General features: G+C 40.4%; 3 protein-coding genes across 3 annotated transcripts; all 3 read left to right on the forward strand.

The window, feature by feature from the left end:
- Positions 1-7283: 7283 nt before the first annotated feature.
- LOC146659904 (ferric reductase 1-like) lies at positions 7284-12261 on the forward strand. The gene is made up of 5 exons (XM_085421926.1): positions 7284-7433; positions 8038-8096; positions 8214-8351; positions 9902-9933; positions 10019-12261. The coding sequence occupies exons 1-5, from the start codon at positions 7309-7311 to the stop codon at positions 10106-10108; spliced, it is 444 nt and encodes a 147-aa protein (XP_085278052.1). The 5' UTR covers positions 7284-7308; the 3' UTR covers positions 10109-12261.
- A 9274-nt stretch (positions 12262-21535) lies between these two features.
- Positions 21536-25399, forward strand: LOC146659905 (ferric reductase 1-like). Its single transcript, XM_085421927.1, has 5 exons — positions 21536-21685; positions 22290-22348; positions 22466-22603; positions 23547-23578; positions 23664-25399. The coding sequence occupies exons 1-5, from the start codon at positions 21561-21563 to the stop codon at positions 23751-23753; spliced, it is 444 nt and encodes a 147-aa protein (XP_085278053.1). The 5' UTR covers positions 21536-21560; the 3' UTR covers positions 23754-25399.
- Positions 25400-36138: 10739 nt separating this feature from the next.
- Positions 36139-42755, forward strand: LOC146659906 (ferric reductase 1-like). Its single transcript, XM_085421928.1, has 8 exons — positions 36139-36297; positions 36988-37103; positions 37378-37464; positions 39000-39091; positions 39696-39754; positions 40132-40269; positions 41213-41244; positions 41330-42755. The coding sequence occupies exons 1-8, from the start codon at positions 36207-36209 to the stop codon at positions 41417-41419; spliced, it is 705 nt and encodes a 234-aa protein (XP_085278054.1). The 5' UTR covers positions 36139-36206; the 3' UTR covers positions 41420-42755.
- The last annotated feature ends 29334 nt before the right edge of the window (positions 42756-72089 follow it).

Below are 72089 nucleotides of genomic sequence, written 5' to 3' on the forward strand. Positions count from 1 at the left end.
ATTAATATCTGACATCACAACAGAGAGACGAATCTGGCATTAATATCTGACATCACAACAGAGAGACGAATCTGGCATTGATATTTGACATCACAACAGAGAGACGAATCTGGCATTGATATTTGACATCACAACAGAGAGACGAATCTGGCATTGATATCTGACATCACAACAGAGAGACGAATCTGGCATTGATATTTGACATCACAACAGAGAGACGAATCTGGCATTGACATTTGATATCACAACAGAGAGACTGGATGTCAATGTCAGAAAGATGACTGTGATGTCAGAACCCTCTAAATCTTGTAATTTACAGATGGTAAATGGCCTGTATTTGCATAGCGCTTTACTAGTCCCTAAGGACCCCAAAGCACTTTACACATCCAGTCATCCACCCATTCACACACTGGTGATGGCAGCTACATTGTAGCCACAGCCACCCTGGGGCGCACTGACAGAGATATTTAATTCCAAATGATTTGACTGCATCATTGCGTCTTTGAGTTATGACCCAAACTCTCTATCAACTTTGTGAATAAATTCACGTCCCCCTGTGACCTCATAATTACACCACAGTTCAGATGGCATGAATGAGTCATGAGGTCACACCAACAGTGACAACATCAGCAGTGACATCACTAAAGTTGCCAGGTGAGTCCATAAATAGAACCCGTGACGTGGAGCAGGTACCGCCGTTTTGGACAATGCCACGACGCAGGTATAGACGCAGACATGCGAGGTCTTCTCGCCCCGTTCGCAGACACAAGAGACCCCACAAGGCCTCGGGTGTCCGCAGACGTGGGAGAAGATACCGTCGCAGACATTAGACAATCTCAATAAACATGTAGGATGAACATCAAAACTTTGGTCCAATCAAGTTTTTTTTAGATAACATATGTTGTTGTTGTTCTGTGTGTGTTTGTTATCAATGTTGTGGAAAAAAGTTAAGCTTAGTAAGCCATCAAGCACTGATCACTCGTAGAAGAGCACCAATAGGAGACAGAACTAATTAGAAGGTGTTATTATTCAGTCTGTACATCGAATAGAAGGCACTAACCACAAGGTGATCTTCAATTCATCTCTGTGTGAATGTGAACGGGGCGAGAAGACCCCCACTAACTGCATGTCCCTAGACTGTGGGAGGAAGCTCGAGAGAACATCCAGACTCCACACAAAGACCCCGGCCTGATGAGGCTAGGGTCCTGAGTTCGATACCCTAAACTGAACGCAGGACAGAGGAAGGGATGGGTGATGTTCATGTGTGCCCAGGTGTATGATGTGGCTCTTTGTCTGTGACTGGTTGGCTGTCCCAGCCCTGGCCCTTCATGTATTTCAGTAATGTCCTTTTCTCCCGTCTCGTTTACATGTTTTTCCCTTGTGACCCATTCCTTCTGTCACGTGTGTTTCCCCCCCAGCCATCATGTTCTGCTTGTGCTTAGTTATGTCCATGTCTTATCTCCTGTCCCCTTTTCCCTCTGTATGTATTCACAGTGTACATGTTCCTCGTCGGCTCGTCATGCTAAGTCTGCGTGTCTTATTCCGTCATGTGTCATGTATCACTCCAAATCTCACTGACTTTAACTAATAATAACTGTTTGCTGAGTGTTATGTCTAAAAGGTATTGCACAATTGCCTCTAGTAGAGGATCAGGTTTGTTTTCCACTGATAATGGATTTTAACATGACTGACCAATGATTGTGGAGCACGTCAATGTAGGATCTTATAAATACAACGAGCAAACTTTAATGTTTTAAAATGTTCAAAATATTAATATATTATATTTCTGAAGTATGAAGGAAGGAAAAAGTTACATTTTTTTCATATTTTAAAAAAAAATCCATGGGTTTAATGGGTCCATCATCACTATATTGAGGGCCTTGTATAATAGCCCAACTGCAAAAGTAAAGATTAACGGTGAACTTTCAGATGCTTTCAAGCTTGAAAGGTCCACAAGACAAGGATGCCCACTGAGTCCACTCTTATTTGCTATTTTTATAGAGCCATTGGCTGAAAGGATTAGGCAGAATGGTAACATAAAAGGGATTAATATCACTGGAAGTGAGCAGAAATTGGCCTTGTTTGCAGATGACATTTTGGTTTACTTATCAAAACCTACCGAATCACTTATGGAGCTCATGTCAGTGTTAAAGGAGTATGGGCTATACTCGGGATATAAATTGAATATACAAAAAACACAAGTTCTTAGTAGCTTTTATAGCCCTCCCCAGAATCTGCTCAACAAATACAAACTAAGCTGGGACAAAAGAACTATCAAATATCTGGGCATAAACTTATCAATGGATATAACTAGCTTGGAAGAAATCAACTACCCCCTACTTAAAAAAGATATCATGCTAAATATTAGCAGATGGTCTATCTAAGCATTTCTTCTAGAGTGGACATCATAAAAATGAATATGCTCCCAAAGATATTAAACTTATTCCAGTCTGTTTCTATAGAAAACCCTGATAGATACTTTGTAGAGTGGGATAGGACCCTCTCAAGATTTATATGGGCGGGTAAGAAGCCAAGAGTTAAGTTCAAAACACTTCAGCTTCCCAAAGATAAAGGAGGATTAGGCATCCCTTGCCTACAGGATTACTACAGGGCAACACAAATAAGAAATCTGGTGGGCTGGTGTAAACCCGGATACTGTTCAACAGAGAGACGAATCTGGCATTAATATCTGACATCACAACAGAGAGACGAATCTGGCATTAATATCTGACATCACAACAGAGAGACGAATCTGGCATTAATATTTGACATCACAACAGAGAGACGAATCTGGCATTAATATCTGACATCACAACAGAGAGACGAATCTTTCATTAATATTTGACATCACAACAGAGAGATGAATTTGGCATTGATATTTGACATCACAACAGAGAGACGAATCTGGCATTAATATCTGACATCACAACAGAGAGACGAATCTTTCATTAATATTTGACATCACAACAGAGAGATGAATTTGGCATTGATATTTGACATCACAACAGAGACACGAATCTTTCATTAATATTTGACATCACAACAGAGAGACGAATCTGGCATTAATATTTGACATCACAACAGAGAGACGAATCTGGCATTAATATTTGACATCACAACAGAGAGACGAATTTGGCATTAATATTTGACATCACAACAGAGACACGAATCTTTCATTAATATTTGACATCACAACAGAGAGACGAATCTGGCATTAATATTTGACACCACAACAGAGAGACGAATCTGGCATTAATATTTGACATCACAACAGAGACACGAATCTTTCATTAATATTTGACATCACAACAGAGAGACGAATCTGGCATTGATATCTGACATCACAACAGAGAGACGAATCTGGCATTAATATTTGACATCACAACAGAGAGACGAATCTGGCATTAATATTTGACATCACAACAGAGACACGAATCTTTCATTGATATTTGACATCACAACAGAGAGACGAATCTGGCATTAATATTGACATCACAACAGAGAGACGAATCTGGCATTGATATCTGACATCACAACAGAGAGACGAATCTGGCATTGATATCTGACATCACAACAGAGAGACGAATCTGGCATTAATATTTGACATCACAACAGAGACACGAATCTTTCATTGATATTTGACATCACAACAGAGAGACGAATTTGGCATTAATATCTGACATCACAACAGAGAGACGAATCTGGCATTGATATCTGACATCACAACAGAGAGACGAATCTGGCATTAATATTTGACATCACAACAGAGACACGAATCTTTCATTGATATTTGACATCACAACAGAGAGACGAATTTGGCATTAATATCTGACATCACAACAGAGAGACGAATCTGGCATTGATATCTGACATCACAACAGAGAGACGAATCTGGCATTAATATTTGACATCACAACAGAGAGACGAATCTGGCATTGATATCTCACATCACAACAGAGAGACGAATTTGGCATTGATATTTGACATCACAACAGAGAGACGAATCTGGCATTAATATTTGACATCACAACAGAGAGACGAATCTGGCATTGATATCTCAGATCACAACAGAGAGACGAATTTGGCATTGATATTTGACATCACAACAGAGAGACGAATCTGGCATTGATATCTGACATCACAACAGAGAGACGAATTTGGCATTGATATTTGACATCACAACAGAGAGACGAATTTGGCATTGATATCTCACATCACAACAGAGAGACGAATCTGGCATTGATATTTGACATCACAACAGAGAGACGAATCTGGCATTGATATCTCACATCACAACAGAGAGACGAATTTGGCATTGATATCTCACATCACAACAGAGAGACGAATCTGGCATTGATATTTGACATCACAACAGAGAGACGAATCTGGCATTGATATCTCACATCACAACAGAGAGACGAATTTGGCATTGATATTTGACATCACAACAGAGAGACGAATCTGGCATTAATATTTGACATCACAACAGAGAGACGAATCTGGCATTAATATTTGACATCACAACAGAGAGACGAATCTGGCATTGATATTTGACATCACAACAGAGAGACGAATCTGGCATTGATATCTCACATCACAACAGAGAGACGAATTTGGCATTGATATTTGACATCACAACAGAGAGACGAATCTGGCATTAATATTTGACATCACAACAGAGAGACGAATCTGGCATTGATATCTCACATCACAACAGAGAGACGAATTTGGCATTGATATTTGACATCACAACAGAGAGACGAATCTGGCATTAATATTTGACATCACAACAGAGAGACGAATCTGGCATTAATATTTGACATCACAACAGAGAGACGAATCTGGCATTAATATCTGACATCACAACAGAGAGACGAATCTGGCATTGATATCTCACATCACAACAGAGAGACGAATCTGGCATTGATATTTGACATCACAACAGAGAGACGAATCTGGCATTAATATTTGACATCACAACAGAGAGACGAATCTGGCATTAATATCTGACATCACAACAGAGAGACGAATCTGGCATTGATATCTCACATCACAACAGAGAGACGAATCTGGCATTGATATTTGACATCACAACAGAGAGACGAATTTGGCATTGATATTTGACATCACAACAGAGAGACGAATTTGGCATTAATATCTGACATCACAACAGAGAGATGAATCTGGCATTGATATTTGACATCACAACAGAGAGACGAATCTGGCATTAATATCTGACATCACAACAGAGAGATGAATCTGGCATTGATATTTGACATCACAACAGAGAGACGAATCTGGCATTGATATTTGACATCACAACAGAGAGACGAATCTGGCATTAATATTTGACATCACAACAGAGAGACGAATCTGGCATTAATATCTGACATCACAACAGAGAGATGAATCTGGCATTGATATCTGACATCACAACAGAGAGACGAATCTGGCATTAATATTTGACATCACAACAGAGAGACGAATCTGGCATTGATATCTGACATCACAACAGAGAGACGAATCTGGCATTAATATTTGACATCACAACAGAGAGACGAATCTGGCATTAATATCTGACATCACAACAGAGAGACGAATCTGGCATTAATATTTGACATCACAACAGAGAGACGAATCTGGCATTGATATTTGACATCACAACAGAGAGACGAATCTGGCATTGATATTTGACATCACAACAGAGAGACGAATCTGGCATTGATATCTGACATCACAACAGAGAGACGAATGTGGCATTAATATTTGACATCACAACAGAGAGACGAATCTGGCATTGATATTTGACATCACAACAGAGAGACGAATCTGGCATTGATATTTGACATCACAACAGAGAGACGAATCTGGCATTGATATCTGACATCACAACAGAGAGACGAATCTGGCATTGATATTTGACATCACAACAGAGAGACGAATCTGGCATTGATATCTGACATCACAACAGAGAGACGAATGTGGCATTAATATTTGACATCACAACAGAGAGATGAATCTGGCATTTACAGATGGTAAATGGCCTGTATTTGCATAGCGCTTTACTAGTCCCTAAGGACCCCAAAGCACTTTACACATCCAGTCATCCACCCATTCACACACTGGTGATGGCAGCTACATTGTAGCCACAGCCACCCTGGGGCGCACTGACAGAGATATTTAATTCCAAATGATTTGACTGCATCATTGCGTCTTTGAGTTATGACCCAAACTCTCTATCAACTTTGTGAATAAATTCACGTCCCCCTGTGACCTCATAATTACACCACAGTTCAGATGGCATGAATGAGTCATGAGGTCACACCAACAGTGACAACATCAGCAGTGACATCACTAAAGTTGCCAGGTGAGTCCATAAATAGAACCCGTGACGTGGAGCAGGTACCGCCGTTTTGGACAATGCCACGACGCAGGTATAGACGCAGACATGCGAGGTCTTCTCGCCCCGTTCGCAGACACAAGAGACCCCACAAGGCCTCGGGTGTCCGCAGACGTGGGAGAAGATACCGTCGCAGACATTAGACAATCTCAATAAACATGTAGGATGAACATCAAAACTTTGGTCCAATCAAGTTTTTTTTAGATAACATATGTTGTTGTTGTTTTGTGTGTGTTTGTTATCAATGTTGTGGAAAAAAGTTAAGGTTAGTAAGCCATCAAGCACTGATCACTCGTAGAAGAGCACCAATAGGAGACAGAACTAATTAGAAGGTGTTATTATTCAGTCTGTACATCGAATAGAAGGCACTAACCACAAGGTGATCTTCAATTCATCTCTGTGTGAATGTGAACGGGGCGAGAAGACCCCCACTAACTGCATGTCCCTAGACTGTGGGAGGAAGCTCGAGAGAACATCCAGACTCCACACAAAGACCCCGGCCTGATGAGGCTAGGGTCCTGAGTTCGATACCCTAAACTGAACGCAGGACAGAGGAAGGGATGGGTGATGTTCATGTGTGCCCAGGTGTATGATGTGGCTCTTTGTCTGTGACTGGTTGGCTGTCCCAGCCCTGGCCCTTCATGTATTTCAGTAATGTCCTTTTCTCCCGTCTCGTTTCCATGTTTTTCCCTTGTGACCCATTCCTTCTGTCACGTGTGTTTCCCCCCCAGCCATCATGTTCTGCTTGTGCTTAGTTATGTCCATGTCTTATCTCCTCCAGTCTGCAAGTTGCATCCACAGGCAAGATTAATATACCCCTTCAAAGTGTTTTTTTTTTCTTTTCTCTTGATATTCATTAAGCACTCTTTAGTTGTGTGTTTCAGCTCTCAGACTGATATTTATGCCCCATGATTAGCACTGTTAATGTGTTTGGTATCCAGGGAGCACATCCAGTGTTGGGGTGCCTGGTTATGATCCTCTCACTCATCCAGCCTATCGGGGCCTTGCTGCGCTGCGGACCACAACATCACCTGTATGTATCCATCTGTGTGTGTTTAATTAATATACTATATCATGCCTATACACATTTAAGAATACTCTGTTCAAATATTATTAAAAAAAAAATTAAAAATGGCCTCACTTTTTTTTTCTCTACAATTATTTAACAAATTTTGAAAACACGATAAACCAAAGGAATGGGGCAGTACATGCTTAATGACTAAATGCACTGCTCACGCGGCAAAGTGAGGTTATAAAGTTATTTGATAACCCTAAGAGTTGTATTCATACTTCAGCCATAAAAGTTTTTAAAATTTCAAACTTTTGCAAAGTGTAGCCTGCATGTGCTTTATCAGAGCACACTTTCACACTGAAACACCAAGTAGGAAACTAATTTGCACATGACTCGTGAAAGTTATTCCTTCCTCTTAGTAATAATGGTACTTTTAATAAATATAGCCTGGTTGTAGCTTTGGAGGCCAGACTCAGTAAATGAAATATTTTTTAAGTGAAATATAGATTTAGTAAAATTGTATGTTCAGTAATGATACTTGTTTTCATAAATTGGATGCAGGAGAAATCTTAGACAAGAACTTCAGAAGCTGATGATTTTATAGTTCTTCTCTTTTCTTTGATAGGAGGTATCTGTTCAACTGGACACATTTTTTAAATGCGGTGGTAATAAAATCTATAGCTGGTAAGCTTGTGTTTTACTTCATTCTACCATCTTGCATATATGCTAACATTTTCAATAGCAGACACACTGTCACCCATGCTGCTCGTCTTAAAATGCCTGCTTCTTTGTGTCACACAGTGGCAGCCATATTTACAGGCCTGGACAGGATTGACAGTGATGATGGGTGGCTATTGAAAGTGATGGGTGGCTTCTTTGCCTGGGAAGTTCTCTTCATCATCATTTTGGAGGTCCATGATTGGGTAGTTAAACACAGAGGTAAGCCTTTTTTTTTGCATTTCAGTGATGAAGGAAAAAATCATCACTACCCATATACACTTTAATGACAAAAACCAATCTAGACCCAACAGTCCATTTGCACAGTGAAGAGCCACCTGATCAGTTCAGCAGCATTTAGCTGACTGAGCGAAGAGTATAACCCCTGTACACCTCAGAATGTGGTTGGATGGGTAAAATAAACAGCACTGTATCACAAGATTTTCTGTGTATAACACAGCAGCATCAAATATTTGTCACGGTACGGCATGGCACACCGTGGAAGGAGTGGGGAAGGAGGACCCAGGCGCGGTGCTCTATGTATAGACAGTGTTTATTTACAGAGGGTGATATCAAACAACAATAAATCCCCGTGTTTCTCCCCAGACTCCCGTGTCGTGTCCTCCAAGTGCTCTCTGCTCCCGTGTCTGCACTCCCGGTGCTCGCTGCTCCTTAAGCCTTCCACGCTCCTCCTGCGGGAAACAATAGCGGCAGCAGTCAGGACACTGAACAATGGCAGGCATACACTACACGCCCAAAACCTAAACTGGGTAACTAACGTGGAGTCCCAAGCAATGATCCCGCGTCGGTGGGAGCTCCAAGACTCTCTTAAGTAGCTCCCCCGACGAGGCCTGATCAGCAGCAGGTGTGTGGCTTCGGGTGTGGCCAGTCCCCTTGCAGGGCCACACCCTCCAGGCCTGACGCCGCCTATAAACAAGTGCTCAGCCACCCACACACACATATACACAAGCACAGGGAAGGGGGAGCAACACCAAAATACACAGCAATAATAATAATAATAATATAATACATGACTGCTCAGGGATCCTGGGTCGCCCAGTCCCAGGACCCTGACAATATTGGTATTTATGAATTGATGAGTGAAAACGCGTAAGAATGTCTCAATGGTAGTCTGCTGGAACAAAAGCTGTTACACTTTAACTGTGCTGAAGTACAGCGACAAAGGAATCTTTATCTTTCGATTTATTAAATGCATGAAAATACTCTGGGAATACTATACACGAAGGCTCAGCTCATGCACCACCAACCTAATGTTATCAGAGAGAACTTGCATTGAATTGTCTCAACTGAGACTATCCAATTTTGGACACGTGTAGTTTGACAATGCTGTGGCTCAATGTGTGGCTCAGTCACACAAATTATTTAAAAAAAATATGATCACAACCTCTTTGTGTCTACAAAAACTGGTTAATGTTTGGTGATTTTTAAAAAATGTTTTACCCCCCCGTGCCACACACACTTTCCATGACCAATGGCAACTTGACATGCTAAATGTTTACATAGAGCTTCCAGCACATTGTTATCGTTCTGAAAGTTGTTGTTTTTTTGTTTTTTTTCAATCACCACAACTACTCAACTCGACTCAATTTTATTTAAATTGATTTCAAATTGTTCTTCTTCTGTTAAAGCTTAAAACTAATATCATAACTCAACCTGTATAAATAAAATGATTAAAAACATAGCTGACTGCTTTAGTTCACTTCAGTTAATGTGCCCTGCAATATTTCACTGTTCTTTGCTCTGGGTTTCAGATGATACTGCTGATCAAATGGAATCAGCATTGGTAAGCTGAAAGAAATATAAAAGCAAGCAATCACTGATTGCCACAAGATGGAGTATTTCTAATATAATTTTACTTTTTTTGTCAGGTCAAAGGTGACAGTTGCCTGATCGCTGTGTACCTTCTGGGAAACCTTTGCTTTTTGGTGGCACTTCTGGTTGGAATTGGAGAAAAATGAGCAGCAGCAGAATCTTCCAGAGTGTTTCCCTGTAGTTTTGTTGAATTTTATCATCAATTTTAACATACTTGATGAGAGACTGCACTGGAAATTCAGACCCACTGATGCATCAGTTGGCGAATCCTGGAAAGTTTCTCAGTAATGTCTTTAAAAAATATTACTTATGTTTTTTTTCTCTTTTGCTTTTAGTTGATAATTAAGGTGTACTTTCAATCAGCATTCATTTTCACTGGGCCAAGCATTACTGTCGTGTGTGTGTGTGTGTGTGTGTGTATAATATGTCTCACAGTTGCAAAGAAAGAAGTAGTTTCAGTCGCCTTTAGCCTCCACTCTGGCTGCCAGGTAAACCAGTTTCATTTTACAAGCTGGTTACATTTTTTAAGCCAAACAGCAATTTTGTATTAAAAAGTACTTTTAACAATTTTTCCTTTTACATTTTTAAATCAGGTCAACTCGACCCACATCATAATGGGAGGGTTAAAGCCCTTTTCACACATTAACATCTGTTAATATGACAGCATCTATGTATGAATCTGCACCTTTGTCACTTTCATTTGAAAAAAAAAACTGTCATTGATTCAGCTCCTGAACTTCCCATTTAATGTACATTTTTTCATATATTTCTAATAATCTTGCTGTCAATAACAACTGACAATAAGACAACAAATTTTTAACTTCATTAAATTGAAAATTATGTATGTCAGTGTAGTAGTGTTAAATGCTTACCAGGTTCAGATGCAAATGAAGAAACTCCACTCAGGCAAGTCTGCTGGACCAGATGGAGTGAGTCCCCTCAAGGCCTGTGCCCCCCAGCTTTGTGGAGTCTTCCATAAACTGTTCATGCTGAGTCTGAAGAGGGTCCCAGTGCTGTGGAAGACATCAAGCCTCGTCCCTGTACCAAAGACGCCACGTCCCAGTGGCCCCCAGGATTACAGGCCTGTGACACTGACCTCCCACATCATGAAGACCCTGGAAAGGCTCATCCTGGACCAGATCTCACCCATTGTCAGACCACATCAGGATCCCATTCAATTTGCTTACCAGCCCCGTCTCACAGGACGCCATCATCTATCTGCTCAATCGTGTCTACATCCACCCGGACCAGCCGGCGAGCACTGTGAGGTTCATGTTTTTTTTACTTTTCCAGTGCTTGGTGATAAGCTAACAGCGATGCAGGGGGATGCTTCTCTAGTGTCCTGGATTGTTGATTACCTGACAGGAAGACCACAATATGTGCGTCTTCCACATTGTGTGTCTGACAAGGTAATCAGCAACACAGGAGCACCATAAGGGACCATCCTCTCCCCCTTCCTCTTCACCCTCTACACCACAGACTTCAGCCGCTGCACAGAGACCTGCATCTTCAGAAGTTTTGATGTAAATTTGTAAGTTTTGATGTAAGTAAATTTGCGGTCAATTTAGACTCAATTCAAAATCTCCTACTTGGGACGAACACTAAATGTAAATAGCTGACTTTCTAAATAAACCTATCCATCTTTGCAAGGTCAATTTTTGCTTTCACTAAATTCCAAATGTTTAGCCATAATTAGCTTAGCTGTCCTACTCTTGTTACTGCTCTTTCCTACTGCTGTTACAATCAAATGAACATCTCTGCAAAGATAAATTAGCTGAGACCTTAGGTTGATGGTAGTTACTAGCAAACACAGAAACTTACATACACTATATAGTACAGTTCTATGATACATCACCAAATAGAACAATTTGTGGCAATGCAGACAAGCAGAGAAACAGTTTAATTAGTTGAATTTGTTCACTTGATCGGAGGTGTGTTTCCTGCAGATATACAACATCGGATCTCAATGATTTTAAATGAGTAAAAGCCCTTGTGCGTTTAACCGGATTATTTATACCTTTAACATTCCAGCTTATAAAACGAAGAGCAGATGACTTTGCGAGCTTGCCATTCAGGCAGGGGCGGAGCGTGGGGGTGGCTTACTGGGCTTAAGCCCGGGTTGTTTTGTCAGAAGCCCGGGGTCTTTTGGAGTGTAATTTTTTCATAGTTAGATGCCTGGCTGACAACTGTATAAAACAAAAAGTACACACAATATTCGAAGCACATAGTGCACACTGTGGGAATTTACGACTGTGCGTGAATCCCCCCTGATATTGGTATGATCCGAGCTCAGTCACTAAGCGACTGAGCGAGGGGGTGGGGCAGCTGCTACCTGTTAGTGCGCTGTTGGAGAAACAGAGCCAGCCATACTAAGGAGAGCTCTCCTTAGTATGGCTGGCTCTGTTATTTTATATATTGTGCTTTGTATGTTGTTCAGTATATTTCTATGCAAAACAAGAGGGATTTCAGTACACAGCAGGATATTTACATTTGTAACCAGATATTTACATACACTTTATGGAGAAAACATAAAACATTTTTACTGTACAACATCAATTTAGAGTAAACTTTTGTTTTAGATAAATATTGAAATATCTTTTGAATTAGTTAAATGTCAGAATAAAGAGAGAGAGATCTGTCTATTTATTATCACTTTCATCAAATTTAGGAGTACATATACACTAAGTTTGTTAATTAATAAGAAAACTCCAGACGATTCCATTCTGAGCTGAAGAAGCTTCTGATAGGTTAGTAGAGTCCATGTGAGTAAACTGGTGGCACAGCTGTGGATGCATATAAGGCAAAACACAGCCTGTTTCTGTGACATGGGAAAATCAAGAGATGTCAACCAAAACACCAGGAAAAGAACTGTGGAGCTCCATAAGTGTGGCTCAGTTTGAATACACTTTGGTGCCATTTACAATTAAGAAATACAGATAGTTTCTCTCTTTACTCTTAAAGTTAACAAATATGTTTTTTATATTTATCAATCTAAAAAAATAAACATTTAGTCTGATTTGATGTTACAATTAAAAAAGTGTTTGTTTTGATCTGAAGAGTTTGTAAATATCTGGTTTCAACTGTATATTTTATGATTGTCAGCACAAAGAGAGAGAGAGAGGAACAGAGAGAGAGGAGAATGAGGACAGAACAGATGAACAAGAGCAGGTGAGACACACATGTTTGTCAAATGGTCGTTTGCCAAAAGTATCACCGTATCATAGGTACTCATGTATCTCGTACCTAGTGTTTCTTTTTAGGTTTGCTATTTTTCAAATTCTGTATTTATTAAGTTCTGCAGGCTTGTTTGCACAACAAGGCCAAAATAATTATATAAACTTTTCTCAATCTAAATATTGTACTTTGGTAGATTTAAAAAAAATAAGTGTAGTGCAGGTCTATGATGATTTTTAGTGCTACTATCATCTAGTTCTGATTCTGGTTCTGTCTTGGTTAAGTCCTCAGTAGTCCTGATTTTGAACTGTTGTAGTCCTGTTTTAATTCTGGATCAGTTCTGGGTCTGGTTGAATTGGGGTTTAGTCCCTGTGTCTTGATACAGCCCCGACTTCGTTCTGTCTTGCTGCTTAATTAAAAAACTAGTTTAAGGTGTCCTGCATGTGTGATATATATATTTCCCTATATGAAGTCATTCTTTTTTGAACAAAACTCAAAACAGAGCCTATTAATCTTTCAGTCATTTCTAACCCCACCCCCCCCAAAAAAAAAAAAATCCCACATGCATACTACCCTTTAGGGCTAAGCCCCGGGTGTTTCAAATGTCTGGCTCCGCCTCTGCATTCAGGTACCAAAATGCAGGTGCAGAAAAAATATGTCCCAACCTCTGGAATAATAAATCTTTCGTGCTTGAATCGATACGGTCCAATATCGTCTTTTCAGAGCTAGCAATAGCTCTCATAATCTCACTCATGTCATGGGGTGGTGCCTCCGGTCTGTCCTCAGCATGGTCCTGTCAGGATCTGACGGCGCCCTGACCGGTCGACCTGCCAGTGTGTGTATATCTGTGTGCGTGTGTGTTGCATCTTCAAAAAATAAAAATACAATAACTGAGCCTTACACCGGAGTATCGTTGCACTGGTTTACTGAACCTTACTTTCAGGGCATGTACAGAACATGAGCATCCATTTTCTACTGCCTCCTACAGGACACACACTTCTTCCACTTCCTTACACATTAATGTAACACAGAACTAATACTGCCTCTCCTGGCATTACCATTGTAACAACACATTCATTCTGTTTCTTTCAGAAGAATAACAGGAACTTAGGATGTAGGTATCTATGAATAATAACTATTATGTATACTCATATATTTATATAACCACTTATATCTTGCGATACCACAGTGTGAAAATGTCTCTCCTATCGCCCTGTCTTCCCCTCCGGCTCCGCTGTGATGTGCTAGGAGGTAACCTAGCAACAGGCTACCTCCGACCCGGAAGTGCTGTCGCCCGGAGCTGCCGCACCTGCAGTCAATCCACCAGCTGCTGCCAATCAACTAGTAGCAGGGCTACTTAATGGTGTGGCTGAGCGACAGACAGCGCTGGAGTATTGCACTAAGCCTGGTAGTGTTTTTGAGTCGCTAACGTTATTGAAGTGCTGTCTGATCTTCGTACTCATTCTGCTGTCGTGTGTGTGTGTGTTCACCCAGGGATTGACGGAGGATTTACGGACACTAAGGAAGCACTTGGAGGAGAGACGGGCACTCACTCACTACCACGCACGGGCTTACACGGAAGGAGGGACGCACTATCACCATTGTTGCACATTTGAGCTGTTGTCACATTGCTGCACTGTAAATAAATGCACTGTCATTATTTCTGAGCTCCGCGCCTGAGTCCACTCTTTAACAACCGTGACAGGTCCGAGGCTTTTGCGGCCTGCTCTTTCCCCGATCTAGTTTTGCTCATATGTCGTACACCGTAGCCTTGAAGATGTAAAAAGTGCCTCAGAGCAGCACACGGGCGTGTTATCGTACTGTTGTTAAAAGTTCGTTAGTTTTGGAGCAATGGAATTATGAAACAAGTTAGTCCATTGAGGAGCCCTGTACAACACGTCTTCACATGGCTACCAGACACGCCCCCCGTCATTTTGTTATTATTCAATTCAGAACTGCCCAGACCAGACACAGTGACGTTTCACCAGAATCCCTTTGATCTCTGGTCTTCTTTATGACATCAGCACACGAAAACCTATAAATAGGGGAGAGGTTCTCACTCTTGTCAGTCTTTCAAAGAGAGTGGAAGAATTCACTAGGCAGGAAACTACTGGAAACTTGCGTTTCTGACACAGTTGACGGTATTTTTAAAAAATATTTTAGTTGGTACAGAGATTTAGCATCAACTTCAATTTGAAATATGAGTCTGTCAAATCCTGTTGTATGCAACATGAGAGCCGAGAACGAAAAACTTAAACAGCAAATCAAAGAGCTGAAAAATGAGAATAAAACTCTCAAACAACAAAACTCTACCATACGTGACCTTAAAGTCGAGAACGCCGACCTTAAGGAGCAAAAAAGAGAGCTCATAAATGAGAACAAGATTCTCCAAAAAAACATTGAAGTTCTCTTCAAACGAAGTGGGTTCTCTAAAAACAAGAGGAAAAGAGACCTGCAACTAGAGAATGAAACAATTCACTTCAAAATTCAAGAGCTGGAATATTGGAACCAAATTCTAAAGGATTTAAACAGCTCCAAAACCAAAGAGATCCAGCAACAGAAAGAGGTGATGCAGGAAATGGAAGCAGAAATCAGAGAGTTGCAAAGCAGCAAGACAGGCTTGGTTATAAAAGTGGGAGACATGGAAAAGGACAACCAGTCTTTAAGAGAGGAAAATGATGTGACGGTAAAACGCATGTGTGAGCTGAAAAGGGACTTTGAAAAGGAAAAAGATGACATGCAACAGGAAATACAGGCTGTTAAAACTGAGCTCCATCAGGCAAACACAGCCTTTAAAGAGTTACAAGAGAGTGAAGAAAGAAAAAGGATCATGAATGAGGAAAACAAAACAACGGACAGTGAACAGCTCAGACAGACCCTGGAACGCCAATGCTTTGCACATGAAATTGACATATTGAGGCGGCATAACGAACTTCTTGAACAGGACCTCCAGGAGCTTTCCAAAAGGAGTGGTGATTCTCAAAAAGAACTGAAACCACACGATGAGGGTGTGAAAGGAGAATCACGGATCTCCAAAGCCACTGAGAAAGACTCCCAACATGATTTTGAAGTGACCAACAGAGAAAAGGAGTTGTTGTGCCATGAATTTGAGGAAATGAAAAGAGAGCTTGAAGAGGTCAAGAAAAATCTGTATGATTCACAGGAAGCCTTGAAAACAGAAGACATGGCGTTGCAAACCCAAGCTCAGACTCCCAAAGTTTCACAGGAAGAACATAACAATCTGATAAACAACTACGATGTCCAAGTTGACATACTCAAACAACAAAATAAGGCCTTAGAAAATACGGTTAGTGACCTTACCAAAAAGATGTGGAATGGACGGGAAGCGATGAGACAAATGGAAAAGAACTTTCAAGAACAAAGGAAGCTACTCGAAAATCTCCGAGGAGAATTCGAGGAAATTTAGCACAACTACGACTTTGGCCCTCCCTATTAAACCTGGTTAACGCAGGTTCAATAGGGCTATAACTTAGACAATGGAAGTTCATTTGATTTAATTGGCCCAAAATGAGTGACTGCACCCAGACACTCAGTAGCAAAAAAATTACAGAGATTCAAGAGAGAAAACTGTTTCTGCATAGACTCCTATAGTACTGCAAGTCGTGTCATCGCTTGGTGTCCTGCATAGAGTGCAGGTTTAAGGTATCTACGTATCTTTCAGAATTAGAAGCTATGCTGCGTCAGGGGTTATAACAGCTGTGCCCCCCCCCCCCAACCGGTCGAGGCAGATGGCCGCCCCTCACTGAGCCTGGTTCTGCCGAAAGTTTCTTCCTGTTAAAAGGGAGTTTTTCTTTCCCACCGTCACCAAGTCTAAGGAGCTTGGAGAAAAGCGCCTGGACTTCTTTAACTTAAAGAAGTCCAGGCGCTTTTCTTTCCAAGCTCCTTAGACTACTATGGCCTTGATGACTGATAACCTTCACAGACACTGTCATCAAGGGTTTGCTCACAGGGGATCATCTGATTGTTGGGGGGTTTTCTCTCTTATATTGTATGGTCTTTACCTTACAATATAAACAGCCGAGAAGCGGCTATTTTTGCGATCCGGTGCTTTAGAAATACATCTTAGCTGAACTGAACTCCATAACATCTGGACCGAAATGCCTACACACAACGGTAGGCATTTCAATCAAGAGCTCTGTCCAAAACGTTCAATGACAAGCATCAGCACCAGGATTGTTTTTTAGCTCACCAACAGTTCATGTTCCCTACCCATTTTTTATTGTAACTGCAACTTTGTAAGACTGGGTTGGGAGATGTTCTTGTGGTGAGCTTTTATTTACATAATTGGTTTCTTTAATAGTGAAATAAAATAAATTTGTATAACTGGAAACAGCGTTCTCCTGTGTGATTATCACATTGTATTCTTTAAACCATATAACAGAATATATAATATATATAATTTACTCATAGTAATATTAATATCTAATGTGATTGAGTTTCCTTATCTCTACTTATGTGCTGATGTGTTCACTGAGGCCATTGTATGGTCCATTTTGGCTGCATTTCCATGTTTTAAACATGAAATTTGCTTATTTAAAGGGTGTCTCATGTATCTCTTATGCAGAAATATGTGTTGCCTAGCTGGACAAATGTAGCACAGGTCTACTATTATTGGTCACGTGTGTTTCCCCCCCCAGCCATCATGTTCTGTTTGTGCTTAGTTATGTCCATGTCTTATCTCCTGTCCCCTTTTCCCTCTGTATGTATTCACAGTGTACGTGTTCCTCGTCGGCTCGTCATGCTAAGTCTGCGTGTCTTATTCCGTCATGTGTCATGTATCACTCCAAATCTCACTGACTTTAACTAATAATAACTGTTTGCTGAGTGTTATGTCTAAAAGGTATTGCACAATCGCCTCTAGTAGAGGATCAGGTTTGTTTTCCACTGATAATGGATTTTAACATGACTGACCAATGATTGTGGAGCACGTCAATGTAGGATTTTATAAATACAACGAGCAAACTTAAATGTTTTAAAATGTTCAAAAAATTAATGTATTATATTTCTGAAGTATGACGGAAGGAAAAAGTTAAATTTTTTTCATATTTTAAAAAAAAATCCATGGGTTTAATGGGTCCATCATCACTATATTGAGGGCCTTGTATAATAGCCCAACTGAAAAAGTAAAGATTAACGGTGAACTTTCAGATGCTTTCAAGCTTGAAAGGTCCACAAGACAAGGATGCCCACTGAGTCCACTCTTATTTGCTATTTTTATAGAGCCATTGGCTGAAAGGATTAGGCAGAATGGTAACATAAAAGGGATTAATATCACTGGAAGTGAGCAGAAATTGGCCTTGTTTGCAGATGACATTTTGGTTTACTTATCAAAACCTACCGAATCACTTATGGAGCTCATGTCAGTGTTAAAGGAGTATGGGCTATACTCGGGATATAAATTGAATATACAAAAAACACAAGTTCTTAGTAGCTTTTATAGCCCTCCCCAGAATCTGCTCAACAAATACAAACTAAGCTGGGACAAAAGAACTATCAAATATCTGGGCATAAACTTATCAATGGATATAACTAGCTTGGAAGAAATCAACTACCCCCTACTTAAAAAAGATATCATGCTAAATATTAGCAGATGGTCTATCTAAGCATTTCTTCTAGAGTGGACATCATAAAAATGAATATGCTCCCAAAGATATTAAACTTATTCCAGTCTGTTTCTATAGAAAACCCTGATAGATACTTTGTAGAGTGGGATAGGACCCTCTCAAGATTTATATGGGCGGGTAAAAAGCCAAGAGTTAAGTTCAAAACACTTCAGCTTCCCAAAGATAAAGGAGGATTAGGCATCCCTTGCCTACAGGATTACTACAGGGCAACACAAATAAGAAATCTGGTGGGCTGGTGTAAACCCGGATACTGTTCAACAGAGAGACGAATCTGGCATTAATATCTGACATCACAACAGAGAGACGAATCTGGCATTGATATCTGACATCACAACAGAGAGACGAATCTGGCATTGATATCTGACATCACAACAGAGAGACGAATCTGGCATTAATATTTGACATCACAACAGAGAGACGAATCTGCCATTAATATTTGACATCACAACAGAGAGACGAATCTGGCATTAATATCTGACATCACAACAGAGAGACGAATCTGGCATTAATATTTGACATCACAACAGAGAGACGAATCTGGCATTGATATCTGACATCACAACAGAGAGACGAATCTGGCATTAATATCTGACATCACAACAGAGAGACGAATCTGGCATTAATATCTGACACAACAGAGAGACGAATCTGGCATTGATATCTGACATCACAACAGAGAGACGAATCTGGCATTGATATCTGACATCACAACAGAGAGACGAATCTGGCATTGATATCTGACATCACAACAGAGAGACGAATCTGGCATTAATATCTGACATCACAACAGAGAGACGAATCTGGCATTGATATCTGACATCACAACAGAGAGACGAATCTGGCATTAATATTTGACATCACAACAGAGAGATGAATCTGGCATTGATATCTGACATCACAACAGAGAGACGAATCTGGCATTAATATCTGACATCACAACAGAGAGACGAATCTGGCATTGATATTTGACATCACAACAGAGAGATGAATCTGGCATTGATATTTGACATCACAACAGAGAGACGAATCTGGCATTGATATTTGACATCACAACAGAGAGATGAATCTGGCATTGATATCTGACATCACAACAGAGAGACGAATCTGGCATTGATATTTGACATCACAACAGAGAGATGAATCTGGCATTGATATTTGACATCACAACAGAGAGATGAATCTGGCATTGATATTTGACATCACAACAGAGAGACGAATCTGGCATTAATATCTGACATCACAACAGAGAGACGAATCTGGCATTGATATTTGACATCACAACAGAGAGATGAATCTGGCATTGATATTTGACATCACAACAGAGAGACGAATCTGGCATTGATATTTGACATCACAACAGAGAGATGAATCTGGCATTGATATCTGACATCACAACAGAGACGAATCTGGCATTGACATTTGACATCACAACAGAGAGACTGGATGTCAATGTCAGAAAGATGACTGTGATGTCAGAACCCTCTAAATCTTGTAATTTACAGATGGTAAATGGCCTGTATTTGCATAGCGCTTTACTAGTCCCTAAGGACCCCAAAGCACTTTACACATCCAGTCATCCACCCATTCACACACTGGTGATGGCAGCTACATTGTAGCCACAGCCACCCTGGGGCGCACTGACAGAGATATTTAATTCCAAATGATTTGACTGCATCATTGCGTCTTTGAGTTATGACCCAAACTCTCTATCAACTTTGTGAATAAATTCACGTCCCCCTGTGACCTCATAATTACACCACAGTTCAGATGGCATGAATGAGTCATGAGGTCACACCAACAGTGACAACATCAGCAGTGACATCACTAAAGTTGCCAGGTGAGTCCATAAATAGAACCCGTGACGTGGAGCAGGTACCGCCGTTTTGGACAATGCCACGACGCAGGTATAGACGCAGACATGCGAGGTCTTCTCGCCCCGTTCGCAGACACAAGAGACCCCACAAGGCCTCGGGTGTCCGCAGACGTGGGAGAAGATACCGTCGCAGACATTAGACAATCTCAATAAACATGTAGGATGAACATCAAAACTTTGGTCCAATCAAGTTTTTTTTAGATAACATATGTTGTTGTTGTTCTGTGTGTGTTTGTTATCAATGTTGTGGAAAAAAGTTAAGCTTAGTAAGCCATCAAGCACTGATCACTCGTAGAAGAGCACCAATAGGAGACAGAACTAATTAGAAGGTGTTATTATTCAGTCTGTACATCGAATAGAAGGCACTAACCACAAGGTGATCTTCAATTCATCTCTGTGTGAATGTGAACGGGGCGAGAAGACCCCCACTAACTGCATGTCCCTAGACTGTGGGAGGAAGCTCGAGAGAACATCCAGACTCCACACAAAGACCCCGGCCTGATGAGGCTAGGGTCCTGAGTTCGATACCCTAAACTGAACGCAGGACAGAGGAAGGGATGGGTGATGTTCATGTGCGCCCAGGTGTATGATGTGGCTCTTTGTCTGTGACTGGTTGGCTGTCCCAGCCCTGGCCCTTCATGTATTTCAGTAATGTCCTTTTCTCCCGTCTCGTTTCCATGTTTTTCCCTTGTGACCCATTCCTTCTGTCACGTGTGTTTCCCCCCCAGCCATCATGTTCTGCTTGTGCTTAGTTATGTCCATGTCTTATCTCCTCCAGTCTGCAAGTTGCATCCACAGGCAAGATTAATATACCCCTTCAAAGTGTTTTTTTTTTTCTTTTCTCTTGATATTCATTAAGCACTCTTTAGTTGTGTGTTTCAGCTCTCAGACTGATATTTATGCCCCATGATTAGCACTGTTAATGTGTTTGGTATCCAGGGAGCACATCCAGTGTTGGGGTGCCTGGTTATGATCCTCTCACTCATCCAGCCTATCGGGGCCTTGCTGCGCTGCGGACCACAACATCACCTGTATGTATCCATCTGTGTGTGTTTAATTAATATACTATATCATGCCTATACACATTTAAGAATACTCTGTTCAAATATTATTAAAAAAAAAATTAAAAATGGCCTCACTTTTTTTTTCTCTACAATTATTTAACAAATTTTGAAAACACGATAAACCAAAGGAATGGGGCAGTACATGCTTAATGACTAAATGCACTGCTCACGCGGCAAAGTGAGGTTATAAAGTTATTTGATAACCCTAAGAGTTGTATTCATACTTCAGCCATAAAAGTTTTTAAAATTTCAAACTTTTGCAAAGTGTAGCCTGCATGTGCTTTATCAGAGCACACTTTCACACTGAAACACCAAGTAGGAAACTAATTTGCACATGACTCGTGAAAGTTATTCCTTCCTCTTAGTAATAATGGTACTTTTAATAAATATAGCCTGGTTGTAGCTTTGGAGGCCAGACTCAGTAAATGAAATATTTTTTAAGTGAAATATAGATTTAGTAAAATTGTATGTTCAGTAATGATACTTGTTTTCATAAATTGGATGCAGGAGAAATCTTAGACAAGAACTTCAGAAGCTGATGATTTTATAGTTCTTCTCTTTTCTTTGATAGGAGGTATCTGTTCAACTGGACACATTTTTTAAATGCGGTGGTAATAAAATCTATAGCTGGTAAGCTTGTGTTTTACTTCATTCTACCATCTTGCATATATGCTAACATTTTCAATAGCAGACACACTGTCACCCATGCTGCTCGTCTTAAAATGCCTGCTTCTTTGTGTCACACAGTGGCAGCCATATTTACAGGCCTGGACAGGATTGACAGTGATGATGGGTGGCTATTGAAAGTGATGGGTGGCTTCTTTGCCTGGGAAGTTCTCTTCATCATCATTTTGGAGGTCCATGATTGGGTAGTTAAACACAGAGGTAAGCCTTTTTTTTTGCATTTCAGTGATGAAGGAAAAAATCATCACTACCCATATACACTTTAATGACAAAAACCAATCTAGACCCAACAGTCCATTTGCACGGTGAAGAGCCACCTGATCAGTTCAGCAGCATTTAGCTGACTGAGCGAAGAGTATAACCCCTGTACACCTCAGAATGTGGTTGGATGGGTAAAATAAACAGCACTGTATCACAAGATTTTCTGTGTATAACACAGCAGCATCAAATATTGGTATTTATGAATTGATGAGTGAAAACGCGTAAGAATGTCTCAATGGTAGTCTGCTGGAACAAAAGCTGTTACACTTTAACTGTGCTGAAGTACAGCGACAAAGGAATCTTTATCTTTCGATTTATTAAATGCATGAAAATACTCTGGGAATACTATACACGAAGGCTCAGCTCATGCACCACCAACCTAATGTTATCAGAGAGAACTTGCATTGAAATGTCTCAACTGAGACTATCCAATTTTGGACACGTGTAGTTTGACAATGCTGTGGCTCAATGTGTGGCTCAGTCACACAAATTATTAAAAAAAAATATGATCACAACCTCTTTGTGTCTACAAAAACTGGTTAATGTTTGGTGATTTTTAAAAAATGTTTTACCCCCCCGTGCCACACACACTTTCCATGACCAATGGCAACTTGACATGCTAAATGTTTACATAGAGCTTCCAGCACATTGTTATCGTTCTGAAAGTTGTTGTTTTTTTGTTTTTTTTCAATCACCACAACTACTCAACTCGACTCAATTTTATTTAAATTGATTTCAAATTGTTCTTCTTCTGTTAAAGCTTAAAACTAATATCATAACTCAACCTGTATAAATAAAATGATTAAAAACATAGCTGACTGCTTTAGTTCACTTCAGTTAATGTGCCCTGCAATATTTCACTGTTCTTTGCTCTGGGTTTCAGATGATACTGCTGATCAAATGGAATCAGCATTGGTAAGCTGAAAGAAATATAAAAGCAAGCAATCACTGATTGCCACAAGATGGAGTATTTCTAATATAATTTTACTTTTTTTGTCAGGTCAAAGGTGACAGTTGCCTGATCGCTGTGTACCTTCTGGGAAACCTTTGCTTTTTGGTGGCACTTCTGGTTGGAATTGGAGAAAAATGAGCAGCAGCAGAATCTTCCAGAGTGTTTCCCTGTAGTTTTGTTGAATTTTATCATCAATTTTAACATACTTGATGAGAGACTGCACTGGAAATTCAGACCCACTGATGCATCAGTTGGCGAATCCTGGAAAGTTTCTCAGTAATGTCTTTAAAAAATATTACTTATGTTTTTTTTCTCTTTTGCTTTTAGTTGATAATTAAGGTGTACTTTCAATCAGCATTCAATTTCACTGGGCCAAGCATTACTGTCGTGTGTGTGTGTGTGTGTGTGTGTATAATATGTCTCACAGTTGCAAAGAAAGAAGTAGTTTCAGTCGCCTTTAGCCTCCACTCTGGCTGCCAGGTAAACCAGTTTCATTTTACAAGCTGGTTACATTTTTTAAGCCAAACAGCAATTTTGTATTAAAAAGTACTTTTAACAATTTTTCCTTTTACATTTTTAAATCAGGTCAACTCGACCCACATCATAATGGGAGGGTTAAAGCCCTTTTCACACATTAACATCTGTTAATATGACAGCATCTATGTATGAATCTGCACCTTTGTCACTTTCATTTGAAAAAAAAAAACTGTCATTGATTCAGCTCCTGAACTTCCCATTTAATGTACATTTTTTCATATATTTCTAATAATCTTGCTGTCAATAACAACTGACAATAAGACAACAAATTTTTAACTTCATTAAATTGAAAATTATGTATGTCAGTGTAGTAGTGTTAAATGCTTACCAGGTTCAGATGCAAATGAAGAAACTCCACTCAGGCAAGTCTGCTGGACCAGATGGAGTGAGTCCCCTCAAGGCCTGTGCCCCCCAGCTTTGTGGAGTCTTCCATAAACTGTTCATGCTGAGTCTGAAGAGGGTCCCAGTGCTGTGGAAGACATCAAGCCTCGTCCCTGTACCAAAGACGCCACGTCCCAGTGGCCCCCAGGATTACAGGCCTGTGACACTGACCTCCCACATCATGAAGACCCTGGAAAGGCTCATCCTGGACCAGATCTCACCCATTGTCAGACCACATCAGGATCCCATTCAATTTGCTTACCAGCCCCGTCTCACAGGACGCCATCATCTATCTGCTCAATCGTGTCTACATCCACCCGGACCAGCCGGCGAGCACTGTGAGGTTCATGTTTTTTTTACTTTTCCAGTGCTTGGTGATAAGCTAACAGCGATGCAGGGGGATGCTTCTCTAGTGTCCTGGATTGTTGATTACCTGACAGGAAGACCACAATATGTGCGTCTTCCACATTGTGTGTCTGACAAGGTAATCAGCAACACAGGAGCACCATAAGGGACCATCCTCTCCCCCTTCCTCTTCACCCTCTACACCACAGACTTCAGCCGCTGCACAGAGACCTGCATCTTCAGAAGTTTTGATGTAAATTTGTAAGTTTTGATGTAAGTAAATTTGCGGTCAATTTAGACTCAATTCAAAATCTCCTACTTGGGACGAACACTAAATGTAAATAGCTGACTTTCTAAATAAACCTATCCATCTTTGCAAGGTCAATTTTTGCTTTCACTAAATTCCAAATGTTTAGCCATAATTAGCTTAGCTGTCCTACTCTTGTTACTGCTCTTTCCTACTGCTGTTACAATCAAATGAACATCTCTGCAAAGATAAATTAGCTGAGACCTTAGGTTGATGGTAGTTACTAGCAAACACAGAAACTTACATACACTATATAGTACAGTTCTATGATACATCACCAAATAGAACAATTTGTGGCAATGCAGACAAGCAGAGAAACAGTTTAATTAGTTGAATTTGTTCACTTGATCGGAGGTGTGTTTCCTGCAGATATACAACATCGGATCTCAATGATTTTAAATGAGTCAAAGCCCTTGTGCGTTTAACCGGATTATTTATACCTTTAACATTCCAGCTTATAAAACGAAGAGCAGATGACTTTGCGAGCTTGCCATTCAGGTACCAAAATGCAGGTGCAGAAAAAATATGTCCCAACCTCTGGAATAATAAATCTTTCGTGCTTGAATCGATACGGTCCAATATCGTCTTTTCAGAGCTAGCAATAGCTCTCATAATCTCACTCATGTCATGGGGTGGTGCCTCCGGTCTGTCTTCAGCATGGTCCTGTCAGGATCTGACGGCGCCCTGACCGGTCGACCTGCCTGTGTGTGTGTGTGTGTGTGTGTGTGTGTGTGTGTGTGTGTGTGTGTGTGTGTGTGTGTGTGTGTGTGTGTGTGTGTGTGTGTGTGTGTGTGTGTGTGTGTGTTCACCCAGGGATTGACGGAGGATTTACGGACACTAAGGAAGCACTTGGAGGAGAGACGGGCACTCACTACTAGGGCTGGGTATCGTCACTGATTTCTAGAATCGATTCAATTCCGATTCACAAGGTCCCGAATCGATTCGATCCACGATTCGATTTAATTCGATTTGATTCGATTTAAATCTGGGAAATTTTGACAGTCAGAAATATTATAATTCAGATCAGTACATTTACATATTTTTGTATCAATAAAAAGGAAGCTGACACACGCAAGACTTTATCAAAGGTGTAAGCATCACAGCAGATGCCTTTGTGTCAAAGTAGCTGAAGATAAAACACAGAAAAACATGAAGGTGGTTTTCCTGGCCTGGGATTTTATAAAAATATTCTGCAGTACATCAAAAACGAAAGAAAACCATTAATCAACATATGAACATTACCTCTGAAGTTACAGAGGTTTTATTAGAGACACGGTTAAGCGTTTTGCATTTTGAATAATTTTAAAAAGTTTAAATTTGTTCAGTATTGAACAGCAGAAATGAGGTTTTCTTTTCGGAAGAATGTAAAAGGGAAAAAAACAGCGGCCGACAGCGCTGTAAACAACGGTAGACTTGTGCGTAACAAGCAAGCGAATAATGAAGAAAGGGAAACTGTTCTTGAAGTACACAGAGAGAGAGAGAGAGGGCGAGAGAGACAGAGAGAGAGAGACAGAGAGAGAGAGACAGAGAGACAGAGAGAGAGAGCTGTGCATCGCGGTGGAAGCAAAACAGTAAAAGTCAGAGTGAATTCATGACGATGTTTATGTGAATCTTCTTTTGCTGCTGGTTCGGTCAATATTGTTTGGAAAGAGATCAAACTAACAGCTTTAGAATCAGCGCATAAAGGGCGTGAACACAAAGCGCGGACCCGCCGACAGATCAGAATCAGTGAGCTGTCGGCTTTCAGCCCCGACCGTGTCCGTGCCGTCGGGTGAGAAAGGCGACATCTAAATGATTCTGATCCGCGGGTCGTGCTGTGTGTTTAAGTCTTTGTGCAGAATCCGTGTTCCTGCTCTCATTTACTGTCTTAGCTGTTTGGTGGTTCTTGAAATTTTGTGAGATGTCACCAGAGATTCTGGCATTTCGGGCAAAATAAATTTATATTAAAAAAATCGATTCAGGATTTTAATTAATCGATTTTACGTTATCCAAGCCATAATCGATCTTAATCAATGAATCGATTATAAAAACCCACCCCTACTCACTACCACGCACAGGCTTACACGGAAAGAGGGACGCACTATCACCATTGTTGCACATTTGAACTGTTGTCACATTGCTGCACTGTAAATAAATGCACTGTCATTATTTCTGAGCTCCGCGCCTGAGTCCACTCTTTAACAACCGTGACAGGTCCGAGGCTTTTGCGGCCTGCTCTTTCCCCGATCTAGTTTTGCTCATATGTCGTACACCGTAGCCTTGAAGATGTAAAAAGTGCCTCAGAGCAGCACACGGGCGTGTTATCGTACTGTTGTTAAAAGTTCGTTAGTTTTGGAGCAATGGAATTATGAAACAAATTAGTCCATTGAGGAGCCCTGTACAACACGTCTTCACATGGCTACCAGACACGCCCCCCGTCATTTTGTTATTATTCAATTCAGAACTGCCCAGACCAGACACAGTGACGTTTCACCAGAATCCCTTTGATCTCTGGTCTTCTTTATGACATCAGCACACGAAAACCTATAAATAGGGGAGAGGTTCTCACTCTTGTCAGTCTTTCAAAGAGAGTGGAAGAATTCACTAGGCAGGAAACTACTGGAAACTTGCGTTTCTGACACAGTTGACGGTATTTTTAAAAAATCTTTTAGTTGGTACAGAGATTTAGCATCAACTTCAATTTGAAATATGAGTCTGTCAAATCCTGTTGTATGCAACATGAGAGCCGAGAACGAAAAACTTAAACAGCAAATCAAAGAGCTGAAAAATGAGAATAAAACTCTCAAACAACAAAACTCTACCATACGTGACCTTAAAGTCGAGAACGCCGACCTTAAGGAGCAAAAAAGAGAGCTCATAAATGAGAACAAGATTCTCCAAAAAAACATTGAAGTTCTCTTCAAACGAAGTGGGTTCTCTAAAAACAAGAGGAAAAGAGACCTGCAACTAGAGAATGAAACAATTCACTTCAAAATTCAAGAGCTGGAATATTGGAACCAAATTCTAAAGGATTTAAACAGCTCCAAAACCAAAGAGATCCAGCAACAGAAAGAGGTGATGCAGGAAATGGAAGCAGAAATCAGAGAGTTGCAAAGCAGCAAGACAGGCTTGGTTATAAAAGTGGGAGACATGGAAAAGGACAACCAGTCTTTAAGAGAGGAAAATGATGTGACGGTAAAACGCATGTGTGAGCTGAAAAGGGACTTTGAAAAGGAAAAAGATGACATGCAACAGGAAATACAGGCTGTTAAAACTGAGCTCCATCAGGCAAACACAGCCTTTAAAGAGTTACAAGAGAGTGAAGAAAGAAAAAGGATCATGAATGAGGAAAACAAAACAACGGACAGTGAACAGCTCAGACAGACCCTGGAACGCCAATGCTTTGCACATGAAATTGACATATTGAGGCGGCATAACGAACTTCTTGAACAGGACCTCCAGGAGCTTTCCAAAAGGAGTGGTGATTCTCAAAAAGAACTGAAACCACACGATGAGGGTGTGAAAGGAGAATCACGGATCTCCAAAGCCACTGAGAAAGACTCCCAACATGATTTTGAAGTGACCAACAGAGAAAAGGAGTTGTTGTGCCATGAATTTGAGGAAATGAAAAGAGAGCTTGAAGAGGTCAAGAAAAATCTGTATGATTCACAGGAAGAACATAACAATCTGATAAACAACTACGATGTCCAAGTTGACATACTCAAACAACAAAATAAGGCCTTAGAAAATACGGTTAGTGACCTTACCAAAAAGATGTGGAATGGACGGGAAGCGATGAGACAAATGGAAAAGAACTTTCAAGAACAAAGGAAGCTACTCGAAAATCTCCGAGGAGAATTCGAGGAAATTTAGCACAACTACGACTTTGGCCCTCCCTATTAAACCTGGTTAACGCAGGTTCAATAGGGCTATAACTTAGACAATGGAAGTTCATTTGATTTAATTGGCCCAAAATGAGTGACTGCACCCAGACACTCAGTAGCAAAAAAATTACAGAGATTCAAGAGAGAAAACTGTTTCTGCATAGACTCCTATAGTACTGCAAGTCGTGTCATCGCTTGGTGTCCTGCATAGAGTGCAGGTTTAAGGTATCTACGTATCTTTCAGAATTAGAAGCTATGCTGCGTCAGGGGTTATAACAGCTGTGCCCCCCCCCCAACCGGTCGAGGCAGATGGCCGCCCCTCACTGAGCCTGGTTCTGCCGAAAGTTTCTTCCTGTTAAAAGGGAGTTTTTCTTTCCCACCGTCACCAAGTCTAAGGAGCTTGGAGAAAAGCGCCTGGACTTCTTTAACTTAAAGAAGTCCAGGCGCTTTTCTTTCCAAGCTCCTTAGACTACTATGGCCTTGATGACTGATAACCTTCACAGACACTGTCATCAAGGGTTTGCTCACAGGGGATCATCTGATTGTTGGGGGGTTTTCTCTCTTATATTGTATGGTCTTTACCTTACAATATAAACAGCCGAGAAGCGGCTATTTTTGCGATCCGGTGCTTTAGAAATACATCTTAGCTGAACTGAACTCCATAACATCTGGACCGAAATGCCTACACACAACGGTAGGCATTTCAATCAAGAGCTCTGTCCAAAACGTTCAATGACAAGCATCAGCACCAGGATTGTTTTTTAGCTCACCAACAGTTCATGTTCCCTACCCATTTTTTATTGTAACTGCAACTTTGTAAGACTGGGTTGGGAGATGTTCTTGTGGTGAGCTTTTATTTACATAATTGGTTTCTTTAATAGTGAAATAAAATAAATTTGTATAACTGGAAACAGCGTTCTCCTGTGTGATTATCACATTGTATTCTTTAAACCATATAACAGAATATATAATATATATAATTTACTCATAGTAATATTAATATCTAATGTGATTGAGTTTCCTTATCTCTACTTATGTGCTGATGTGTTCACTGAGGCCATTGTATGGTCCATTTTGGCTGCATTTCCATGTTTTAAACATGAAATTTGCTTATTTAAAGGGTGTCTCATGTATCTCTTATGCAGAAATATGTGTTGCCTAGCTGGACAAATGTAGCACAGGTCTACTATTATTGGTCACGTGTGTTTTCCCCCCCAGCCATCATGTTCTGTTTGTGCTTAGTTATGTCCATGTCTTATCTCCTGTCCCCTTTTCCCTCTGTATGTATTCACAGTGTACGTGTTCCTCGTCGGTTCGTCATGCTAAGTCTGCGTGTCTTATTCCGTCATGTGTCATGTATCACTCCAAATCTCACTGACTTTAACTAATAATAACTGTTTGCTGAGTGTTATGTCTAAAAGGTATTGCACAATCGCCTCTAGTAGAGGATCAGGTTTGTTTTCCACTGATAATGGATTTTAACATGACTGACCAATGATTGTGGAGCACGTCAATGTAGGATCTTATAAATACAACGAGCAAACTTAAATGTTTTAAAATGTTCAAAAAATTAATGTATTATATTTCTGAAGTATGACGGAAGGAAAAAGTTAAATTTTTTCATATTTTAAAAAAAAATCCATGGGTTTAATGGGTCCATCATCACTATATTGAGGGCCTTGTATAATAGCCCAACTGCAAAAGTAAAGATTAACGGTGAACTTTCAGATGCTTTCAAGCTTGAAAGGTCCACAAGACAAGGATGCCCACTGAGTCCACTCTTATTTGCTATTTTTATAGAGCCATTGGCTGAAAGGATTAGGCAGAATGGTAACATAAAAGGGATTAATATCACTGGAAGTGAGCAGAAATTGGCCTTGTTTGCAGATGAAATTTTGGTTTACTTATCAAAACCTACCGAATCACTTATGGAGCTCATGTCAGTGTTAAAGGAGTATGGGCTATACTCGGGATATAAATTGAATATACAAAAAACACAAGTTCTTAGTAACTTTTATAGTCCTCCCCAGAATCTGCTCAACAAATACAAACTAAGCTGGGACAAAAGAACTATCAAATATCTGGGCATAAACTTATCAATGGATATAACTAGCTTGGAAGAAATCAACTACCCCCTACTTAAAAAAGATATCATGCTAAATATTAGCAGATGGTCTATCTAAGCATTTCTTCTAGAGTGGACATCATAAAAATGAATATGCTCCCAAAGATATTAAACTTATTCCAGTCTGTTTCTATAGAAAACCCTGATAGATACTTTGTAGAGTGGGATAGGACCCTCTCAAGATTTATATGGGCGGGTAAAAAGCCAAGAGTTAAGTTCAAAACACTTCAGCTTCCCAAAGATAAAGGAGGATTAGGCATCCCTTGCCTACAGGATTACTACAGGGCAACACAAATAAGAAATCTGGTGGGCTGGTGTAAACCCGGATACTGTTCAACAGAGACACGAATCTGGCATTGATATTTGAGATCACAACAGAGACACGAATCTGGCATTGATATCTGACATCACAACAGAGAGACGAATCTGGCATTAATATTTGACATCACAACAGAGACACGAATCTGGCATTGATATTTGACATCACAACAGAGACACGAATCTGGCATTGATATCTGACATCACAACAGAGAGACGAATCTGGCATTAATATTTGACATCACAACAGAGAGACGAATCTGGCATTGATATTTGACATCACAACAGAGAGACGAATTTGGCATTGATATTTGACATCACAACAGAGAGACGAATCTGGCATTAATATCTGACATCACAACAGAGAGACGAATTTGGCATTAATATTTGACATCACAACAGAGAGACGAATCTGGCATTGATATCTGACATCACAACAGAGAGACGAATCTGGCATTGATATCTGACATCACAACAGAGAGATGAATCTGGCATTAATATTTGACATCACAACAGAGAGACGAATTTGGCATTAATATTTGACATCACAACAGAGAGACGAATTTGGCATTAATATTTGACATCACAACAGAGAGACGAATCTGGCATTAATATTTGACATCACAACAGAGAGACGAATCTGGCATTAATATCTGACATCACAACAGAGAGACGAATTTGGCATTAATATCTGACATCACAACAGAGAGACGAATCTGGCATTGATATCTGACATCACAACAGAGAGACGAATCTGGCATTGATATCTGACATCACAACAGAGAGATGAATCTGGCATTAATATTTGACATCACAACAGAGAGACGAATTTGGCATTAATATTTGACATCACAACAGAGAGACGAATCTGGCATTAATATTTGACATCACAACAGAGAGACGAATTTGGCATTAATATTTGACATCACAACAGAGAGACGAATTTGGCATTAATATTTGACATCACATCAGAGAGACGAATCTGGCATTAATATTTGACATCACAACAGAGAGACGAATCTGGCATTGATATCTGACATCACAACAGAGAGACGAATTTGGCATTAATATTTGACATCACATCAGAGAGACGAATCTGGCATTAATATTTGACATCACAACAGAGAGACGAATCTGGCATTGATATCTGACATCACAACAGAGACACGAATCTGGCATTGATATTTGACATCACAACAGAGAGACGAATCTGGCATTGATATCTGACATCACAACAGAGAGATGAATCTGGCATTGATATTTGACATCACAACAGAGAGACGAATCTGGCATTGATATCTGACATCACAACAGAGAGATGAATCTGGCATTGATATTTGACATCACAACAGAGAGATGAATCTGGCATTGATATCTGACATCACAACAGAGAGACGAATCTGGCATTGATATTTGACATCACAACAGAGAGATGAATCTGGCATTGATATTTGACATCACAACAGAGAGATGAATCTGGCATTGATATTTGACATCACAACAGAGAGATGAATCTGGCATTGATATCTGACATCACAACAGAGAGACGAATCTGGCATTGATATTTGACATCACAACAGAGAGACGAATCTGGCATTGATATCTGACATCACAACAGAGAGACGAATCTGGCATTAATATTTGACATCACAACAGAGACACGAATTTGGCATTGATATTTGACATCACAACAGAGAGACGAATTTGGCATTGATATTTGACATCACAACAGAGAGACAAATCTGGCATTAATATTTGACATCACAACAGAGAGACGAATCTGGCATTGATATCTGACATCACAACAGAGAGACGAATCTGGCATTAATATTTGACATCACAACAGAGACACGAATCTGGCATTAATATTTGACATCACAACAGAGAGACGAATCTGGCATTGATATCTGACATCACAACAGAGAGACGAATCTGGCATTGATATCTGACATCACAACAGAGAGATGAATCTGGCATTGACATTTGATATCACAACAGAGAGACTGGATGTCAATGTCAGAAAGATGACTGTGATGTCAGAACCCTCTAAATCTTGTAATTTATAGATGGTAAATGGCCTGTATTTGCATAGCGCTTTACTAGTCCCTAAGGACCCCAAAGCACTTTACACATCCAGTCATCCACCCATTCACACACTGGTGATGGCAGCTACATTGTAGCCACAGCCACCCTGGGGCGCACTGACAGAGATATTTAATTCCAAATGATTTGACTGCATCATTGCGTCTTTGAGTTATGACCCAAACTCTCTATCAACTTTGTGAATAAATTCACGTCCCCCTGTGACCTCATAATTACACCATAGTTCAGATGGCATGAATGAGTCATGAGGTCACACCAACAGTGACAACATCAGCAGTGACATCACTAAAGTTGCCAGGTGAGTCCATAAATAGAACCCGTGACGTGGAGCAGGTACCGCCGTTTTGGACAATGCCACGACGCAGGTATAGACGCAGACATGCGAGGTCTTCTCGCCCCGTTCGCAGACACAAGAGACCCCACAAGGCCTCGGGTGTCCGCAGACGTGGGAGAAGATACCGTCGCAGACATTAGACAATCTCAATAAACATGTAGGATGAACATCAAAACTTTGGTCCAATCAAGTTTTTTTTAGATAACATATGTTGTTGTTGTTTTGTGTGTGTTTGTTATCAATGTTGTGGAAAAAAGTTAAGCTTAGTAAGCCATCAAGCACTGATCACTCGTAGAAGATCACCAATAGGAGACAGAACTAATTAGAAGGTGTTATTATTCAGTCTGTACATCGAATAGAAGGCACTAACCACAAGGTGATCTTCAATTCATCTCTGTGTGAATGTGAACGGGGCGAGAAGACCCCCACTAACTGCATGTCCCTAGACTGTGGGAGGAAGCTCGAGAGAACATCCAGACTCCACACAAAGACCCCGGCCTGATGAGGCTAGGGTCCTGAGTTCGATACCCTAAACTGAACGCAGGACAGAGGAAGGGATGGGTGATGTTCATGTGTGCCCAGGTGTATGATGTGGCTCTTTGTCTGTGACTGGTTGGCTGTCCCAGCCCTGGCCCTTCATGTATTTCAGTAATGTCCTTTTCTCCCGTCTCGTTTACATGTTTTTCCCTTGTGACCCATTCCTTCTGTCACGTGTGTTTCCCCCCCAGCCATCATGTTCTGTTTGTGTTTAGTTATGTCCATGTCTTATCTCCTGTCCCCTTTTCCCTCTGTATGTATTCACAGTGTACGTGTTCCTCGTCGGCTCGTCATGCTAAGTCTGCGTGTCTTATTCCGTCATGTGTCATGTATCACTCCAAATCTCACTGACTTTAACTAATAATAACTGTTTGCTGAGTGTTATGTCTAAAAGGTATTGCACAATCGCCTCTAGTAGAGGATCAGGTTTGTTTTCCACTGATAATGGATTTTAACATGACTGACCAATGATTGTGGAGCACGTCAATGTAGGATCTTATAAATACAACGAGCAAACTTAAATGTTTTAAAATGTTCAAAATATTAATATATTATATTTCTGAAGTATGACGGAAGGAAAAAGTTACATTTTTTTCATATTTTAAAAAAAAATCCATGGGTTTAATGGGTCCATCATCACTATATTGAGGGCCTTGTATAATAGCCCAACTGCAAAAGTAAAGATTAACGGTGAACTTTCAGATGCTTTCAAGCTTGAAAGGTCCACAAGACAAGGATGCCCACTGAGTCCACTCTTATTTGCTATTTTTATAGAGCCATTGGCTGAAAGGATTAGGCAGAATGGTAACATAAAAGGGATTAATATCACTGGAAGTGAGCAGAAATTGGCCTTGTTTGCAGATGACATTTTGGTTTACTTATCAAAACCTACCGAATCACTTATGGAGCTCATGTCAGTGTTAAAGGAGTATGGGCTATACTCGGGATATAAATTGAATATACAAAAAACACAAGTTCTTAGTAGCTTTTATAGCCCTCCCCAGAATCTGCTCAACAAATACAAACTAAGCTGGGACAAAAGAACTATCAAATATCTGGGCATAAACTTATCAATGGATATAACTAGCTTGGAAGAAATCAACTACCCCCTACTTAAAAAAGATATCATGCTAAATATTAGCAGATGGTCTATCTAAGCATTTCTTCTAGAGTGGACATCATAAAAATGAATATGCTCCCAAAGATATTAAACTTATTCCAGTCTGTTTCTATAGAAAACCCTGATAGATACTTTGTAGAGTGGGATAGGACCCTCTCAAGATTTATATGGGCGGGTAAAAAGCCAAGAGTTAAGTTCAAAACACTTCAGCTTCCCAAAGATAAAGGAGGATTAGGCATCCCTTGCCTACAGGATTACTACAGGGCAACACAAATAAGAAATCTGGTGGGCTGGTGTAAACCCGGATACTGTTCAACAGAGAGACGAATCTGGCAATGATATTTGACATCACAACAGAGACACGAATCTGGCATTGATATCTGACATCACAACAGAGAGACGAATCTGGCATTGATATCTGACATCACAACAGAGACACGAATCTGGCATTGATATCTGACATCACAACAGAGAGACGAATCTGGCAATGATATTTGACATCACAAATTTAAATGTTGGTATGGTTAAATGTTATCCTGTGTGACACTCACACATGCATACACATATACAAGTGTCTGTAAACTTTGATATATCTTTCCTACAGGATCAATAAGAATCCATATGGGTACCTTCACCAGCAATAAAAGGATCAATATTAATAATCCCCTTGTTGTTGGCAAAGATGATGTTCCTGATATCATCAAAGCTCATGGTAAGACCTTGCACAAAGTGATACGTGTAAAATAAAAATGTTTTTTAGTCCAAAATAATCTCAGCAAAGTCCTTTGTCATTTTTTGCTAAGCTGTTCACAGCTAAATGATTTGAAAGTCCTTGGAAGATAAATGCTACCAGGAACGTCATTTCATTTGTACTTTTAGCACGATTAAAGTGTTTAATCTATAATACTGAGTAGACTTGCAGTCCTTTAAATTGAACTGCACATGTTTCACAGACACAAGTTACACAAACAAGGAACCAAAACAGTGGATGAGGTTGGACACATTAGATGGGTGGTCTCTTAACAATAACTGTCCTTTTTCATGAGACAAGGATATGCAAAACAATAATTTATAACAATCTTCAGATGTTTGAAAACTAATAGAATTTTGAAGATGTGAAAAACATTTCTGTGCCGCTTTTCTGCTAATGGTATACCTGTAATTATGGCAATGGACTCAGTTTCTTGGCCCAAGGTTGCTGTTTGGCTGCTCACTGTCTATATTACCTTTGCTCTGTTGACTCATTAGTTTAAATCCAGAATTTGACGACTACTGTCAAATGTTTCTGCTCTAAATTTTTAGTCAGTTGACAGACCACATGTTTACTCCAGGGGAAGAAATTCATCTTAACTCCTAAAACAAAGAGAAGTGGAGAGAATTTCAATATTTAACTGTGTTTCAGGATCACTCATGCTGATTGCCTGGATGACCACAGGATCACTCGGCATGATGGTTGCCCGATATCTAAAAAAAATGGCCAAGGGAAAAAAAATGTGCGACAAAGATCTCTGGTTTATGGTGAGACATCATAGACAAAACCATGTATTATCTTTTCAATGTGGAACCAAAGTTTTTGTAAACTAAACTAGGCTTGAAAATAACTTAAACTTGGTGTGTTTCCAGAATAAATTTCATGACTAAAAATATTAACTTCATAAGTAATTTCAGATATCCAATCCAATCCAAGATATAATAGACTTGTAAGACAGCTTGGTCCAAGCCTAATGTTATCTGGACAAATGTATTGGTTTAGCTGCCACAGTATCATGCTGTATTCTTTGTGTTCCTCCAGGTCCATGTTGGAGCAATGTGTCTGACGGTAGCAGCCACAATCATTGCTTTCATCCTTGTGTTCGTTCATTCTCAGGACTGGTCTGGGGTTAGTACACTGACTCTGCTAGATTCTAAGAATCTTAGTTAAGTTATGGTTTTGTACTATTCATTACAGCGACAATCAAATGATAAAACCGTGTTTCTCTGTAATAATATTTATTTTCTTATTTATTCCAACTAAATTTTATGTGTTGTTCACACAGAATTGGGGGTAATTGTTGAATACAAATTGTTGATTATATGAATGCAAATACCCTCCAAATTATGTTGCAACATTTAGATTTCATTTAATCCCAGTTTTTAAACCCTATATTTAAGTACAAATGTATTTATATAGCACTTTTCAAGATCATTTCTGCAAAGTGCTTCACAATCAAAATAGTTAAGTTAAAAAGAACTCCAAACGTTCCTCATTGAAGATTTAGTTGATATTGCGTGGACATCAAGAGTTTTAATTACATTAGGCACAAACAAGGACTTTGTTTTCTGTTTGAAGAAAATGATCAGCCATTCATTTTTTTAAATAGTCCAAACACCTATGCAAGACCTGTTGCTTAGAAAGTGCAAAGAGTGTGTTTATACACCACTTTGCATTTAATCCTTAGTTACTCTCTGGCTCTCGTCCATAACATTTTGCCTGTCGTGTCTCCCCATCACCTCCAACCAGTTGCAGCAGATGGCTGCATCACCTGAGCCTGGTTCTGCTGGAGGTTTCTAACAGAAAAGAAGGGAATATTTCCTTCCCACTATCACCAAAAGCTTGCTTCCACCAGTTGTAGTAGTGATGCAGAAACATTATGCCTTTTGACAACCAATCCACATATGAACAGGTTCAAGAAATAATTTGAGGGATAAATGGAATCTGTGGGCTGCATCCAGTTAGTTTCACTTTAGTTTTTTATAAAACAGTCATCTCATGGTGCTTTACATTAGAAGGATGAGCCAAGGGAGTTTAATATAATTCAACTTAATATGAATGCGATAACCATACCAACCAGGTATGGACCCCTCCAACCCTTGGCTTTGGTGTGCAGAAACAACTCCCGTGTAACAGTAGGACCCTCTGGCAAAACCAGACTGAAGGAGGACGATCATCTCCAGCTTTTGGTTGTGATGTGATTGTAGAAGAGAATAGCGACACCATGTAAAACCTAAAGGACAAAATGCAAACTATGGAGATGACAAAAAGTTGGTGCATATTTATAAGCCAATATTGCAAGTCATTAAGACAAAAGGCAAGTGGAGCAGAAGTGCCCCTCATGGGAGGTACATCTAGAAATGATTAAGTTCTCATGGTACTCTCAAAGGTACTCGTACTTTTCACTCTGGGGTTATTTGTGGAGGCTTTACCTTCACTTGGGTAGTAGAGCAAGTCATCTATCAAACAGAAGGTCCATAGATCAATCCTCAGCTCCTCCAGTCTGCAAGTTGCATCCACAGGCAAGATTAATATACCCCTTCAAAGTGTTTTTTTTTTTCTTTTCTCTTGATATTCATTAAGCACTCTTTAGTTGTGTGTTTCAGCTCTCAGACTGATATTTATGCCCCATGATTAGCACTGTTAATGTGTTTGGTATCCAGGGAGCACATCCAGTGTTGGGGTGCCTGGTTATGATCCTCTCACTCATCCAGCCTATCGGGGCCTTGCTGCGCTGCGGACCACAACATCACCTGTATGTATCCATCTGTGTGTGTTTAATTAATATACTATATCATGCCTATACACATTTAAGAATACTCTGTTCAAATATTATTTAAAAAAAAATTAAAAATGGCCTCACTTTTTTTTTCTCTACAATTATTTAACAAATTTTGAAAACACGATAAACCAAAGGAATGGGGCAGTACATGCTTAATGACTAAATGCACTGCTCACTCGGCAAAGTGAGGTTATAAAGTTATTTGATAACCCTAAGAGTTGTATTCATACTTCAGCCATAAAAGTTTTTAAAATTTCAAACTTTTGCAAAGTGTAGCCTGCATGTGCTTTATCAGAGCACACTTTCACACTGAAACACCAAGTAGGAAACTAATTTGCACATGACTCGTGAAAGTTATTCCTTCCTCTTAGTAATAATGGTACTTTTAATAAATATAGCCTGGTTGTAGCTTTGGAGGCCAGACTCAGTAAATGAAATATTTTTTAAGTGAAATATAGATTTAGTAAAATTGTATGTTCAGTAATGATACTTGTTTTCATAAATTGGATGCAGGAGAAATCTTAGACAAGAACTTCAGAAGCTGATGATTTTATAGTTCTTCTCTTTTCTTTGATAGGAGGTATCTGTTCAACTGGACACATTTTTTAAATGCGGTGGTAATAAAATCTATAGCTGGTAAGCTTGTGTTTTACTTCATTCTACCATCTTGCATATATGAATAGAATAGAATAGAATTCAACTTTATTGTCATTGCACATGCACAGGTACAGGGCAACGAAATGCAGTTTGCATCCATCCAGAAGTGCTTAGTGATATAGATATATTACAATATATATTAGCAATAATATAGATATGTAAGTATATTACAGAAATGGGTCTATTATGTTATAATGTACACGGTATGAAGTATGTTGTGAATATTCTATAACTACAAGTATGTACAGGCTGTAGTGAGTACAAGCTATGTACAGGATATGCTAACATTTTCAATAGCAGACACACTGTCACCCATGCTGCTCGTCTTAAAATGCCTGCTTCTTTGTGTCACACAGTGGCAGCCATATTTACAGGCCTGGACAGGATTGACAGTGATGATGGGTGGCTATTGAAAGTGATGGGTGGCTTCTTTGCCTGGGAAGTTCTCTTCATCATCATTTTGGAGGTCCATGATTGGGTAGTTAAACACAGAGGTAAGCCTTTTTTTTTGCATTTCAGTGATGAAGGAAAAAATCATCACTACCCATATACACTTTAATGACAAAAACCAATCTAGACCCAACAGTCCATTTGCACGGTGAAGAGCCACCTGATCAGTTCAGCAGCATTTAGCTGACTGAGCGAAGAGTATAACCCCTGTACACCTCAGAATGTGGTTGGATGGGTAAAATAAACAGCACTGTATCACAAGATTTTCTGTGTATAACACAGCAGCATCAAATATTGGTATTTATGAATTGATGAGTGAAAACGCGTAAGAATGTCTCAATGGTAGTCTGCTGGAACAAAAGCTGTTACACTTTAACTGTGCTGAAGTACAGCGACAAAGGAATCTTTATCTTTCGATTTATTAAATGCATGAAAATACTCTGGGAATACTATACACGAAGGCTCAGCTCATGCACCACCAACCTAATGTTATCAGAGAGAACTTGCATTGAAATGTCTCAACTGAGACTATCCAATTTTGGACACGTGTAGTTTGACAATGCTGTGGCTCAATGTGTGGCTCAGTCACACAAATTATTAAAAAAAAATATGATCACAACCTCTTTGTGTCTACAAAAACTGGTTAATGTTTGGTGATTTTTAAAAAATGTTTTACCCCCCCGTGCCGCACACACTTTCCATGACCAATGGCAACTTGACATGCTAAATGTTTACATAGAGCTTCCAGCACATTGTTATCGTTCTGAAAGTTGTTGTTTTTTTGTTTTTTTTCAATCACCACAACTACTCAACTCGACTCAATTTTATTTAAATTGATTTCAAATTGTTCTTCTTCTGTTAAAGCTTAAAACTAATATCATAACTCAACCTGTATAAATAAAATGATTAAAAACATAGCTGACTGCTTTAGTTCACTTCAGTTAATGTGCCCTGCAATATTTCACTGTTCTTTGCTCTGGGTTTCAGATGATACTGCTGATCAAATGGAATCAGCATTGGTAAGCTGAAAGAAATATAAAAGCAAGCAATCACTGATTGCCACAAGATGGAGTATTTCTAATATAATTTTACTTTTTTTGTCAGGTCAAAGGTGACAGTTGCCTGATCGCTGTGTACCTTCTGGGAAACCTTTGCTTTTTGGTGGCACTTCTGGTTGGAATTGGAGAAAAATGAGCAGCAGCAGAATCTTCCAGAGTGTTTCCCTGTAGTTTTGTTGAATTTTATCATCAATTTTAACATACTTGATGAGAGACTGCACTGGAAATTCAGACCCACTGATGCATCAGTTGGCGAATCCTGGAAAGTTTCTCAGTAATGTCTTTAAAAAATATTACTTATGTTTTTTTTCTCTTTTGCTTTTAGTTGATAATTAAGGTGTACTTTCAATCAGCATTCAATTTCACTGGGCCAAGCATTACTGTCGTGTGTGTGTGTGTGTGTGTGTGTATAATATGTCTCACAGTTGCAAAGAAAGAAGTAGTTTCAGTCGCCTTTAGCCTCCACTCTGGCTGCCAGGTAAACCAGTTTCATTTTACAAGCTGGTTACATTTTTTAAGCCAAACAGCAATTTTGTATTAAAAAGTACTTTTAACAATTTTTCCTTTTACATTTTTAAATCAGGTCAACTCGACCCACATCATAATGGGAGGGTTAAAGCCCTTTTCACACATTAACATCTGTTAATATGACAGCATCTATGTATGAATCTGCACCTTTGTCACTTTCATTTGAAAAAAAAAAACTGTCATTGATTCAGCTCCTGAACTTCCCATTTAATGTACATTTTTTCATATATTTCTAATAATCTTGCTGTCAATAACAACTGACAATAAGACAACAAATTTTTAACTTCATTAAATTGAAAATTATGTATGTCAGTGTAGTAGTGTTAAATGCTTACCAGGTTCAGATGCAAATGAAGAAACTCCACTCAGGCAAGTCTGCTGGACCAGATGGAGTGAGTCCCCTCAAGGCCTGTGCCCCCCAGCTTTGTGGAGTCTTCCATAAACTGTTCATGCTGAGTCTGAAGAGGGTCCCAGTGCTGTGGAAGACATCAAGCCTCGTCCCTGTACCAAAGACGCCACGTCCCAGTGGCCCCCAGGATTACAGGCCTGTGACACTGACCTCCCACATCATGAAGACCCTGGAAAGGCTCATCCTGGACCAGATCTCACCCATTGTCAGACCACATCAGGATCCCATTCAATTTGCTTACCAGCCCCGTCTCACAGGACGCCATCATCTATCTGCTCAATCGTGTCTACATCCACCCGGACCAGCCGGCGAGCACTGTGAGGTTCATGTTTTTTTTACTTTTCCAGTGCTTGGTGATAAGCTAACAGCGATGCAGGGGGATGCTTCTCTAGTGTCCTGGATTGTTGATTACCTGACAGGAAGACCACAATATGTGCGTCTTCCACATTGTGTGTCTGACAAGGTAATCAGCAACACAGGAGCACCATAAGGGACCATCCTCTCCCCCTTCCTCTTCACCCTCTACACCACAGACTTCAGCTGCTGCACAGAGACCTGCATCTTCAGAAGTTTTGATGTAAATTTGTAAGTTTTGATGTAAGTAAATTTGCGGTCAATTTAGACTCAATTCAAACTCTCCTACTTGGGACGAACACTAAATGTAAATAGCTGACTTTCTAAATAAACCTATCCATCTTTGCAAGGTCAATTTTTGCTTTCACTAAATTCCAAATGTTTAGCCATAATTAGCTTAGCTGTCCTACTCTTGTTACTGCTCTTTCCTACTGCTGTTACAATCAAATGAACATCTCTGCAAAGATAAATTAGCTGAGACCTTAGGTTGATGGTAGTTACTAGCAAACACAGAAACTTACATACACTATATAGTACAGTTCTATGATACATCACCAAATAGAACAATTTGTGGCAATGCAGACAAGCAGAGAAACAGTTTAATTAGTTGAATTTGTTCACTTGATCGGAGGTGTGTTTCCTGCAGATATACAACATCGGATCTCAATGATTTTAAATGAGTAAAAGCCCTTGTGCGTTTAACCGGATTATTTATACCTTTAACATTCCAGCTTATAAAACGAAGAGCAGATGACTTTGCGAGCTTGCCATTCAGGTACCAAAATGCAGGTGCAGAAAAAATATGTCCCAACCTCTGGAATAATAAATCTTTCGTGCTTGAATCGATACGGTCCAATATCGTCTTTTCAGAGCTAGCAATAGCTCTCATAATCTCACTCATGTCATGGGGTGGTGCCTCCGGTCTGTCCTCAGCATGGTCCTGTCAGGATCTGACGGCGCCCTGACCGGTCGACCTGCCAGTGTGTGTGTGTGTGTGTGTGTGTGTGTGTGTGTGTGTGTGTGTGTGTGTGTGTTCACCCAGGGATTGACGGAGGATTTACGGACACTAAGGAAGCACTTGGAGGAGAGACGGGCACTCACTACTAGGGCTGGGTATCGTCACTGATTTCTAGAATCGATTCAATTCCGATTCACAAGGTCCCGAATCGATTCGATCCACGATTCGATTTAATTCGATTCGATTCGATTTAAATCTGGGAAATTTTGACAGTCAGAAATATTATAATTCAGATCAGTACATTTACATATTTTTGTATCAATAAAAAGGAAGCTGACACACGCAAGACTTTATCAAAGGTGTAAGCATCACAGCAGATGCCTTTGTGTCAAAGTAGCTGAAGATAAAACACAGAAAAACATGAAGGTGGTTTTCCTGGCCTGGGATTTTATAAAAATATTCTGCAGTACATCAAAAACGAAAGAAAACCATTAATCAACATATGAACATTACCTCTGAAGTTACAGAGGTTTTATTAGAGACACGGTTAAGCGTTTTGCATTTTGAATAATTTTAAAAAGTTTAAATTTGTTCAGTATTGAACAGCAGAAATGAGGTTTTCTTTTCGGAAGAATGTAAAAGGGAAAAAAACAGCGGCCGACAGCGCTGTAAACAACGGTAGACTTGTGCATAACAAGCAAGCGAATAATGAAGAAAGGGAAACTGTTCTTGAAGTACACAGAGAGAGAGAGAGAGGGCGAGAGAGAGACAGAGAGAGAGAGGGCGAGAGAGAGACAGAGAGAGAGAGGGGGCGAGAGAGAGAGAGAGGGCGAGAGAGAGAGAGACAGAGAGACAGAGAGAGAGAGCTGTGCATCGCGGTGGAAGCAAAACAGTAAAAGTCAGAGTGAATTCATGACGATGTTTATGTGAATCTTCTTTTGCTGCTGGTTCGGTCAATATTGTTTGGAAAGAGATCAAACTAACAGCTTTAGAATCAGCGCATAAAGGGCGTGAACACAAAGCGCGGACCCGCCGACAGATCAGAATCAGTGAGCTGTCGGCTTTCAGCCCCGACCGTGTCCGTGCCGTCGGGTGAGAAAGGCGACATCTAAATGATTCTGATCCGCGGGTCGTGCTGTGTGTTTAAGTCTTTGTGCAGAATCCGTGTTCCTGCTCTCATTTACTGTCTTAGCTGTTTGGTGGTTCTTGAAATTTTGTGAGATGTCACCAGAGATTCTGGCATTTCGGGCAAAATAAATTTATATTAAAAAAATCGATTCAGGATTTTAATTAATCGATTTTACGTTATCCAAGCCATAATCGAGCTTAATCAATGAATCGATTATAAAAACCCACCCCTACTCACTACCACGCACGGGCTTACACGGAAGGAGGGACGCACTATCACCATTGTTGCACATTTGAGCTGTTGTCACATTGCTGCACTGTAAATAAATGCACTGTCATTATTTCTGAGCTCCGCGCCTGAGTCCACTCTTTAACAACCGTGACAGGTCCGAGGCTTTTGCGGCCTGCTCTTTCCCCGATCTAGTTTTGCTCATATTTCGTACACCGTAGCCTTGAAGATGTAAAAAGTGCCTCAGAGCAGCACACGGGCGTGTTATCGTACTGTTGTTAAAAGTTCGTTAGTTTTGGAGCAATGGAATTATGAAACAAGTTAGTCCATTGAGGAGCCCTGTACAACACGTCTTCACATGGCTACCAGACACGCCCCCCGTCATTTTGTTATTATTCAATTCAGAACTGCCCAGACCAGACACAGTGACGTTTCACCAGAATCCCTTTGATCTCTGGTCTTCTTTATGACATCAGCACACGAAAACCTATAAATAGGGGAGAGGTTCTCACTCTTGTCAGTCTTTCAAAGAGAGTGGAAGAATTCACTAGGCAGGAAACTACTGGAAACTTGTTTCTGACACAGTTGACGGTATTTTTAAAAAATCTTTTAGTTGGTACAGAGATTTAGCATCAACTTCAATTTGAAATATGAGTCTGTCAAATCCTGTTGTATGCAACATGAGAGCCGAGAACGAAAAACTTAAACAGCAAATCAAAGAGCTGAAAAATGAGAATAAAACTCTCAAACAACAAAACTCTACCATACGTGACCTTAAAGTCGAGAACGCCGACCTTAAGGAGCAAAAAAGAGAGCTCATAAATGAGAACAAGATTCTCCAAAAAAACATTGAAGTTCTCTTCAAACGAAGTGGGTTCTCTAAAAACAAGAGGAAAAGAGACCTGCAACTAGAGAATGAAACAATTCACTTCAAAATTCAAGAGCTGGAATATTGGAACCAAATTCTAAAGGATTTAAACAGCTCCAAAACCAAAGAGATCCAGCAACAGAAAGAGGTGATGCAGGAAATGGAGGCAGAAATCAGAGAGTTGCAAAGCAGCAAGACAGGCTTGGTTATAAAAGTGGGAGACATGGAAAAGGACAACCAGTCTTTAAGAGAGGAAAATGATGTGACGGTAAAACGCATGTGTGAGCTGAAAAGGGACTTTGAAAAGGAAAAAGATGACATGCAACAGGAAATACAGGCTGTTAAAACTGAGCTCCATCAGGCAAACACAGCCTTTAAAGAGTTACAAGAGAGTGAAGAAAGAAAAAGGATCATGAATGAGGAAAACAAAACAACGGACAGTGAACAGCTCAGACAGACCCTGGAACGCCAATGCTTTGCACATGAAATTGACATATTGAGGCGGCATAACGAACTTCTTGAACAGGACCTCCAGGAGCTTTCCAAAAGGAGTGGTGATTCTCAAAAAGAACTGAAACCACACGATGAGGGTGTGAAAGGAGAATCACGGATCTCCAAAGCCACTGAGAAAGACTCCGAACATGATTTTGAAGTGACCAACAGAGAAAAGGAGTTGTTGTGCCATGAATTTGAGGAAATGAAAAGAGAGCTTGAAGAGGTCAAGAAAAATCAGTATGATTTACAGGAAGCCTTGAAAACAGAAGACATGGCGTTGCAAACCCAAGCTCAGACTCCCAAAGTTTCACAGGAAGAACATAACAATCTGATAAACAACTACGATGTCCAAGTTGACATACTCAAACAACAAAATAAGGCCTTGGAAAATACGGTTAGTGACCTTACCAAAAAGATGTGGAATGGACGGGAAGCGATGAGACAAATGGAAAAGAACTTTCAAGAACAAAGGAAGCTACTCGAAAATCTCCGAGGAGAATTCGAGGAAATTTAGCACAACTACGACTTTGGCCCTCCCTATTAAACCTGGTTAACGCAGGTTCAATAGGGCTATAACTTAGACAATGGAAGTTCATTTGATTTAATTGGCCCAAAATGAGTGACTGCACCCAGACACTCAGTAGCAAAAAAATTACAGAGATTCAAGAGAGAAAACTGTTTCTGCATAGACTCCTATAGTACTGCAAGTCGTGTCATCGCTTGGTGTCCTGCATAGAGTGCAGGTTTAAGGTATCTACGTATCTTTCAGAATTAGAAGCTATGCTGCGTCAGGGGTTATAACAGCTGTGCCCCCCCCCCAACCGGTCGAGGCAGATGGCCGCCCCTCACTGAGCCTGGTTCTGCCGAAAGTTTCTTCCTGTTAAAAGGGAGTTTTTCTTTCCCACCGTCACCAAGTCTAAGGAGCTTGGAGAAAAGCGCCTGGACTTCTTTAACTTAAAGAAGTCCAGGCGCTTTTCTTTCCAAGCTCCTTAGACTACTATGGCCTTGATGACTGATAACCTTCACAGACACTGTCATCAAGGGTTTGCTCACAGGGGATCATCTGATTGTTGGGGGGTTTTCTCTCTTATATTGTATGGTCTTTACCTTACAATATAAACAGCCGAGAAGCGGCTATTTTTGCGATCTGGTGCTTTAGAAATACATCTTAGCTGAACTGAACTCCATAACATCTGGACCGAAATGCCTACACACAACGGTAAGCATTTCAATCAAGAGCTCTGTCCAAAACGTTCAATGACAAGCATCAGCACCAGGATTGTTTTTTAGCTCACCAACAGTTCATGTTCCCTACCCATTTTTTATTGTAACTGCAACTTTGTAAGACTGGGTTGGGAGATGTTCTTGTGGTGAGCTTTTATTTACATAATTGGTTTCTTTAATAGTGAAATAAAATAAATTTGTATAACTGGAAACAGCGTTCTCATGTGTGATTATCACATTGTATTCTTTAAACCATATAACAGAATATATAATATATATAATTTACTCATAGTAATATTAATATCTAATGTGATTGAGTTTCCTTATCTCTACTTATGTGCTGATGTGTTCACTGAGGCCATTGTATGGTCCATTTTGGCTGCATTTCCATGTTTTAAACATGAAATTTGCTTATTTAAAGGGTGTCTCATGTATCTCTTATGCAGAAATATGTGTTGCCTAGCTGGACAAATGTAGCACAGGTCTACTATTATTGGTCACGTGTGTTTTCCCCCCCAGCCATCATGTTCTGTTTGTGCTTAGTTATGTCCATGTCTTATCTCCTGTCCCCTTTTCCCTCTGTATGTATTCACAGTGTACGTGTTCCTCGTCGGCTCGTCATGCTAAGTCTGCGTGTCTTATTCCGTCATGTGTCATGTATCACTCCAAATCTCACTGACTTTAACTAATAATAACTGTTTGCTGAGTGTTATGTCTAAAAGGTATTGCACAATCGCCTCTAGTAGAGGATCAGGTTTGTTTTCCACTGATAATGGATTTTAACATGACTGACCAATGATTGTGGAGCACGTCAATGTAGGATCTTATAAATACAACGAGCAAACTTAAATGTTTTAAAATGTTCAAAATATTAATATATTATATTTCTGAAGTATGACGGAAGGAAAAAGTTACATTTTTTTCATATTTTAAAAAAAAAATCCATGGGTTTAATGGGTCCATCATCACTATATTGAGGGCCTTGTATAATAGCCCAACTGAAAAAGTAAAGATTAACGGTGAACTTTCAGATGCTTTCAAGCTTGAAAGGTCCACAAGACAAGGATGCCCACTGAGTCCACTCTTATTTGCTATTTTTATAGAGCCATTGGCTGAAAGGATTAGGCAGAATGGTAACATAAAAGGGATTAATATCACTGGAAGTGAGCAGAAATTGGCCTTGTTTGCAGATGACATTTTGGTTTACTTATCAAAACCTACCGAATCACTTATGGAGCTCATGTCAGTGTTAAAGGAGTATGGGCTATACTCGGGATATAAATTGAATATACAAAAAACACAAGTTCTTAGTAGCTTTTATAGCCCTCCCCAGAATCTGCTCAACAAATACAAACTAAGCTGGGACAAAAGAACTATCAAATATCTGGGCATAAACTTATCAATGGATATAACTAGCTTGGAAGAAATCAACTACCCCCTACTTAAAAAAGATATCATGCTAAATATTAGCAGATGGTCTATCTAAGCATTTCTTCTAGAGTGGACATCATAAAAATGAATATGCTCCCAAAGATATTGTACTTATTCCAGTCTATTTCTATAGAAAACCCTGATAGATACTTTGTAGAGTGGGATAGGACCCTCTCAAGATTTATATGGGCGGGTAAAAAGCCAAGATTTAAGTTCAAAACACTTCAGCTTCCCAAAGATAAAGGAGGATTAGGCATCCCTTGCCTACAGGATTACTACAGGGCAACACAAATAAGAAATCTGGTGGGCTGGTGTAAACCCGGATACTGTTCAACAGAGAGACGAATCTGGCATTGATATCTGACATCACAACAGAGAGACGAATCTGGCATTGATATCTGACATCACAACAGAGAGACGAATTTGGCATTGATATTTGACATCACAACAGAGAGACGAATCTGGCATTGATATCTGACATCACAACAGAGAGACGAATCTGGCATTGATATCTGACATCACAACAGAGAGACGAATCTGGCATTAATATCTGACATCACAACAGAGAGACAAATCTGGCATTAATATCTGACATCACAACAGAGAGACAAATCTGGCATTAATATCTGACATCACAACAGAGAGACAAATCTGGCATTAATATTTGACATCACAACAGAGAGATGAATCTGGCATTAATATCTGACATCACAACAGAGAGACGAATTTGGCATTAATATTTGACATCACAACAGAGAGACGAATCTGGCATTAATATTTGACATCACAACAGAGAGACGAATTTGGCATTAATATTTGACATCACAACAGAGAGACGAATCTGGCATTAATATTTGACATCACAACAGAGAGACGAATCTGGCATTGATATTTGACAACACAACAGAGACACGAATCTGGCATTAATATCTGACATCACAACAGAGACACGAATCTGGCATTAATATTTGACATCACAACAGAGACACGAATCTGGCATTGATATCTGACATCACAACAGAGAGACGAATCTGGCATTAATATTTGACATCACAACAGAGAGACGAATCTGGCATTGATATCTGACATCACAACAGAGAGACGAATCTGGCATTAATATTTGACATCACAACAGAGAGACGAATCTGGCATTGATATCTGACATCACAACAGAGACACGAATCTGGCATTGATATCTGACATCACAACAGAGAGACGAATCTGGCATTGATATCTGACATCACAACAGAGAGACGAATCTGGCATTGATATCTGACATCACAACAGAGAGACGAATCTGGCATTAATATTTGACATCACAACAGAGACACGAATCTGGCATTAATATCTGACATCACAACAGAGACACGAATCTGGCATTAATATCTGACATCACAACAGAGACACGAATCTGGCATTGATATCTGACATCACAACAGAGAGACGAATCTGGCATTAATATTTGACATCACAACAGAGAGACGAATCTGGCATTGATATCTGACATCACAACAGAGAGACGAATCTGGCATTGATATCTGACATCACAACAGAGAGACGAATCTGGCATTGATATCTGACATCACAACAGAGAGACGAATCTGGCATTAATATTTGACATCACAACAGAGAGACGAATCTGGCATTGATATCTGACATCACAACAGAGACACGAATCTGGCATTGATATCTGACATCACAACAGAGAGACGAATCTGGCATTGATATCTGACATCACAACAGAGACACGAATCTGGCATTAATATTTGACATCACAACAGAGAGACGAATCTGGCATTAATATCTGACATCACAACAGAGAGACGAATCTGGCATTAATATTTGACATCACAACAGAGAGACGAATCTGGCATTAATATCTGACATCACAACAGAGAGACGAATCTGGCATTAATATCTGACATCACAACAGAGACACGAATCTGGCATTAATATCTGACATCACAACAGAGACACGAATCTGGCATTAATATTTGACATCACAACAGAGAGACGAATCTGGCATTAATATTTGACATCACAACAGAGAGACGAATCTGGCATTAATATTTGACATCACAACAGAGACACGAATCTGGCATTGATATCTGACATCACAACAGAGAGACGAATCTGGCATTGATATCTGACATCACAACAGAGAGACGAATCTGGCATTGATATCTGACATCACAACAGAGAGACGAATCTGGCATTGATATTTGACATCACAACAGAGACACGAATCTGGCATTAATATTTGACATCACAACAGAGAGACGAATCTGGCATTAATATTTGACATCACAACAGAGACACGAATCTGGCATTGATATCTGACATCACAACAGAGAGACGAATCTGGCATTGATATCTGACATCACAACAGAGAGACGAATCTGGCATTAATATTTGACATCACAACAGAGAGACGAATCTGGCATTGATATCTGACATCACAACAGAGAGACGAATCTGGCATTGATATCTGACATCACAACAGAGAGACGAATCTGGCATTGATATTTGACATCACAACAGAGACACGAATCTGGCATTGATATCTGACATCACAACAGAGAGACGAATTTGGCATTGATATTTGACATCACAACAGAGAGACGAATTTGGCATTGATATTTGACATCACAACAGAGAGACGAATCTGGTATTAATATCTGACATCACAACAGAGAGACGAATCTGGCATTGATATCTGACATCACAACAGAGAGACGAATTTGGCATTGATATTTGACATCACAACAGAGAGACGAATCTGGCATTGATATCTGACATCACAACAGAGAGACGAATCTGGCATTGATATCTGACATCACAACAGAGAGACGAATTTGGCATTGATATCTGACATCACAACAGAGAGACGAATCTGGCATTGATATTTGACATCACAACAGAGAGACGAATCTGGCATTGATATTTGACATCACAACAGAGAGACGAATCTGGCATTGATATCTGACATCACAACAGAGAGACAAATCTGGCATTAATATTTGACATCACAACAGAGAGACGAATCTGGCATTGATATCTGACATCACAACAGAGAGACGAATCTGGCATTAATATTTGACATCACAACAGAGACACGAATTTGGCATTGATATTTGACATCACAACAGAGAGACGAATTTGGCATTGATATTTGACATCACAACAGAGAGACAAATCTGGCATTAATATTTGACATCACAACAGAGAGACGAATCTGGCATTGATATCTGACATCACAACAGAGAGACGAATCTGGCATTAATATTTGACATCACAACAGAGACACGAATCTGGCATTAATATTTGACATCACAACAGAGAGACGAATCTGGCATTGATATCTGACATCACAACAGAGAGACGAATCTGGCATTGATATCTGACATCACAACAGAGAGATGAATCTGGCATTGACATTTGATATCACAACAGAGAGACTGGATGTCAATGTCAGAAAGATGACTGTGATGTCAGAACCCTCTAAATCTTGTAATTTATAGATGGTAAATGGCCTGTATTTGCATAGCGCTTTACTAGTCCCTAAGGACCCCAAAGCACTTTACACATCCAGTCATCCACCCATTCACACACTGGTGATGGCAGCTACATTGTAGCCACAGCCACCCTGGGGCGCACTGACAGAGATATTTAATTCCAAATGATTTGACTGCATCATTGCGTCTTTGAGTTATGACCCAAACTCTCTATCAACTTTGTGAATAAATTCACGTCCCCCTGTGACCTCATAATTACACCACAGTTCAGATGGCATGAATGAGTCATGAGGTCACACCAACAGTGCCAACATCAGCAGTGACATCACTAAAGTTGCCAGGTGAGTCCATAAATAGAACCCGTGACGTGGAGCAGGTACCGCCGTTTTGGACAATGCCACGACGCAGGTATAGACGCAGACATGCGAGGTCTTCTCGCCCCGTTCGCAGACACAAGAGACCCCACAAGGCCTCGGGTGTCCGCAGACGTGGGAGAAGATACCGTCGCAGACATTAGACAATCTCAATAAACATGTAGGATGAACATCAAAACTTTGGTCCAATCAAGTTTTTTTTAGATAACATATGTTGTTGTTGTTCTGTGTGTGTTTGTTATCAATGTTGTGGAAAAAAGTTAAGCTTAGTAAGCCATCAAGCACTGATCACTCGTAGAAGAGCACCAATAGGAGACAGAACTAATTAGAAGGTGTTATTATTCAGTCTGTACATCGAATAGAAGGCACTAACCACAAGGTGATCTTCAATTCATCTCTGTGTGAATGTGAACGGGGCGAGAAGACCCCCACTAACTGCATGTCCCTAGACTGTGGGAGGAAGCTCGAGAGAACATCCAGACTCCACACAAAGACCCCGGCCTGATGAGGCTAGGGTCCTGAGTTCGATACCCTAAACTGAACGCAGGACAGAGGAAGGGATGGGTGATGTTCATGTGCGCCCAGGTGTATGATGTGGCTCTTTGTCTGTGACTGGTTGGCTGTCCCAGCCCTGGCCCTTCATGTATTTCAGTAATGTCCTTTTCTCCAGTCTCGTTTACATGTTTTTCCCTTGTGACCCATTCCTTCTGTCACGTGTGTTTCCCCCCCAGCCATCATGTTCTGTTTGTGCTTAGTTATGTCCATGTCTTATCTCCTGTCCCCTTTTCCCTCTGTATGTATTCACAGTGTACGTGTTCCTCGTCGGTTCGTCATGCTAAGTCTGCGTGTCTTATTCCGTCATGTGTCATGTATCACTCCAAATCTCACTGACTTTAACTAATAATAACTGTTTGCTGAGTGTTATGTCTAAAAGGTATTGCACAATCGCCTCTAGTAGAGGATCAGGTTTGTTTTCCACTGATAATGGATTTTAACATGACTGACCAATGATTGTGGAGCACGTCAATGTAGGATCTTATAAATACAACGAGCAAACTTAAATGTTTTAAAATGTTCAAAAAATTAATGTATTATATTTCTGAAGTATGACGGAAGGAAAAAGTTACATTTTTTTCATATTTTAAAAAAAAATCCATGGGTTTAATGGGTCCATCATCACTATATTGAGGGCCTTGTATAATAGCCCAACTGCAAAAGTAAAGATTAACGGTGAACTTTCAGATGCTTTCAAGCTTGAAAGGTCCACAAGACAAGGATGCCCACTGAGTCCACTCTTATTTGCTATTTTTATAGAGCCATTGGCTGAAAGGATTAGGCAGAATGGTAACATAAAAGGGATTAATATCACTGGAAGTGAGCAGAAATTGGCCTTGTTTGCAGATGACATTTTGGTTTACTTATCAAAACCTACTGAATCACTTATGGAGCTCATGTCAGTGTTAAAGGAGTATGGGCTATACTCGGGATATAAATTGAATATACAAAAAACACAAGTTCTTAGTAGCTTTTATAGCCCTCCCCAGAATCTGCTCAACAAATACAAACTAAGCTGGGACAAAAGAACTATCAAATATCTGGGCATAAACTTATCAATGGATATAACTAGCTTGGAAGAAATCAACTACCCCCTACTTAAAAAAGATATCATGCTAGATATTAGCAGATGGTCATTAATCCCCTATCTAAGCATTTCTTCTAGAGTGGACATCATAAAAATGAATATGCTCCCAAAGATATTGTACTTATTCCAGTCTGTTTCTATAGAAAACCCTGATAGATACTTTGAAGAGTGGGATAGGACCCTCTCAAGATTTATATGGGCGGGTAAAAAGCCAAGATTTAAGTTCAAAACACTTCAGCTTCCCAAAGATAAAGGAGGATTAGGCATCCCTTGCCTACAGGATTACTACAGGGCAACACAAATAAGAAATCTGGTGGGCTGGTGTAAACCCGGATACTGTTCAACAGAGACACGAATCTGGCATTGATATTTGAGATCACAACAGAGACACGAATCTGGCATTGATATTTGACATCACAACAGAGAGACGAATCTGGCATTGATATCTGACATCACAACAGAGAGACGAATTTGGCATTGATATTTGACATCACAACAGAGAGACGAATCTGGCATTGATATTTGACATCACAACAGAGAGACGAATCTGGCATTGATATCTGACATCACAACAGAGAGACGAATCTGGCATTGATATCTGACATCACAACAGAGAGACGAATCTGGCATTGATATTTGACATCACAACAGAGAGACGAATCTGGCATTGATATTTGACATCACAACAGAGAGACGAATCTGGCATTAATATTTGACATCACAACAGAGAGATGAATCTGGCATTGATATTTGACATCACAACAGAGAGATGAATCTGGCATTGATATTTGACATCACAACAGAGAGACGAATCTGGCATTGATATTTGACATCACAACACAGAGACGAATCTGGCATTGATATTTGACATCACAACAGAGAGATGAATCTGGCATTGATATTTGACATCACAACAGAGAGACGAATCTGGCATTGATATCTGACATCACAACAGAGAGACGAATCTGGCATTGATATTTGACATCACAACAGAGAGACGAATCTGGCATTGATATCTGACATCACAACAGAGAGACGAATCTGGCATTGATATCTGACATCACAACAGAGAGACGAATCTGGCATTGATATCTGACATCACAACAGAGAGACGAATCTGGCATTGATATTTGACATCACAACAGAGAGATGAATCTGGCATTGATATCTGACATCACAACAGAGAGACGAATCTGGCATTGACATTTGATATCACAACAGAGAGACTGGATGTCAATGTCAGAAAGATGACTGTGATGTCAGAACCCTCTAAATCTTGTAATTTATAGATGGTAAATGGCCTGTATTTGCATAGCGCTTTACTAGTCCCTAAGGACCCCAAAGCACTTTACACATCCAATCATCCACCCATTCACACACTGGTGATGGCAGCTACATTGTAGCCACAGCCACCCTGGGGCGCACTGACAGAGATATTTAATTCCAAATGATTTGACTGCATCATTGCGTCTTTGAGTTATGACCCAAACTCTCTATCAACTTTGTGAATAAATTCACGTCCCCCTGTGACCTCATAATTACACCACAGTTCAGATGGCATGACTGAGTCATGAGGTCACACCAACAGTGACAACATCAGCAGTGACATCACTAAAGTTGCCAGGTGAGTCCATAAATAGAACCCGTGACGTGGAGCAGGTACCGCCGTTTTGGACAATGCCACGACGCAGGTATAGACGCAGACATGCGAGGTCTTCTCGCCCCGTTCGCAGACACAAGAGACCCCACAAGGCCTCGGGTGTCCGCAGACGTGGGAGAAGATACCGTCGCAGACATTAGACAATCTCAATAAACATGTAGGATGAACATCAAAACTTTGGTCCAATCAAGTTTTTTTTAGATAACATATGTTGTTGTTGTTCTGTGTGTGTTTGTTATCAATGTTGTGGAAAAAAGTTAAGCTTAGTAAGCCATCAAGCACTGATCACTCGTAGAAGAGCACCAATAGGAGACAGAACTAATTCGGTGTTATTATTTCCCCCCCAGCCATCATGTTCTCCTTTTCCTTAGTTATGTCCATGTCTTATCTCCTGTCCCCTTTTCCCTCTGTATGTATTCACAGTGTACATGGTCCTCGTCGGCTCGTCATGCTAAGTCTGCGTGTCTTATTCCGTCATGTGTCACTCCAAATCTCACTGACTTTAACTAATAACTTTGCTGAATGTTATGTCTAATTACTTTGTCTTATTACTTTGCATTGATTTAATTACTTCGACAATTTCACTAATGGTTCTCTCTATCAATTTCTGTTCTGTCATTTACCGATATTTGTGGAATCGGTAATCTATCAAGCGTTTCAGCAGTCTTTTTTTCATCAACCGGATCTGAGGTATAAAGATTGGAATAGAACATTTTAAACTGGTCATTAATGGTTTTCGGATCAGACGTCTTTTCTCCAGAGGTTTTACAGATTTCAGAAATCGTGTTAGCTGATATGGATTGCTTAATTTGATGTGCCAAAAGTTTTCCGGCTCTTTCCCCATGTTCATAGAACTTTTGACTTGATTTGAAAAATAAACGTTCTGTTTGTTGAATGGACCGAATTTTTTATTCTGAATTTAGTAATAATTTTCTCTTATATAGGTCTATTGTTGGTGTCAGGGACCAAGCAGTAAAGCATAAAGGACACAGGTGGTTTTAATTCAAAAAATGGGTTTTATTGACCCAAAAATATGAAAATATATTTAACAAAGCCAAAACTTAAACAGGCAAACCAATAAAAGAGGTCAACTCAATAGACTAAACTCAAGATAATAATTAACAAAACCTCAAACAAACATATGGTAAACTGACTGCTGAAATGACACACAGGAGGACTTAAATACTGGTTTAGCTAAACCAAATGACACACACGGGGGGAAAACAAGATGGCTGCCATATAACCAACTAATACAAAACATTTAAACAAACATGAAACACCCCCCAGGCAATGAAGCATGTGGTGCAATCCAATTAGGCTGTCAGCAGTACTTCAGGTCTCCCAGCCCTTTGCCACACCTTTTGCCAGACAGGAGGAGACACCAACCCCCAGGTAACTCAAACAAAGAAAGATGTATTAATATAACATAAAACAGAACTTTGACCTTACAAGGTTAATATGTGTGCACTCCATATAAACATTGGAAGGTGTGATGGAAAAATGAATACATTTAATAAAGAAATGATATTGAACAATAAATAGAATATTTTAAAGTAGTGACTGTAAATTAAACTAAAGTGAATCAACGGGTGATGAGGTGTGGAGCTTACCATGTGTGGCATGCCATCACACACCTCCCCTCTTCAGAGCTCTCGCTGGAACAGCGAGAGAGATAGTCAGCAGTAAGGTTCTCCTTGCCTGGTACGTGGTGGACAGTGAATCGGAATGGCTGTAAGGCCAGGTACCAGCGGGTAATTCGCCCATTTGTGTCCTTCATCTGCTCAAGCCACTGTAGTGCTTTGTGATCAGTTTCCAAGGTGAAGTCTCTTCCCAGTAGATAGTAGCGGAAGGAGTCCAGGGCCCACTTGATCGCTAAGGTCTCCTTCTCTACTGTGGAATACCGAACTTCCCGTGGAAACAGTTTCCGGCTGATGTAAGCCACTGGATGGCGGCCTTCCATGGTTTCCTGAAGGAGGACAGCTCCCAGGCCCCGATCTGAAGCATCAGTCTGTAATATGAATGGTTCATCAAAGTTGGGACTGTACAAAACCGGTTGCTTACTTAGTGACTGTTGTATGTCATGAAACGCTGCCACTGCCTCCTCTGTCCACTGGATGTAATTGGGGGAACGTGATCCCGTCAGGTCTGTGAGCAGAGCTGCCCTGTTGGAGAACTGAGGGATGAAACGACGGTAGAAACCTGCCATGCCCAAAAAGGATCTCAGCTTCTTCCTTGTTTGGGGCAGGGGGGATGATTCCATGGCCTCGATTTTGCTGACTTGTGGCCTGATAACCCCCTTGCCGATGACATGGCCCAGGTATTCTGTCTCAGCAGCGGCGAAAACACACTTTGACGGATTCACCGTCAACCCAGCTGAGTGCAGGTGGTCCAGAACAGTTCGCAGGTGTTCCACATGCTCCTCCCCAGGTGTTGCTGTGGATAACAATATCATCCAAGTAAGCAGCAGCAAAGTCAGAGCAGTCATGTAATACCTGATCCATCAGCCGTTGGAAAGTTGCTGGAGCTCCATGTAGTCCAAATGGCAAGACTGTAAATTGGAAAAGCCCCCATGGTGTTCTGAATGCTGTGAACTCTCTGGACCGTTGAGTGAGTGGGACCTGCCAGTAACCCTTACACAGATCTATTGTGGTCAGGTACCTTGCTTTTCCCAGACGTTCAAGTAGATCATCAATTCTTGGTGTCGGGTAGGAGTCAAACATGGATATGGAGTTCAGGTACCTGAAATCAATGCAGAACCTCATACTCTCATCCTTTTTGGGTACCAAGACCACAGGGTTGCACCATTCACTCTTAGATCTTTCAATGATCCCTAGAGATAGCATCAAATAGATTTCCTTCTTCAATGAAGGCAGCAGACGTTCTGGGATCCTGTAACTTAATCGTCTCACAGAGGCACCTTCTCGAACCACAATATCATGTTCGACAATGTCAGTTCTCCCTGGATTCTCTTGAAAGACTGCTGATTTACACATTTCTCTCACCTGCTGCTGCTTGTCCTCTGGGAGATGGCTGAGATCATAATCTAGAGAGCCAGCAGGTGGTAGATATTGCTCATCTGCTTCATCTTCTTCAGGCACTCGCCGTATGAGCATTGCATCCGCCTTGTGTTCAATACGCTCCACCCACTCCTTCAGAAGGTTTATATGCAAGACCTTGCTGGAGCGCAACTGCCCTGGGGTGGACACCTCATATGTGGTGGGTCCCAGCTTCCTCATGACTTCAAATGGCCCCTGCCACTTTGCCAACAATTTGTTGTTGTCACTGGGGAGGAGCACGAGTACCTTTTGTCCTGGCTCAAACACACGCTGACGAGCAGATTTATCATACCAAGACTTCTGCTGCTGGGCCTCCACCATATGTGATTGAGCAAGTTCACCCATTTTCTCCAACCGTTCTCTCATCTGAATGACATAAGACAAAATGTTCTTGGATCCCCCCTCCACCTTGTCTCCCTCCCAAATCTCCTTTAACAGAGTTAGAGGGCCACGAACCTCATAACCATACAACAGCTCAAAAGGTGAAAAACCTGTGGAGGCTTGGGGGACTTCTCTATAAGCAAAGAGTAGATATGGCAGCCATTGATCCCAATCGTTACCACTGTCGTTGACAAACTTCCTGAGCATCTGTTTCAATGTCTGGTTAAACCGTTCTGTCAGCCCATCAGTTTGAGGGTGGTATGGTGAAGTTCTCAGACTCCGGATGCCCAACAACTGATAAACTTGCTTTAACAGAGTAGACATGAAGTTAGTGCCTTGATCAGTTAGTATTTCTCGTGGAAACCCAACTCTTGCAAAGAACTGCACTAAACAAAATGCAATGGGCTTGGCCTTTATAGATTTTAAAGGGAACACCTCAGGATATTTTGTGGCATAATCTGTTACAACAAGCATGTAACGATTTCCTGCTTTGCTCCTCTCAACAGGCCCTACAATATCCATTCCAAGACGCTCAAAAGGAGTGCCGATGACAGGGAGAGGTTGGAGTGGAGCTCTATGGGGGATTTTAGCAGATGTTATCTGACACTGTGGGCAACTTTTACAAAACTGAGCCACATCTTTGCTAAGACCAGGCCAGTAGAAATGATGTTTGATGCGAGCTGTGGTCTTGTGTTTACCAAGGTGGCCAGCCCACGGAATAGAATGCCCTAAGGTGAGAATGGCGTTTCTAACCTTCTGGGGAACCACCAGCTGCAGCACCGACCCCTGCTGACGATAGAGAATGTCATTTTGCAAGATGTACTCACTGTTAACCTGCTCCACTCCAGGTTCCTTTTCTTTGGCCTTCCGGAAAAGAGATATTAAAGATTGATCAGATTTTTGGAGTTCAGCAATTTCAGTTGGAATATTAAACCCTAGGGGTGACGGTGTTGGCTCAGCGTCTGTTAGTGTATCCACAGGTGAAAATTTGAATTTCTCCTGCCTTCTTTGTCTGCGGGTCTTCCGTGGCTTCACCACAGTTGTCTCAAACTCCTCATTAAAAAAAGGCAGGGCACTCAGGGTCTCAGAGTGGGTACTGACTTGCTTAGCCTGAGCTCTGGTAACAGCTACATTGCACTCCTCAGTCTGCTCAGACTCCAACAAATCAAAAAGCACAGGAAGGTCACGCCCTAACACGGCAGAGTAAGGCAAACTGTTCACAACACCCACATTCAGCAGATACATCTGGTCCTGAACTTTAATGTAGATGTCAGCTGTCGGATATCTTTTCTCATCTCCATGGACACAACAGATTGAAATTGTATCACTGGTGCGAACAATATTAGGTGGGGCAAAATCTGAGTGAATAAGAGACCGAGAACTGCCAGAGTCAAGAAGGGCATTGAGTAGAACCCCATTCACTTCAATCTGGCTCATTTTGATGGATTTGTCACTCTCCTGCTCAGGATCAGCATTAGAACGAGGAGCAAAACACATTTGCACCATTTTAGCAGAATTTCTTGGGCACATAGGTTTTGTATGGCCCTCTAATCCACAAAGATAACAAATGAGCTTCTTACCAGAGGCCTTTGGTGGTCTAGTGGTAGACTGAGAGCTCTTACTGGTGCTTGTATTTGCTGAATCCAGATGGTTTTGCTGAGGTATCTTCCGGGTGTCCCTCGATACCTTCCATGCATTATGGCTCCATGCTTGCCCCTTCTTTCTGGCAGCAACAAAAACATCAGCTAACCGAGCCGCTTCCATTGCTGAACCAGGGTTGTGTTCTCTGATCCAAACATGAAGCTCAGGAGATAACATTCTGAGAAACTGCTCCAAGATTATAGTTTCACCAATGACATGAATAGTTTTACCCTTTGGCTGGATCCATTTCCCATAAAGCTCCTTCAGTCTCGCATATAGCTCACGAGGGCTTTCATCTGGTTGAACGTCCAGGGATCTGAATCTTTGCCTATATGTTTCAGGGTTAATGTCATATTTTGACAGAATAGCTGATTTCACTTTATCATAGTCTAATGAATCATCAATGTCCATGTGAACATAGGCACCTCTAGCTTTACCAGTAAGCAAGGGTATCAAATGAAAAACCCAATCTGAGTTCTGCCGTCGATAAGCTGTAGCCATACGTTCAAATGTGATCAGGAAATGTTCAATATCATCAGCTTCAGTTAATCTTTCCAATCTGCCCTCTATTTGTAGGGGAAACTGAAATGCTGGTGAAATGGCTGGATTGGAATTAGTCATAACTGGTTCAGCCTGGGCCTGCTGAACAGAGGAAGAAGGATGAATATCAAACTCTAATGATTCAGAGCGAGCTTCTGCAGAATCTGATGGTGATGTTCTGACTTGGATTCCTGACTGCAAAAGTCTAAACTGATGTTGAAAGGCTTTAAATCGCTGTTCTTGTCGTGCATTTAACTCACTCTGTTTTGCATCCCGGATGTCCTGTTGTTCCATGTGAGCATGTAGCATATTGACTAGATCAGACAAAGTAGGCTCCTTTTCAACTCTCTCCACAACTTCAGTGACTCCTGAGGCTCCATTTTCCTCCTCTTCGCAGGTTTGCTGAGCAGATCCCTTTTTCTTTTCATTCTTGCCACCACGATGCATTCTTCCTCCTCATGGGGAAAAACAGAAGAAAGAAAAAAAGAAAAAGAAAAAAGACCTGTGTCCAATACTGGATGATCCCACTGCTGCCACCAATTGTCAGGGACCAAGCAGTAAAGCATAAAGGACACAGGTGGTTTTAATTCAAAAAACGGGTTTTATTGACCCAAAAATATGAAAATATATTTAACAAAGCCAAAACTTAAACAGGCAGACCAATAAAAGAGGTCAACTCAATAGACTAAACTCAAGATAATAATTAACAAAACCTCAAACAAACATATGGTAAACTGACCTGCTGAAATGACACACAGGGGGACTTAAATACTGGTTTAGCTAAACCAAATGACACACACGGGGGAAAACAAGATGGCTGCCATATAACCAACTAATACAAAACATTTAAACAAACATGAAACACCCCCCAGGCAATGAAGCATGTGGTGCAATCCAATTAGGCTGTCAGCAGTACTTCAGGTCTCCCAGCCCTTTGCCACACCTTTTGCCAGACAGGAGGAGACACCAACCCCCAGGTAACTCAAACAAAGAAAGATGTATTAATATAACATAAAACAGAACTTTGACCTTGCAAGGTTAATATGTGTGCACTCCATATAAACATTGGAAGGTGTGATGGAAAAATGAATACATTTAATAAAGAAACGATATTGAACAATAAATAGAATATTTTAAAGTAGTGACTGTAAATTAAACTAAAGTGAATCAACGGGTGATGAGGTGTGGAGCTTACCATGTGTGGCATGCCATCACAGTTGGATTTTCTGCATATAAGCAGTCAATCTCTTTTATACTGTTGGCTAGGTTGTTCATTTGTTATAAGTATTTCTTTTTTGAAATGATACATATGAAATTATCTGGCCTCTAAGATAGGCCTTTAATGCCTCCCATACAACAGTCATTTTCATCCCTTGGGTTTGATTTGTCTCTAAGAAAAACTGTATTTGCTCAGAGACCATTTTTTTTAAATGAGTCTTTAGTTAGGAGTAAAGGATCAAGTCGCCAGGCCGGTTTTTGACTTAAGCGTTTGTGAAGAGAAATTGTAGAAGGCAAAGGAACTCAGACTCAAGATATCTTACACATGTGCACACATGGATGATCCCCCCCTCATCCCCCGATCCATCCTGCAGCAACGTGTGCAGGACAGATTTGAGAGAGAGGAAAAACCGCCCAGGGCTTTCAGAACTCTCTTTATTTATACTTAAACAAGCTTTCAGGGAAGTAGGAGTGGAAAAAACATTTCCATAAAAGGAGAGACTGTTCGCTTGTCAACTGAAACAGGAGATAACTTTGTATGTATAGATTCCCATATAAGGGGAGCGAGAGACCGTTAGCTTGCCTGTTAACAAAGGAGGTACTATGTATGTCACAGCATTCCTCTGCACATCTGTTTTCACTCCCTTTTCCTGTGGTAGTTTCAATTCACAAGCTCTTCTTCCTTTAAATGAAGCTAAACTAAGCATAATCACAAAATTAAAAATCTTTCAACAGCGTTCATAAAAATTTACATCTAATTGTACTGGACTGTGGTCTCAGATAACAATAGAGTTGTATTGGCAATCTAAAACCTTGGGAAGAATTCTATTATCTACAACAAAAAAATCTATCCGTGAGTATGACCGGTGCACTGGTGAGAAAAATGAGAATTGTTTAGATGTAGGATTTTTGTTCCTCCAGGGGTCAAAAAAAGCATAAGATTGCATAAAGGATTTTAGAACATTACCCGCTTTTGAAATTTTGCTATCAGGTTTTGGGTTTGATCTGTCAAGTTGAGGATTAAGTACGCAGTTAAAGTCACCACCCAGTATCAAATGGGACTCTGTTAAATCTGGCAGGTGTTTTAAAAAGGTACAATAAAAATTTGGGTCGTCCCAGTTTGGTCCATATACATTAGCAAAAATTACTTGTTTCCCATACAACCTGCCCTGTATAATAATATATCTCCTTCTGGTATCCGCCACAGTTGATAGTGGAATAAATGGAATCCCCTTCCTAATTAGAATAGCCACACCCCGTGATCTATCCTCAAATTTTGAGCTAAATATTTGGCTTATCCATGTTTTTTTTAGTTTAATTTGTTCACTTGATCGGAGGTGTGTTTCCTGCAGATATACAACATCGGATCTCAATGATTTTAAATGAGTAAAAACTCTTGTGCGTTTAACCGGATTATTTATACCTTTAACATTCCAGCTTATAAAACGAAGAGGCAGATGACTTTGCGAGCTTGCCATTCAGGTACCAAAATGCAGGTGCAGAAAAAATATGTCCCAACCTCTGGACCCCCCCCCCCAAAAAAAAGAAAGAGGGGGAGAAGGAAAAAAAAAACGGGAAAAATAAAAATAAATAAAACGAGCCTCAAAACCCCATGCTGATCTACTATTATCCCTGAGATCGCAACCCTCCAGGCTAGGATAGCACAGTGACTAAACGTACTGTTAACCCTCAAACAGCCCCTCAACTGGGCAAATATATAACATTTAATACCTAAACAAAACTCCAAAACTTATATTTTCCACTTTCCCCGTGTTTATTCTAATCAAATGCCCCAGAATAACAGCAATATCTCGAACATATCAAAAATCGGAACGAAGAAGGAAGGCAGAGTATTCATAATCAATTAAATCAAAATCATTCTACCTTCCGGCCTTTTATGACTATGGCCCAATTATTTACTTGACATCTCCCCAGCACCGACGTATAACTATGTCCCTTGAGTTCAAGCAATCACACATGTGGAGTCCAACTTATCTTTTCTCACTCGGCTGTACCTCTCACGGCCGTAGTAAGTCTTTTTTGATAAAGTCTATTGCAGCCGCTGGGTCGGTGAAACAATTGTCCTGTCCCGTCGGTGAAGTGATGCGGAGAACAGCTGGAAACAAAAGTCCAAACTTAATGCCAGCGCAGCCTCGGAGCAAACGTTTAGCCTCCATAAAAGCAGCTCGTTTCTTTGCCACCAATGCTGTAAAATCAGGAAAAATGCTTATCTTCATGTCCTGCAGCAGCAACGGCTGCGACTTGGCGGCCCTTCGGAACACCTCTTCCTTCGCTTGGTAATAGTGAAACTTCACCACGATTGCCCTGGGGGAGTTTCCCTGTTGACCCAAGCTTCGATGAGCATCGGAGTAAAGTCGAGGCCCAGTATGTCTTTCAGCATTGTAGCAATAACTGCCGTAGGTTTCCCGGTGTTTTCAAAGCCCTCCTCCACCCCTACAATGCGTGCATTGCACCGGCGTTGTCGCCCCTCGATGTCGTCCAACTTGCTGGTCAACTTAGCAACGTCCGATTTCAGCTTGCTAACCTCGTTTTCCAACTCCACTGTCCGGTCTGAATAAGTATTCAAAGCAAACTCAACACTTTCCAAACGGGTCTCTTGCTTCTCCAGATCTTCTTTGATTGTGTCTATTTTATCATTTAAATCTTTCGTGCTTGAATTGATACGGTCCAATATCCTCTTTTCAGAGCTAGCAATAGCTCTCAGAATCTCACTCATGTCATGGGGTGGTGCCTCCGGTCTGTCCTCAGCATGGTCCGAGGCTTTTGCGGCCTGCTCTTTCCCCGATCTAGTTTTGCTCATATTTTGTACACCGTAGCCTTGAAGATGTAAAAAGTGCCTCAGAGCAGCACACGGGCGTGTTATCGTACTGTTGTTAAAAGTTCGTTAGTTTTGGAGCAATGGAATTATGAAAAAAGTTAGTCCATTGACATAACACATAGCAACAGACAACCATTCACACTCACATTCACACCTAGTGGCAATTTGGATTATCCAATTAACCTATCCCCACAAGCTGCATGTCTTTGGACGGTGGGAGGAAGCCGGAGTACCCGGAGGGAACCCACGCAAACACGGGGAGAACATGCAAACTCCACACAGAAAGACCCTGGCCTAATGCTGGAATTGAACTCAGGACCTTCTTGCTGTGCAGCAACAGTGCTAACCACCGTGCCACCATGCTGCCCTGTTTAAATAATATTAGGAGAAATAAAACATTAAAATCATAGTTTGATTTTAAAGAGGTGCAACATTTGGCTGTAAACCCAAGAAAATGTTGCCTGGCAATTTTTAATAATTATTTAATAATTACCATTAATATTAATAAGAGTCACTCAATAATAACATCCAGTATATTATCTCTGCCTCTAGCTTGTATTATATTACAATGTTTAACAGTTACTTTACTTATATTTAGGATTTAAAAACTATACACTAAAAAAAAAAAAAAAACATGTAAATGTCTCACAACATAATTAGGAGAGTAATTGGACTGATTCTTATATAGTGCTTTTCTACTCTCCCGGAGTACTCAAAGCGCTCTATACAACACGCCACATTCACCCAGTCACTCCCATTCTCACAAGCACTACCTCTATACTGAGTGCTTTCTAACTACACTCAAACACATTCATACTCCGATGGATGCATCGGAGAGCAAATTGGGGTTAGTATCTTGCCCACGGATATTTGGCATGCAGACTGGAGGAGCCTGGGATCGAACCTCCAACCTTCCCATCAGTAGGTGACCTGCTCTACCTCCTGAGCTACAGCCACCCACTCTTATATTGAATAACAAAATTTGTTTTCTCGTTTTAATGATTACAGCCAAAGCCTGTGTGAACTCCATCACTAGGATCAAATTCATATCATAAAAACAACTCATATAAATTATTTGCCCTGAGGCGCCTCTGTTAGTGCGCCTCAGGGCAGCTGTGGCTACAATGTAGTTGCCATCACCAGTGTGTGCGAATGTGTGTGTGAATGGGTGGATGACTGGATGTAGTGTAAAGCGCTTTGAGGTCCTTAGGGACTAAGTAAAGCGCTATACAAATACAGGCCATTTACCATTTTACCATTTACTGAAAATTAATAGCGTGTTACACAGGTATAACCCCATTGTATCTATCATTACATTTGATCATATTTGTGATATTTTTCTTAAAAAGGTGCAACATAAATAAATTTTCACTTTACTTACATGTTGCATTTAAAAACTGGTATTAAAACTGGTGGCAAAATATAATCTGAAGGGTATTTGCATTCATATTTTAAATAAAAATAATTTGTATTTAGTGGTTACAACCAAAACTATTGTGAACTTCAATACTCGGGCCAAGTGCATATCATAAAAATCATTATTTACTGGAAAATAATAGTGTGTTACACAGGTAAACCTATTTTTGTCATTTGATTGGCCTGTAATGAAAAACACAACAAATCCATGTACTAACCCCAGACCAGTGCTTAGCATGCGAGAAAGCAAGAATGAAAGCAGTGATTGTGGCAGCTACTGTCAGACACATTATCCCAACATGGACCTGGATGAACACAAAGAATACAACATGATATTAAGACAACCAAACATATACAAAATCAGCTGCTCCAAAAAGGGTTAATACTGGACCAACTGCCTTACAAGTCTAACACATCTGAGATATAATACTTACTATTTTCTTAGTGTGTTTGCAAAAAGAATCTACAATAAAACTTGTTATTTGTGAGTGTGTTTGCATCTAGAATGTACATTTCATATGACTAAGTGTTTATAATTTGGTTTGCAAAAGCTTTGGTTTCATGCAGAAAGGACATAATAATACATTCTTTTGTCCATGATGTCTCACCACAAACCAGAGATCTTTGTTGCACATTCTCGTTCCTTTAGCCATTTTTTTCAGATATTGGGCAACCATCATTCCCAATGTTCCCGTGGTCATCTAGGCAATCAGCATCAGTGCACCTTAAACACAGTTTAATGTTGGAATTGTCTGCGGTTCTCTTTGTTTTATGAACGAAGATAATGATCAATAGGAAACCTGTGAATGGTGTGGAGGCCGGACCCTGTAGCTCAACTTGGAATCACAGAAAAACAAAAATTTAGCTCGTTGATCACATCTAGGAAAATCCTACTGACAGTGAACTTGGATATTAGGATACTTCATTTAACATAGATCTATTAGGCTAAAATACTGGAAGCCTCCTATGAGTGAGTGCTTCTTCATCCATCTCTTTTCACTCTCATCTGGCATCTTATGACCTGTCCCCCTCCTGTAGTAGATGGCTACCCCGTACTGAGTGCGGTTCTGCCAGAAGTTTTCTCTGTATTACTGTAGGGTCTTTAGCTTATAATATAAAGTGCCTTGATGTGACTGCTATTGTGACTCTTATATAAATATAAGTGAAGTGAATTAATTAAGTTTATCTTACTGTAAATATGATTGTGCAACAAGTTCTAAGAGAGGTGAACTCTAACCAGAGAGAGAACCCACTGGGTTTTGGTGCTGATCGGCTAAAAAACAATACCTCAGTGTCTGCACTACAGAAGGAACACCTGATAGTATAAATCATGTTTTCTGTATTATTAGAAGCAAACATGTGACAGGCTAACCTCTAAAAAATAGTTACACAACAAATTGTATAAAAATATGTAACTACTTTCCCTCTATTTTGGATGACACAATCACCACCACATGGTTCTCCTGGCAGAGAACTTCTCCTGGTGCCTCAACACTAACTCCATAACTAAGAAGGCCCAACAGGGTCTTTACTTCCTGTGGAAGCTGAGAAAAGCCCATCTCCCACCATCCATTCTCACGACCTTCTACAGAGGGACTATCGAGAGCGTCCCGAGCAGCTGCATCACTGTTTGGTAAGGTAACGGCACGGAATCAGATCACAATACCTTACAACTGATAGTAAGAGCAGCTGAGAAGATCTTTGGAGCCTCACTTCCCGCCATCACAGAAACCTATCGCACCTGCTGCATCCACAAACTCACCAGCATTGTGGAGGACCCCCCACACCCATCACACACACTCTTCTGGCAAAAAGTATTCGGGCCCTCAATGCCAGACTGCGAGACAGTTTCTTCCCCTAAGCCGTCAGACTCCTGAACACTCAGCAGCTGGACTGACACACATGCATACCTTCATACACCAAGTTATTTTTTGCACAATGCTCAGGCTTTTGCATTTTTTGCACACTTGTACCTTATCTAGTCCTGTGTTGACTGTCTGTTATATGTCATGTGTAGCGCCATAGTCTTGGAGGAACGTTGTCTTATTTCAGTGTGCACTGTACCACTGCACATGGTCGGAATGACAATAAAGCCACTTGACGTAAATAGAGATTTTAAGAAAAGGATTCTTTTCAATGATATTTGTCTCTTGGTGCTTGGATTAATTTTCCATTTCATTTTTCAGTCTGTTTTTTTTTTCTTTTGTCAATGTGTGTCTAAAGCTCTCTGTGCTTGTCAGATCTTCTTTGAGGCGTCTCTACATACCTGTTCCCAGGCTGCCACAGCTGTTTAATGTTTAACAATGCCTGCCTTTGTATTTGTTCCTATTGCCATTAGAGCTGTGTAACACCCACATTTCTCATTTGTGGTATAATAAAGGTTTATTCTATTCTATTCTTTGCTTCTTCCACTCACTTTCAGCAAAACATTTACAGTAATATTATACGCAGACTGCCTTCTGCTTACCTTTGATATCCCTGTGTTCTAGGTTCAGTTAGCCTGACCTCAGGAACCTCATCTGCCTGCCAACTCTCCTCTCTCATTCAAAGGTTCTATTTCAAAGCATTAATTAAAGATAAAGATGTTCACTGGGCTAACTCAGAAGACGTAAAGAAGAAAAAAACTTTAGCTCTTTCAAGTAAAGAGTGGAAAGGAGTGCAGTTATTGTAGAAAGTGTGCCAGGTGTATTCAATTACAGACAAAATGTTCAAATTCACATATATGTATTGTTCACTGGCAGTAAAGATGTTACATTTTTTTCATATATTTCTAATAATCAATAACAACTGACAATAAGACAACAAATTTTTAACTTCATTAAATTGAAAATTATGTATGTCAGTGTAGTAGTGTTAAATGCTTACCAGGTTCAGATGCAAATGAGGAAACTCCACTCTGCTTGACCAGATGGAGTGAGTCCCCTCAAGGCCTGTGCCCCCCAGCTTTCTGGAGTCTTCCATAAACTGTTCATGCTGAGTCTGAAGAGGGTCCCAGTGCTGTGGAAGACATCATGCCTCGTCCCTGTACCAAAGACGCCACGTCCCAGTGGCCCCCAGGATTACAGGCCTGTGACACTGACCTCCCACATCATGAAGACCCTGGAAAGGCTCATCCTGGACCAGATCTCACCCATTGTCAGACCACATCAGGATCCCATTCAATTTGCTTACCAGCCCCGTCTCACAGGACGCCATCATCTATCTGCTCAATCGTGTCTACATCCACCCGGACCAGCCGGCGAGCACTGTGAGGTTCATGTTTTTTTTTTACTTTTCCAGTGCTTGGTGATAAGCTAACAGCGATGCAGGGGGATGCTTCTCTAGTGTCCTGGATTGTTGATTACCTGACAGGAAGACCACAATATGTGCGTCTTCCACATTGTGTGTCTGACAAGGTAATCGGCAACACAGGAGCACCATAAGGGACCATCCTCTCCCCCTTCCTCTTCACCCTCTACGCCACAGACTTCAGCCACTGCACAGAGACCTGCATCTTCAGAAGTTTTGATGGCTCTGCGGTGGTTGGATGCATCATCAGGGATGATGAAACCGTACTGGGTTGTGGTCGACTCCTTTGTTACGTGGTGTGAGAAGAATCATCCGCAGCTTAACATGGCAAAGACCAAGAAATTGGTTGTGGACTTCAGGAAGACCAGGAAACACTTGACCTCTGTTTCAATCCAGGGGCTCAATGTTGACATTGTGGAGGACTATAAATACCTTGGAGTACACATTGACAATAAACTGGACTGAGCTAAAAACACCACAGCATTTTACAGGAAGGGCCAGAGTCGTCTCTATTTTTTGAGGCGACTGAGGTTCTTCAATATCTGCTGGACAATGCTAAGGATTTTCTATGAGTCTGTTGTGGCCAGTGCGATCCTCTATGCCGTGATGACGTAGGCGCATGCATGTGTGCCCTGGTCACAGCTCTTTCAGCATGGTCAGAGGAGAGGTGATCTAGCAGGCGCGCAACACACACAGCTCACAGCTCTGTATTTCAATTTATTGCAGATGTTGCAGCGACTTACAGTAAAGAGCCCAGAGATCCAGTGCTGTCTCCTGCCTCTTATTTATATGCCAGAACACAACGCATCGACAGGCGTAACACACACACACAAAAGGGTTACCTCAGCATATAGAGTTCTCCAGTAAAAAGGATATCTATTGCCCAGTCATAGTTATACACTGAAGTTTCATTTGAGCAGACTAGCTGACATGTGGGTGCCCTCTAAGGGCCAAGAAATATATTTATTTCTACATGTTTGGCTGCTACGTGATCATGTGGAAAGGGTAAAATTATATTCTTGTTAACAATATTAAATTTCAAGACTATTATTATGCAGCGGCATGAATGTAACTAAAGAATCCTACTTTGATAAAAGTTAGAGAATGTATTTGAATAAAAGCTACGTTTTTCACTTGTTTCAGAAACAGCATTGTCTTTTGTTTGCTGAAAATGCATTGTGTGGAAATTAGCACACTAGCAAAGACTGTGACAAGGACTGCTACAGTGTAGATAACGTAGGCCAAATTAAGCAATCACTTTGCATCAAACTGAATCTCTTTTATGCTTAATCAAAGGCATTTTGATAAATGCACATTAAACATCATGGGAGACTGAGAGTAATTTAATTAGATCCAAAGATCTCTGAACAGGTATATGTACAAAATAACTACATTTCCTCATGACTTCTAAAGCCAAAGAAATGCACTTGAAATTTTTAATTGGCACGTATCCTCGCAGTGACTTTTTTGAACAGACTGAAACTTCTGCTCACTTATTTTTCAAATGTATGTATGTAGAACCTATAAGGTACATGACTGGCTTCTCCTATTGAAGCCATCATTAAAAAGGACATTATTTACAGATTCATTATGAACAATAGTAAATATGACT

This window comes from Rhamphochromis longiceps, linkage group LG11 (genome assembly GCF_057381845.1).
Source record: "Rhamphochromis longiceps isolate RC_006_pf linkage group LG11, R_longiceps_female_GT1.1, whole genome shotgun sequence".
In the NCBI taxonomy this organism is placed as follows: domain Eukaryota; kingdom Metazoa; phylum Chordata; class Actinopteri; order Cichliformes; family Cichlidae; genus Rhamphochromis; species Rhamphochromis longiceps.

What these genes read in the sequence shown, in the direction of transcription:
- LOC146659905 (XM_085421927.1), top strand. Translation starts at nt 21,561, where the DNA reads ATGATTAGCACTGTTAATGTGTTTGGTATCCAGGGAGCACATCCAGTG. An exon ending in GGTAATAAAATCTATAGCTG is followed by an intron (nt 22,349 to 22,465) that starts GTAAGCTTGTGT and finishes TGTGTCACACAG; the next exon opens with TGGCAGCCATATTTACAGGC. An exon ending in TTGGGTAGTTAAACACAGAG is followed by an intron (nt 22,604 to 23,546) that starts GTAAGCCTTTTT and finishes TCTGGGTTTCAG; the next exon opens with ATGATACTGCTGATCAAATG.
- LOC146659904 (XM_085421926.1), top strand. Translation starts at nt 7,309, where the DNA reads ATGATTAGCACTGTTAATGTGTTTGGTATCCAGGGAGCACATCCAGTG. An exon ending in TGCGGACCACAACATCACCT is followed by an intron (nt 7,434 to 8,037) that starts GTATGTATCCAT and finishes TTTCTTTGATAG; the next exon opens with GAGGTATCTGTTCAACTGGA. An exon ending in ATCAAATGGAATCAGCATTG is followed by an intron (nt 9,934 to 10,018) that starts GTAAGCTGAAAG and finishes TTTTTTTGTCAG; the next exon opens with GTCAAAGGTGACAGTTGCCT.
- LOC146659906 (XM_085421928.1), top strand. Translation starts at nt 36,207, where the DNA reads ATGGGTACCTTCACCAGCAATAAAAGGATCAATATTAATAATCCCCTT. An exon ending in ATTCTCAGGACTGGTCTGGG is followed by an intron (nt 37,465 to 38,999) that starts GTTAGTACACTG and finishes TTTGGTATCCAG; the next exon opens with GGAGCACATCCAGTGTTGGG. An exon ending in TGCGGACCACAACATCACCT is followed by an intron (nt 39,092 to 39,695) that starts GTATGTATCCAT and finishes TTTCTTTGATAG; the next exon opens with GAGGTATCTGTTCAACTGGA.